At 42.3% G+C, this 65,000-nt stretch overlaps 1 long non-coding RNA gene across 1 annotated transcript; it reads right to left on the bottom strand.

Annotated features, from left to right (window-relative positions):
- Positions 1 to 23,308: 23,308 nt before the first annotated feature.
- LOC128615161 (uncharacterized) lies at positions 23,309 to 28,586 on the bottom strand. The gene is made up of 3 exons (XR_008387153.1): positions 28,330 to 28,586; positions 23,676 to 23,868; positions 23,309 to 23,550 (listed from the first exon to the last, which is right to left on the bottom strand). It is a non-coding gene; the product is annotated as an uncharacterized LOC128615161 (long non-coding RNA).
- Positions 28,587 to 65,000: the final 36,414 nt, after the last annotated feature.

Below are 65,000 nucleotides of genomic sequence, written 5' to 3' on the forward strand. Positions count from 1 at the left end.
CAGGGTGTTGTGGCGGTCAGGAGTCAGGGTGCTGTGGCGGTCAGGAGTCAGTGTGCTGTGGCGGTCAGGAGTCAGGGTGTTGTGGCGGTCAGGAGTCAGTGTACTGTGGCGGTCAGGAGTCAGGGTGCTGTAGCGGTCAGGAGTCAGGGTGTTGTGGCGGTCAGGAGTCAGGGTGCTGTAGTGGTCAGGAGTCAGTGTGCTGTAGTGGTCAGGAGTCAGTGTGCTGTGGCGGTCAGGAGTCAGGGTGCTGTGGCGGTCAGGAGTCAGTGTGCTGTGGCGGTCAGGAGTCAGGGTGCTGTGGCGGTCAGGAGTCAGGGTGCTGTAGCGGTCAGGAGTCAGGGTGTTGTGGCGGTCAGGAGTCAGGGTGCTGTGGCGGTCAGGAGTCAGGGTGTTGTAGCGGTCAGGAGTCAGGGTGTTGTAGCGGTCAGGAGTCAGTGTGCTGTGGCGGTCAGGAGTCAGGGTGCTGTGGCGGTCAGGAGTCAGGGTGCTGTAGCGGTCAGGAGTCAGGGTGCTGTGGCGGTCAGGAGTCAGGGTGTTGTGGCGGTCAGGAGTCAGGGTGCTGTGGCGGTCAGGAGTCAGGGTGTTGTGGCGGTCAGGAGTCAGGGTGTTGTGGCGGTCAGGAGTCAGGGTGCTGTGGCGGTCAGGAGTCAGGGTGTTGTAGCGGTCAGGAGTCAGGGTGTTGTGGCGGTCAGGAGTCAGTGTACTGTGGCGGTCAGGAGTCAGGGTGCTGTAGCGGTCAGGAGTCAGGGTGCTGTGGCGGTCAGGAGTCAGTGTGCTGTAGTGGTCAGGAGTCAGGGTGCTGTGGCGGTCAGGAGTCAGGGTGTTGTGGCGGTCAGGAGTCAGGGTGCTGTGGCGGTCAGGAGTCAGGGTGTTGTAGCGGTCAGGAGTCAGGGTGTTGTAGCGGTCAGGAGTCAGGGTGCTGTGGCGGTCAGGAGTCAGGGTGTTGTAGCGGTCAGGAGTCAGGGTGTTGTAGCGGTCAGGAGTCAGGGTGCTGTACCGGTCAGGAGTCAGGGTGCTGTGGCGGTCAGGAGTCAGGGTGCTGTGGCGGTCAGGAGTCAGGGTGCTGTGGCGGTCAGGAGTCAGGGTGTTGTAGCGGTCAGGAGTCAGGGTGTTGTAGCGGTCAGGAGTCAGGGTGCTGTAGCGGTCAGGAGTCAGGGTGCTGTGGCGGTCAGGAGTCAGGGTGCTGTACCGGTCAGGAGTCAGGGTGCTGTGGCGGTCAGGAGTCAGGGTGCTGTGGCGGTCAGGAGTCAGGGTGCTGTGGCGGTCAGGAGTCAGGGTGTTGTAGCGGTCAGGAGTCAGGGTGCTGTACCGGTCAGGAGTCAGGGTGCTGTGGCGGTCAGGAGTCAGGGTGCTGTGGCGGTCAGGAGTCAGGGTGTTGTAGCGGTCAGGAGTCAGGGTGTTGTAGCGGTCAGGAGTCAGGGTGCTGTAGCGGTCAGGAGTCAGGGTGCTGTACCGGTCAGGAGTCAGGGTGCTGTGGCGGTCAGGAGTCAGGGTGCTGTGGCGGTGTTGTGGCGGTCAGGAGTCAGGGTGTTGATGCAGCGCCAAGTGAGAGAACAAGTGCTGCTAATGCTGTTAGCCTCTTTTCTCTGAGGACTCGCAAACCCAGCTGTTGTGATTAAAACTGTCGGCCCTGAAACACACACACACACATGCGCGCGCGCACACACACACACACATTTACTGAATATAAACACTAAATCTAAATCGCATTTTCAATCCATGTTTTATTTCTGATAAAGTATAGAACCCATTAAAAAACAAAATAGCTTTTAAAAGTAAAGGACAAAATGAAACTTTCTTTCTCTCTCTCTGTGTCTCCTATTTCACCATTTCCTTCCTGCTGCAGAAAGAAAGACTACTGAAGAAAGGAAAGAGGAAGCACTCCAGAGAGAGAGAGAGAGAGAGAGAGAGAGAGAGAGAGAGATAGAGAGAGAGAGAGAGAGAGAGAGAGGGAGAGAGAGAGAGAGAGAGAGATAGATAGATAGATAGATAGATAGATAGATAGATGAAAACAAGAACTTGTTTTGTGGACATTCTACAATATGAAATGTAACTATAAACGGATAAAAGCTGTAATGAGCTAAAAACTATATCATGAGTTCTAAAAGTAAAAATGTTGCAGCTGCTGTGTACATCATAAATATTCTGCAAAATACTCGTAGATCTTCAAGGAACACCAGAGTAAACAGTCTGCAGGTGATAAGTCTCTCTGTGTGTGTGTGTGTGTGTGTGTGTGTGTGTGTGTGTGTGTGTGTGTAAGGCAGTGTGAATGTTTCAGTCACACTGATCAGGAGATATGAGTAAAGAGCTTTTTCAAGCCACAAACCTGAAAGTGGCAATTAAATCCAGCCGAACTGCGTGGTTCAGGAGGACGGGGCCTCAGCGGACCTGAGCGTGTGTTCGAGGGAGTGTTCGAGTGTGTGTTTAAGTGTGTGTTTAAGTGTGTGTTCGCTGCTGAACTGACCTACATGTGCGGTCTGATAAATGGCCTCATGGAGGGAAACTCAGGACCGGTCATTAATCTGAGAGATCAGCAGCTCAGTGTGTTATTGTGTTAATTATCCCAGTGTTTTAGCACAAAAACTCCGAGGAGCTGAAAGCCACATAGATCTCCAGACTTTATACTTCTGCATGCGCCCTCTCTAGGGACCCTACGCTTTCTAGTGGACTTCATACCCACAACTCCTGTAACAGTGCCTTACCAATAACATCTTTCTTCTTTTCTTCCTTAGTATTCTTTCTTTCTTTCTTTCTCCAATTCTTTCTTTCTTTCCTTCTTGCTTTCTTGCTTTCTTTTAAATTGTAGGAACATTTAAAAATTAAGAAGTCAGACAGTTCTTTTATTTAGGACATTCAAGCATTAAAATTAATCGAGCATAGATACAGAAAATAAATCTACTGTGTGGTACAAGGTGTGTGTAGGTGTGTGGACTTGTGTAGGTGTGTGTGTAGGTGTGTGGACTTGTGTTGATGTGTGTGTAGGTGTTTGCACTTGTGTAGGTGTGTGGACTTGTGTTGATGTGTGTGTAGGTGTGTGGACTTGTGTTGATGTGTGTGTTGATGTGTGTGTAGGTGTGTGGACTTGTGTAGGTGTGTGGACTCGTGTTGATGTGTGTGTAGGTGTGTGCACTTGTGTTGATGTGTGTGGACTTGTGTAGGTGTGTGGACTTGTGTTGATGTGTGTGTAGGTGTGTTGATGTGTGTGTAGGTGTGTGGACTTGTGTTGATGTGTGTGTAGGTGTGTTGATGTGTGTGTAGGTGTGTGGACTTGTGTTGATGTGTGGACTTGTGTTGATGTGTGTGTAGGTGTGTGGACTTGTGTTGATGTGTGTGTAGGTGTGTGGACTTGTGTAGGTGTGTGGACTTGTGTTGGTGTGTGGACTTGTGTTGATGTGTGTGTAGGTGTGTGGACTTGTGTAGGTGTGTGTAGGTGTGTGGACTTGTGTTGGTGTGTGGACTTGTGTTGATGTGTGTGTAGGTGTGTTGATGTGTGTGTAGGTGTGTGGACTTGTGTTGATGTGTGTGTAGGTGTGTGGACTTGTGTAGGTGTGTGGACTTGTGTTGATGTGTGTGTAGGTGTGTGTGTAGGTGTGTGGACTTGTGTTGATGTGTGTGTAGTTGTGTGAACTTGTGTTGATGTGTGTGTAGGTGTGTGGACTTGTGTTGATGTGTGTGTAGGTGTGTGTGTAGGTGTGTGGACTTGTGTTGATGTGTGTGTTGATGTGTGGACTTGTGTTGATGTGTGTGTAGGTGTGTGTGTAGGTGTGTGGACTTGTGTTGATGTGTGTGTTGATGTGTGGACTTGTGTTGATGTGTGTGTAGGTGTGTGGACTTGTGTTGATGTGTGTGTAGGTGTGTGGACTTGTGTAGGTGTGTGGACTTGTGTTGATGTGTGTGTAGGTGTGTGTGTAGGTGTGTGGACTTGTGTTGATGTGTGTGTAGTTGTGTGAACTTGTGTTGATGTGTGTGTAGGTGTGTGGACTTGTGTTGATGTGTGTGTAGGTGTGTGTGTAGGTGTGTGGACTTGTGTTGATGTGTGTGTTGATGTGTGGACTTGTGTTGATGTGTGTGTAGGTGTGTGTGTAGGTGTGTGGACTTGTGTTGATGTGTGTGTTGATGTGTGGACTTGTGTTGATGTGTGTGTAGGTGTGTGGACTTGTGTTGATGTGTGTGTAGGTGTGTGGACTTGTGTTGATGTGTGTGTAGGTGTGTGGACTTGTGTTGATGTGTGTGTAGGTGTGTGTGTAGGTGTGTGGACTTGTGTTGATGTGTGTGTAGGTGTGTGGACTTGTGTTGATGTGTGTGTAGGTGTGTGTGTAGGTGTGTGGACTTGTGTTGATGTGTGTGTAGGTGTGTGGACTTGTGTTGATGTGTGTGTAGGTGTGTGGACTTGTATTGATGTGTGTGTAGGTGTGTGGACTTGTGTTGATGTGTGTAGACTTGTGTTGATGTGTGTGTAGGTGTGTGAACTTGTGTTGATGTGTGTGTAGGTGTGTGGACTTGTGTTGATGTGTGTGTAGGTGTGTGTTCTTGTATGTAGGTGTATGTAGGTGTGTTTAGGTGTGTGAGAGAGAAAGGCAGGACAAAACAGTGGAGGAGAGAAATAAAAGAAAGGCATTCTTCCAGGCTGTTGAGCAGCTGATGGATGGATGAGTACGAGATGGCCGCTTGCCTTCTCGTGATAAGGCCTGTATCTCCAGCAGGGCTTCCTCAAACGTTTGAGAGCAGTCACACACGCTGTCAGAGAGGACGGATGAGAGAAGGATTGATGGCGAGGTTAAAGGCAATCGGCTGCCCTCTGTACTCTTATCACACAGCCCTTCTTCAGCAGGACACCAGACCTGATTATGGAGAAGGACAGGTTTCTCATGTCAGGAACCTTATCAGCCTCATGCCGAGGAGATGAGAGCGCTGGGCTCAGATAAACAGGAAGGAGGTCATTCATCTCAAAAAGACACGGGTTTGATTAATCATCAGAGAAAGGAGTGAAATGAGGGGAAAGGTACAGATGCCAGAAGCAACATCTAGAATAGTCAAAGTGACCTCCAGTGTTGTGGAACATCATGTAAGATCAACTTAGTTCCTGTTCTCATTTACGTTATAGCAGCTATAAACAGTCGTCCCCTCACCAGCCTCGCTTTTCTCTCTTTTGAAGTTAATAAACCAAAAAAAAATGCAGCTTGTCACCTTACAGAGAAACCGTGAAATCCACGGTACCTCTGACTGTTCCAAAGCTCTGACACTGGAGACTCCTTCCATAAATGTGAAATAAACGTCTCCTCACAGAAAACCATCCATCCGTCGTACGCGTCCCTGTGAATGAGCTGTTCCTATAGGAAGGATAACTTATCGGAGCGAGAGCTGTTATAGCAAATGACTCAACACTTTCTGACCAATCAGAATGGAGAATTCCACAGCGATATAAAGAGCAACAATCTCAATTTAAATACTAGCAAAATCAAAAAAAGTTCACCCGACTTGCCAAGTTGTTTCCGAAAGAGTTCATGAGCTTTAAAAATATCCTCGTGTCCTCATGCGTAAAATGTATCCCATGCGTCATCATGTTCGGCGTGATTAGTGGAATAAATCTGTGCAGCTCCAAAGTGTCTTTTTGTTGGATTATTTCGTAGCTCATGCTCTTTTCTGAGCTCTACGGCATTAATATGAAGATGGCACATCTGTAACCCAATGACCAGTCGTTCCCCTGGGTGGTCAGTGCACAAACGAGTGTGCGCTGATCTTTCCTTTCTGTCCTCTGAACAGAGCAGCGCTGACCTCCTGAGCCTCAGGCCAGGGTCACCGCTACATGTCAACAGCCCCGCTGAGAAGCTGCGGCACTTACTTACATCACCCTCGCTGCTCTCCTGAGGTTCCTGGGTACCTCGGTCGGTTCTTATTGTGCACGATCCTGACCAGTGACAAAAGGCCCCATGGGGCCGAACGGTCAAGACGAGAAGGCAGAGGTATGAAAGGCGAGAATGCGCACTCCCCACTGTTAGAACCTAATTTGGCAGGATGCCTGTGCTGGCCATTTTCCCTCTGAAACTCAGCAGCACAAAGATGTTTGTGGAGATCTTTTCTGCCGGCATTCAGACCTCTCCAGCCGCCATCTGCACCCAATAAGCATTTAGACATGCACACCACACACACCACGACTCCTCGATACATCCTTGAAAACCTCTTTTGTCTTTCCACTTTTTTAGGAACACATATACACCTGCTCATTCAGGCAATTATCCAGTCAGCCAATCGTGCAGCAGCGATGCAACGCTTAAAAGCATGCAGGTACAGGTCAAGAGTTTCAGTTAATGTTCACGTCAGACATCAGAATGGGGGGAAAAATGTGATCTCAGTGACTTTGAGCGTTGCGAGTAAGTGATGCGGCTTCTTTGAGCATTTCAGGAACTGCCGATTTTCACAAAACGTCCCAAAATAAACGTCTCTAGATAAAACTCATCCAGCGAGCATCAGTTCTGTAGACTGAAACACCTTGTTACTGTGAGCGCTCAGAGAAGAACGGCCAGAAGGGTTCGAGTTGATGCGACTGTAACTCAAATAACCACTCTTTACAACCGTATTGAGCAGAAAAGCATCTCAGAACTTACTAGGAACCAAGGACCAAACTGGAGATGAAGAAGAAAATTCTGCATTTTGGTGTAATTTGGTGCAATTTATCAATATATATTACTGGAACCTCCTGGAGGTAAGGTTTTGGTATTTTGCATGGGGATTCTCCTGCCTTGCACCCAGCGTTCCTGGCATGGGCTCCACATCCACCACCACGCTGACCCTGGAAGTGCTTACTGAAGATGAGTGAATGTGGTACAGTAGTATCCAGTTGCAATTTTGACACAACCCAAGTATTTTTTAGTCAAAAGCTACCCACTTTTGGGGAAATAAAAGAAGTTCCTCTTGGATTCTTTGGGAAGTTAAGATCTCTGAGGTTCTTAAAGAGGCTCTAAGTGGAACAGCTTAAAGCCGTTGAATATAAGATTCCGAGATTTTTCCGATTTGGATCCGTCTTTCAGTGAAAAGTGGTACTCGGAGCTACTTATAGGAGACAATATCTTACTACGGGTTGTGCTGTATTCTTTTCCATCTCCACCTCCATAGCATTAAAAGTGATGACACCATCGGTGTGCTGAAATATCATTTAGGCTGCCTAAAGAAGTTCTCCTTCACAGTTCATCGTTCACTGACTCTTGGGTTTCGTCCCATAATATTATACTAAACTAATATCCAGTTTGGGACACAACTCAAATATTCAAGACTCAAAAGCTTCATTCTTAGAATGAAGGATTCTTTAAAGACTTAAGGGTCCTTAATCATCCATTTTTGAGGAACCACTTTTGCTGCCTTCTGAGTAAGTACTGAGTAAAGTCTTAAGTACTTTTCCGTTTGTCCCCTTACACCAAATTATGTTTTTCTTTCAGGAAATCTTCAAAGAACCCTTAATGAACACATTTTTCCTCAAGAGTGGGATTTGACTTTTCACCCTCACCATACACAGTCTTGCTGTCCTCCTACTCCATCTGATAGAACAGATGGAAATCAGTGAACCTATATGTTCGCTGATGGAAGGCAGCCCTCTGTTCAGCATGAGGAGTGAAGACAGAGATCTGCTAATGTGATGCAGGTGGGAGAGAACACGAGCGGCAGAGCTGTGAAGGATCTCGCTGCCGAGTGTGATCAGAACAACCTGTTTGCTCTGTGGAATTCCATGCCATCTGACATTCACAGAGCTTCTGTCTTTCATAAGCTTTCTCCAGCTCCAGACTCCTGAAGGATGCAATCTGATTGGCTCATCACACGTCCAGGAACCGCCCTGTTCCATCCAGGATGTGTTCCCGCATCTCGGCTAGTGTTCCCGGGATGGTCTGCAGATATCCTGAGACCAGCTACTGAAGATAAGACTGGACTTGAAAAGGGTCACAGAATCACATCTTTAAAAGATTTTTGGGTTTGAGTTGAAGCAGTTCATATCGAGTGACTGGCAACATCACGACTATCAACAATTTTGTAGGTTCATCTCACACAGCCCCCACTAAAGTAAGAATTAACAAAGCTTGGATCCAAATGAATTGTGAGCAGTGAAAGAGTCGTGACATCATTCCTGCCCTGTGGAGGAGGCGTCATATCCCCTGCCGGGTTCCGTACTTTATGAGCGAGTGAGTCATCTGAAATGAAACCCTCCTGCGGCCTCCCGCGCAGTAGCAGTATCATACAGGAATGAAGGTGGACACTGGCTCCTGTCAGGCTCCTCTTAATCTCTGCTGTTAATGAACTTCTGGGAAAAGGACTTGAAAGCAAACAAACCACCAAACCTGAATACCTCAACTGCTGCCTCAGCAAGGAAAAATAAGGGGTTGTTGTTGAAAACCACATGTGGCTCTGGTCCAGGATGCTGTGTGAACGGAGGACAGGAAGTTGGAGGTGGTAGAGGGTGGAATCGTAAATTACTGGGTAATGATTTCATGTGAGACGGAACGTTGTCTAGATTTCACTGCTCTGTCAGTTGCAAGAACCTTCTTGTCACTCGCAGGTTCACGTTTAGAAAACAAAGGTTTCTCAAGGGTTTATTAAAGAGTCAACCGTTTCCTAAAGGGGTTCCGTTAAGAGCCATTTCTTAAAGGGAAACTCTGTTGTTGTGTTCTATAGAGAACTTTAATGGTTACCCATTAAAGAGGGCTCTAACCTTGTATTAACCTTTTCTTTTTCACTCAAAGTTTTTTTTATGGATTGGATTTTAAACAGCTCTACACTCTTAGGAATGGTTAAATCTAGAACCCTAAAGGATCTTAAAGGACCATTAATGTTTCTATGTAGGACCCTACAACCCCTATCAGAAAGCAGAGCCCCTAGAGAAGCTATGGACTCTTAACTCTTCCAAGAATCTTAGAAATTGCAGGTTTCTAAATGGGCCATCCTCGGTTGTAAAGTTCTACATAGAACCTTTCAAGGTTTTCCCCAAAGAGACAAACTGCTGACATTTTAGGGTTCTAGACGGAACCTTGTAGAGCAGTCTAAGAAGTTTCCTAGAAACGTCGAGAGTATTCAGGTATTCCCTTTGTTTCACAGCGCGAACCCTTGAAGGGGTTTTACGTGGAACCCCCGGAACAAAGGATTTCCTTCTTCAAGTTTAAGCAGAGAACTCTTAACTATTCCAAGAACTATTCAGGAACCATTTTTCTAAGAGGAGAACTTTCTACATGAGCTGTAATTTGAAGGTTTTCCCCCCCGGAAACATTAAATTAAACTCTGCGTTTGTCAGCTTCATAGTTGCACTTCAAGTAAATCTTATGTATGCATAGTTTTACACTTGCCTGCCAACCTAGCAACCTGGTTGCTAGGAAGCTAGCTGACTCACCTACTATAAACATTAAAAGTCAGTTACACTGTAATCCGGTTGTAAAAGTATAATATAGTGTAAAATCTCACGCCTACCTACTGGTGGATGATCCGAGTTCCCCATCATCGAACAATACACACGGAAAAAGGAAACTTCTTACAGTTTACAGTAAACTGGCTTTTTCCTATTAATCCCGATTTAAAGTTTCCCGAAACTTCGGAAACTTTTCGGACGTGTGCAGCTAGTTAATCGAATGCCTGCGTCAGAGCCGTGTGGTTTTGGCTGAGAGCGTTAGGGGACTTTATCGGCTCTTTATTTAGAGTGGAACCGTTAGACTTTTTGTCCAGACATTCTGAGTCTTGGAATAATTGACCGGCTTTCGGTTCTGCTCGCAAAATTTATTCACACCTGAACTCCGTGAAAGCAAATGAATGGAACTTCGTAGATTGGATGAAAGTCTAACATGCTTTGAAGGTTGTAGCGAGATCTTCAAACGACCCGATCGATTAAACCCCGCTGTTGTTTATAAATCAGATTGTTTGTGCGATGACATTTTTACAGAATGGAATCTGAATAAGATAGAGTTTGTGTGTCAGACATCTGAAAAATGTGGAAAATGACCTTTTTTTTTAACATAAACTTTTATTAAACAGGTTTCTTTTTTTTTATGTTAAACTTAGATAGATTTAGGTGTAAGCACAAATTAGCCTGATTAATAATCACGCGCTGGAGTGTTCTGACATGGATAGCAGTCTTACTATGTGTTACTAGTGTGTGTGTGTGTGTGTGTGTGTGTATGTGTGTGAGGGTGCACTTAACTCCACTTCCTTGGCAAACCTTCCTTCCTGCTTTATTTGGCTTGTTAAGAGCACTCTCATTGTCAGCTGTGGCTCCTCTGACAAGTCGCTGCTGGTCTGGTTGTCAGGCTGCAGACTAATAAGGGCTAATTCTGAGCACCGTAGTGCCGCTTGCAAGGTTCCCAGGATACATCCAGCCCACTTGAGACAGAGCGACGTTGGAAAGAGACAGAAAAGAGCAGAGAGGCGGGCCTATAGAAAACAAGAAGGAAAAAAAAACAAGGGGGGGGGGGGGGGGTTGGTACGGGCGTGAAGTCAGTCAGGGACTACATTCAGAATCCACACAGGTAGTCTGGCTAAAGGGCCCAATTTGTCAGAAGTGACACAACCCCACTGAGGGAGGACAGGACGCCGTCTGCTTGAGGCTCTGTCCCTTTTCTCAGTACACCAGGCCGGGCCCTGTCTGCCTTTTTGTTGACACAGTGACAAGTCGGTCCTTTTCAAATACGTCAAACACAACGTTTATGTGCGTTGGGAAAAGTGGAAAAATCTACAACCTAATCTAGTTACAGCTACAATGCAGGTGCCAGAAGCATAAAAGACGTCGCATGTTTATTACGCCTGATTATGTCTACATGTCTCGTCCCATTAATAATGTCGACACCAGGTTCGTGACAGTCGTTTGACTGACAAGTTAATCTGATTGTGGCTTGTATGAGAAGAATAGAACACTTTAGTCCTTTTCAATCCAGTGCAGCGTATATACAGATTAAGGACCTAAACAAATATGAATACATTATCCAGAACGAACCAATAATGTGTTCTAAACAGATAGAAATACAGATATGAATAGGAGGTGCATCAGTCGTGGTTTTATAGGGCGTCGGGTTGAGACTAAAGGTTTGTATCAGGACTGGATGCAGCAGAACGTTTCATGTGGAGTTTTTACTTTCATACGGCGAGAGGGCTGATACAATATATAAAGAGTCTTATATGATGTAATTGATCACATACGTTACAGCACGGTGAAATTCCTTTCTTCATAGACCCCAGCATGTTAGGAAGTTGGGGTCAGATCTCAGGGTCAGCCATGATACAGCGCCCCCTGGAGCAGAGTGAGTTAAGGGCCCAACAGTGCCGGGGCCCGAACCTCTGACCTTCCGATCAATAACCCAGACCCGTAACCGCTAAGCCACCACTGCCCCCATATGAAGATCCTAGATCAAAGGAAGATCCTAAGTTCATTAATATACATAATAAGATACATTTACAGTGTTCGTTCATTCATTCATCCTTAGTAACTGCCTGGTTATGATAGTTTAAATTTGGCTACTCGTAGTGAATATTATGAGCCGGGTTAAGCCACGCCCACACTGGGTTTAAATCTGAATACGGCTACAGAACGTGGCATTGCGTTACCCCAAATGCAGACATTTTAAGTTTAACTAGCATCCCAAATTCATGTTCGAAAAATGTTTTCGAACCTTCTGAGAATTTTATTTATTTATTTATTTTACAACATTGCAGGATTGCTAACACTAGAGCTAAGGTTAAACTAACGTCCACTAACTACATAAAACTGAGTTATTTTTATCAGTAAATAAAAGGAACAAACAACATAGTTTACAGACACGTTGCTACATCATTCATAGTTTTATTAATAATATTGTCATTTGTAGTGTTTAAGCTACAGCTAGAAACCACTAGAAGGGAAAATATACTTTATGTCAGTTACAGCAGGGACACAGCTAGTCTAATTTCTGTCCATCCATCCATCCATCCATCCATCTTCTATACCGCTTAATCCTTTTCAGGGTCACGGGGAAACCTGGAGCCTATACCAGGGAGCATCGGGCATGAGCCGGGGTACACCCTGGACAGGGTATCTAATTTCTGTCATTTGTCTCTATTTATCCTTGCACTTTTGCCCATTTATTCCTTTGGGACACTGGAGACTCCTTCCATAAATGTGAAATAAACATCACCTTATTGAAACCTTCACCATATCAATGATTACATGTACACACACACACACACACACACACACACTTGTCTTTGTTAATTTATTATTAGTCTTGATTTATGTACATGGATCGTCTGGAAGTCCCTGTGAACGAGCTGTTACTATAGAAATGATAACGTCCAATCAGAATCTGGAATTGAACAGCCCTGTGATGTAAAAGACTAATGATATACAGTATTAAGCTACACTTTTATTATTTTTTTGCTTTTGAAGCATGATCACACCTTATTAAACAAAATAACACAACAGAACATCTTTCTAAGTTTGCGATCGGAATTGATTTGGAATTTTCTGGAATTCAATGTATATATATATATATTGAACGCAAGGATGCACGTGATAGCCAGAAGACGAGGAAGTGGAGGATGAGGAGGACGAGGAGGAGGAGGAGGAGGAGAAGGAAACAAAATTGCCATGACAACCAGGCTGAAAACACACACTTCCACAGGCTAAAGCGCAGAATAGCGACCCATTCGAGTATGGCGCGGCTCACAAAACCTTTAATGTCATACACCAGCAAGTTGTCATTGTGCGTCCGACTTCAGACTGTGACTTCTACAAAGCCTCAAAGAGCAAATGGATTAGAATATCAGTGAAAAGATGACTGAATCAAAGCCAGTGGATTGTGGAGATTACCAGGACGAAAAAAAAAAGAGAAGGAAAACACAATCTCACAGTCGAATCTACAAAGTCATGACTTTCCATGGGATTGCTGATCATTAATTTCCCACATACCAAGATATTTTATTACAAGCTCCTCATATGACTTTCTGAAATCAGAAGAAATTTCATTTGATCGTGTAGTATCGCAGTATTTGAGCGGACCTTCATTACACGTTCAAAAGCGGGAGTTGACGTTAGGGCCGGGCGATATCAATACTGTGATAAATCATCACGATACGCGATACTGAGATATCGTTAGTATTGCGAAATCGCACTCGAAGTAAGAAGCTGATTTGAGGTCATTCTTTTCAAGTGTAAATTCTTTACAAACAAGACCTGCACAAGACGTAACACATTTCTTCCTTTAGCAAGGCTCATGTCCTTGTTTTGTCTGACTCTTATGAGCCCGGTGTTCTTTAGGCTTATAAACACTGACAGAACAAACGCTTTTGATCAGTTTGTTGACAAAACTGGTTTCAGAATGATTTGTTTACACTCCCTCTTAAAATGTGTAATTAGTGTAGAGCTTGCGTTAGGAGAGGACGTAAAAAAAAAAAAAAAAAAAAATAACAACAAGATGAGACAAAACAATTGGCTTGTTTTGGAGAAACGGCAGCTCTTGTGTCCTGAGAGTGACGTGAGAGTGGAATGGGATTTTTTTTTGTCATCTGAAACATTTCGGGTGGTCACTGTGGAGATGTGCGCTATTTCTCAGCGTTCGCCGGCCCCCCCACCCCACCCCTTCATTCACGCCTCCCCTTCTTCTCAGCGTAAAACAAAGGCAGGCGCCTGAAAGCGCTCTGAGGTAGGTAAATGTATTCAGTGACATCGGCCGGATGATTCTATTCTGCCGAGGCCCTGTAACATTTGTTTCCAGCCTTGTCTGAGGGCTGGGATGCCGTGTTGCGCCTTTTGTCCCACGTGCTCCTCACACAGGGCCGCAGTTAATGGTAGCCTTGTCCATGCCTACTGGAGCAGAAACTTTAGCTACTAGCCAGAACGGGGAGGTTGGCCTACCAGGGAGGCTAAAGAAGAAGAAGAAAAAAGTGCACGGCTGCCACACAGGTTGCTATGGGAGGACAGAAGACAGCATTCGGAAAAGCCCTCTTAAAAGGAAGTGGTGCGGGAAAAGAAAAGACCCCCCGCCTCCTCCTCGATCTTTCTGAATACACTGAAACTGCCCTCCCTACTCTTCTCCTTTTTTGTTTTTTTTGTCCCCATCCTCTATCTTACTCATCACCACATCTGGTCTGCCATCCGAGCCTCATAGTAAAGCTCTTTTCTAGCCGTCCTAATGGAGGCCGTCTTTTCCTGCTCCTCTACCCTGCTACGCTGACAATAGGGGGCCGGTGGAGCGATGGCGCGGTGGCTCGATGGCTCGCTAGCTCGATGGACCCCCACGCTGCCGCCTCTCTGAACTCTTCTCCTGACTCGAGAGGCACATTAACCAGAGTGGCTCATGTCTTTGTCTGGCCCTCAGGGTGGCTCAGCCGTACTCATCCACGGCTTCGCGCTAACACACGACGGGCCCGAGCTGAGCTTCTTCAACTTTCACTTGACTCGCTTAATCTGGCCCTTAACTTGAATATCATCATAAGCACTTCTTCAGGGAGTCGAGCTCCGTGGTTATATTCCCAAGAACTAACCATGGTTCCAAGAAAAACAACGTCCCGTCAGATAATATTCCGCAAAGAAAAATTCCATATCGCTCCGATGTGTGCAGAAAATGTGTTCGGAATTCAGTGACCTCGGGTTTTTCAAGAACTAGCACAACTTCCGATCCAAAAAAATCCCGTACATTTATGTAAATTAGCTCATCAGATCAGACCTACGGAGAGAGACTCGTTTTAAGGCTTGTTTAAAAAGGAAGAACGTTTTAATTGAATCCAAATGGTTAGATATGAAGCTTGCAGGACAAAGAAAGACCATGTTCAGTGACATGGGTATGTTCACGTTGCTTGTGCGGCACTGTGAATGAGACTGCATTCATTCATTCATTCATTCAGGATAGGGGTGTAAGCCTCACCGTATGATTATGATTCAACGATTCGATATTTAATATTTGATGAAGCCACTGAATCTGCTCCCATATGATACTATTTGATTTAGCTTTTGATCTTAGATGACAAACGTTTCAGAATCTGCCACAGGCCTACCTACCGTTACTTCACAGAGAAGGACTTAAATCACCTTGCTAGACTATTCAATTGTTTCAAAAAATATATACAAATATGTCATCATTTTATACTGACTTTATAATTGATTTGTGATTGTTGCCTCGATACATTTCAATCGTCGTCTTTTTCCAAATTGTGGAATTTTTTTTTTTTACACACCTGTTAAATGTTTCTGGTCTGAGTCATGGTGGTTTAAATGACTAATGTGTTTGAATTTTGGGAAATAGAACCAACTAACGGCTTGGCGTTTAGGACTTCGGGGTTGCGGGATCAAATCCCACCACCGCAGAGCTTGCATTTTCTCCACATGCTTTTGGGGGTTTCCCTTGCGTACTCCAGTTTCCTCCTCCAGTCCAAAGACATGCGCTGTAGGCTGATTGGCATTTCCAAATTGTCCGTAGTGCGTCCGGGGTGTCCCGCGCCTTGTGCCCTGAGTCCCCTGGGATAGGCTCCAGGCTCCCGACGACCCTGTGTAGGATAAGCGGTATAGAAAATGGATGGATGGAACCACCTAAGGCAAGTACAAGCAATAATAATACTGCTGTAGGAGAGGGTGGGAGTGGTTACATAGTGCCACTGCAAAGTAAAGCAAAAAACAACCACCTCAAAATATCTCATTTATAGCCTTAATCTAATCAGTAATTGTTAAGTAGCCAAAGGTAATTGTTGTCGTCGTTCAGCCATGTTAATCGCCATGTTGGATCGAATAGAGTAGTTGTGTCGTGTTGTGTAGTTCCCCTGGTTTCAGATCTACCCTAATTGTGGATTTGTGAACGATAACGTCTGCTTTATTAAAGCTCCAAAGGACAAGTACTAATTTGTGTATGTAGTTATTTACAAAGCATAGCTGTGTAATGACATCACATGCAAATCGAGGGCCGGGAACAACACGTGAATAAGCTTTTCGTATGCGCTTAGTCTTCGAAAGTTTGAAAGAGTGAAACCGAAATTTGATAGGCTCCGCCCCGTTTCACACTTCTGGGTAGAAATGCTTCATATCACATATTCGTTTCAGCAAGCACACAGAACGGACAGAAGTGCTGAAAGACCCGGTTCTCCATAGACCTATTTAGTATATCCGCTTGGACGATTTTCGCGGGTGTTTCAAATTCTCACGTGATTTTACACGTGTAACTCTCCAGTAAATCCGAGACTTGATGTAGGGCCGAATAAAAAGCTATGACCTTGTATTAAGATCCACTGATATGAGCCAAATAACGCTCTCAAACATAAGCGTGTGTGTTTTGGCCCTTTGTTGTTGGTCACACGTCATATGCTGTTTATCATGGAGCGATAGAAGTGCGAGAGAAGACGATCGCAATCGGTTTCATTGGAAAATAAAAGAAAATAATGAAAATCTACAAAATAAATTCTTGAATGGATTACGCAAGCATCAATGGGAGTGGAAATGAAGGTCCAGGGAGGCCCGGGTACCATCGCTAATGCGCTCTGTTTTTTGTTTGTGGGTTCTTTCTCACTCACACTCACACACACACACACACACACACACACACACACACACACACACTACATGAGGCAGCTTTATGGGATATGTATTAAGGGATTAAAGGCTCTCTGTGGTCTCCAGAAAAGCACACACAGCACGACTGCTCCGTTTATGACACTTAGATACGCTACGAATGAGGGAAGGGTGAAAAGAGGAGAGGACGGGAAATGAGACGCTGAGACACTGAGACCTCGACCGCCCGGTGTCCAAAAATGAAGTGAGTTCACTGCCTAATCCACGGAGATTAAAGATGGACTATCATCAAAAGGAATTTGAGAAAACTTGCTAAGAGGCTGAGAGCAGCATCCAGACATTATGTCATATTTATAGCACAGTGTTGATGAGTTCTGGATTTTGATTGGTCAGAAGGTGTTGATTCATTTTCTACAACAGCAGCTCTGACAGTAGTGTAGTATGTAGTATGGCGCGGCTGTGGATCAGGTGGTAGAGCGGGTTGTCCACTAATCGTAGGGTCGGCGGTTCGATTCCCGGCCCACGTGACTCCACATACCGAAGTGTCCTCGGGTGAGACGCTGGACCCCGATTTGCTTCCGATGGCAGCTCTGCTACCACTGGTGTGAGTGCAGACCATTTACCATGTGTAAGTCACAACAGGAACTAATTTGCTTCATGGACGTTCCATCCATCCATTTTCTATACCGCTTATCCTTCAGGGTCGCAGGGAACCTGGAGCCGATCCCAGGGAGCATCGGGCACAAAGCGGGGTACACACGGGACGGGGTGCCAATCCATCGCAAGGCACACTCACACACCCTGCCATGTTTTATTCCTTGCTTTTGACCTACAGACTAGTCTCCATTATATTCCTGTAGTATATTAGACTGAACAGGGGACCGGGTGCATCAGTACTATCGAGTCTGCGCTTCATTAAGAAGATGGTCTTTCTTCTGATAATCAACTGCGCTAATACACTTCACTACACACATCTTCAACACATAGCAGTGCATGCTCTCATGCTTCCTCACAGTTAGCTATGTTATGGGACAACTGGGAAGCTTATCATGGCAAGCAAGCTCGAATACTCTGTTGTTTTTGCGTTGGCTGTTACCGTACTGTACAAATGCTCCAGTACTGCAGGTGGCGCTGTTAAAAAAAAATCACGATCGTTTCCACGGATACAGGAAGGACGCTGCAGCTTCTCAAAATGATCCATCTCGGAATGAATCTTGGAAACTTGGGCATGCCTGGTTTGCTCAGCGGTTACGTCTTGTACATATCGTTCGTCCTGGGTTTTATTATGCTGGGTTTTAGCTACTCCAGTGCCCTACAGTCCACATCCTTTCTATCACACGCCTTGTTGTGTTACATGGAGGCTTGTTTCTACCCGGTAGCTTGTTTTCATGGTAGCATGGCTGAGTGTGTAAGGTGATCCTGAGTTGTCCTGCTTGGTTTCATGGTCAAAAGTCCTTGAGGGCAGCCAAGCTTTTTCTTCCTACCCTTCAGGATTTAGAGAGGTGCTTCTCAGAGACGGTTCAAAGACCTTCTGCTGACATGGCACTACATTTTACATTTGGTCTTAAACTATGTAATCTTTGTGTGTAAGCATCATCCGTTCGGTCTTTCATAATAGCAATATTTACATAGTCCAGCACTTTTAAGAAAGCGGTTCTTCAAGGGTTCCTTACTGGTTTATTGGATAAAATTCATGGTTTTTAACTTCCAAAACCCGTTCTACTTGGTTCTACTTGATCTCTTGTAAGGATCTACACAGAACCTTTAAGGGTTTCTCCAGATAGACAATTGAAGAACTTTTAAGGTGTACAGTGTACAGTCTTCTACTGACTGTACATTCTAATGACTCGAGTCGGGACAAAAACATTTTAGATTCCCAAACATTAGCTTTCCAGCACAAAATGAAAATGTTATAGTAAAATGTGTGTGTGTCAGTAATGGAAGCAGCGTATTAAGTGGTCAGAGAGACTTTTCAGACGAAAGACATAATGAAGGCTGCCGGATTTTGCTGAAAAAAATAAGAAGCGGGTGCGACAGTCAAAGTTCTCCAGAAGGACCGCGACTGGTTCGGCAAGATGCTCATTAAACCCTACAGCTCATCTCCTTATAAAACTGCACTAATTCTAACTGAGACTACTATATTTATTTATTTATTTATTTATTTATTTATTTATTTATTAAAGCAAAGCGTCGTCACACCAAACATCGCCTTTGTTTCATTTCTTACTCTTTACTTCATTTATTTTTTTCAAATGGAGAAACATTTTTTTTTTTCATTATCTTTGAAGGATTCTTTGCTCTACAGCATTTTTTTTTTTGCATGTGCCTAAGACTTTTTTTTTTTTGCACAGTACTTTAGCTCTATAGACTGTCATGAAGCAGGTATAACTTATAAGATTCTCAGCAACATATCCAGCCGTGTTTATTCTTTTCAGACGTCTATTAGACTATTAATAATGCACTCTCTTTACAATTAAAAGTGGCAGAAAAAAAGTTCTTTAGAAAAAAACTTTCAACCACAAACATCCTTTCACATAATAATAATAATAATAATAATAATAATAATAATAACATTTATGACAGTGTTTAGCTTTCTGTGACGCTCAGGTGAGCCGGAATGGAACGTTCTGCTACGCTGGAGTTTTCTGCACAATGAGGAAACAAAATGGTGGTCAACGCATCGCAGGAACAATGAGTTTGAAACGTACGAGCCAATCGTTTTTTTTTTTACATCCTCATTGTGTCTAAATGTGTTTATTATTATTATACGCCGTAGCTAACTTGCTGGCTTGGTGTTCAGGTTAGCTAGCTAGATAGTCCACTCTCAGAAATAAAGGTATCTATACTTGATGGTACCATCGAGGAAGCCTGTTTCATATGATTTAATACGTATCGTTTACTGGGTCTTTCAGTTTAAGTAGCTTTAGTTAGCTTTGAGACGAATCAGTCCTTAAAGTCCAGTTAGGTTCCTTAAAGTTTTCCAGGTACGTTATGTACGCTGAAGGTACAAAACATGTGGCGTATTTGGTACCTTCATTTTTGAGTGTGTACCAAACATCTTTTCAGCACCTGTACACTCTAATGATTTATTTATATAATCACACTATCCAGAAGAGATTCGCTTTGGAGTCTGGTTCCTCTCAAGGTTTCTTCTTCATGCCGTCCCAGAAAGGTTTTTTTTTTTCCCCCCTCAGAAACGTCACTTGTTTATCACGGTTCTAAATCTACACCCGGATTTTTTTTTTCTCTCCATGTGTTGTCTATTGTTAAAAGCACTGTACTGATAACATTGAAGAATCGCAAACTGCAGATTAGAATATATATCTAATAAGAAAAAAACCTGAGTTTGCTTGAATTGGGCATGGGTCTGTGATTTCAATGTTTTGCCCAAACTCACCACAAGAGGGAGCTGTCTCTTTAAGGCTCAATACAATGTAGAAAGTGCAACTACATATAGGAAACTCGAGTACTTTACTGAACTTAATTTACAACAGAGAAGTAGGAGGGAAACATGTTCCTGTGGTTTTTGGTGTTCTCAACTGGGTGTTTTTTTTGTTTTCTTCTGAGGATAAATCCAGTGGCTCCATCACCAGCCAGACACGTGACTCTCTGAACTAGTTTCATACAAACCAGATTAATGACTAAGAACTTGGGTAATGAGTCATAAAATGGTGGGAAATGTCTGAAAAGTATAGTTCAGTTCGATTAAAAACACATTTATTCTATAGCTGTCATTTTGAACGAGTCAAATCTTAAGGTATTTTGTGTTGAAACGCAAACTATAGACACACGTACACACTGTCTTCTTTTCATTCGAACAATGAAACAACAACAATTGAACGATGATACGAATAGTCACATGACCACAGTCGTTGACGTCCAGCTTGTACCCTAAGCCGTTTTTGTTGTTGTTGTTGTTGTTGTTGTTGTTTTTTAGATTTCTGAGCTATAAAGAAGGAAATCAAACATTGTAAGACATATACAGCAGCCATATTTGGTACATCCAGTCTTTAAATGGTCTATTGATGATATGTTAATGAGATTGTCCTTCAGCGTTTATATCACGTTCACAGGCGATGGAAACGTGTCAGAGGTCACAGCTGTGAGCACCGGGATAACAGTGTCCTATTGTAAGATGGAAACGAGGGTGAAGGAAAGTTTAAGTCTTCACACTTTTTTTTTTTTTTTTTTTTTTTTGGAAAACTTTAAATAATTGAAACGATTGAATTTTACGGCTCAAATTCTTCGGGAAACGGAACGACGGGTGCGCGTTTCGGCTCTCGAGCTCCCCGTGTGTGGATTAAATTCGATGTCGTCGAGTGGGATCTGTGTGCTTGATAGCTGACCTGTAAATTTTATGTTCCTTTTATTTATTTATTTATTTATGTTTGTTGATGAATGTACTGTGTAATGAACGTCGTGTTGTTTCTCTGTCTTAAATTCTGTGCGTGACGATCATCGATCTCGTCAGTGCGACAGTAATTACCACAGCATTTAGGCAAGGATTCACAAAACAAAAACAACCACAAAGGACATGAACGTATTACGGGCGAATTGTGAGGCTCTGTTATAGTTAATGTTAACTAACGTATAGTAAATGTTAAACGCAAATCGATCCCGGGCCTTAATGAGATGAGAGCTGCATGTGGCGCTACTCCTGTTGACTCAGATGTGCAGAGTAAACAGGACGGGCCTTTTCTCTGACGGAGCTCCACCGCCGTGGGCTACGCATGCAGAGGATTAGGCTAATACCGACCTGTGAGCTGGGCGGAGCAGCAAGACTCCCTCTGACTGATCAGAGCTCAGGTCAGGAGGGGGAGGGACGCGCCGTGGAAGAAGTTCCCTCCAAAAAGAAGAGAGAGAGAGAGAGAGAGAGAGCAGTCAGGCTTGGATCAGCTTCTTGTTGACAAGAGATAATCCCGTTTGTCACGTCACTCTAGGGCATAGGTCTGGGCAAGGCCAGAGAGATCAAGGCTAAAGTATTGTCCTCCGGGGTCACATGTCTTCACCTGAGCCCGGAGCTCGAGCTGTGAGCAATCCTCACGCACTAAACCAGGGTTTTTACTTTTACTTTACCTTAAAGCAGGGTTTTCCGGGAGGCAGGGATGACGGATTTTAGGTCTCTAACCGCAGCTGCGATGTGTTTTGAGATTAGCAGATCTTTCAAACAGGATCTTGTTCTCTGTCTGGCATTCTCTTATATATGTGGAAAAAGGTTTGAACAACAAAGGTTTGATAAGATCTGTTAAACAAACAAAAAACCTAGACACACCCCCTTCTGCCACTGGACATGCATATTTTAAAGAAAATATGCTGTTATGCGGTTGAGGCGGGGGGAGGTGGGGGTGCATTTATTTCTGTCTGCTGGTTTGGTTTGCATCCATGTGTTCCGTTTGGAATAGAACGTTCATGTGGATAATCACCTCCATTCTACGATGAAACATTTCTATCCTGATGGGTGGGTGTGGTCTTTTCCAGGATGACTCCGCCCCCATGCACAGAGCACACCGAAGTCTCAGTGAATGCGTTTATGAGGATGAAAATGATATGAATCGTGATCAGTGGTTCTGTGGCCTTGAAACTCAGCGGATCGGAACCTAATTGAACACCTGTAGGAGCAACATCGCTCAACAAAATAGCATCTGAGGGAACATGTTTTGGAAGTGAAATATGCCGCTCAATTTCGGCGTGCAGGATCGACGCTATTCAAGCTGTTCTGGAGGCTCGTGGTGGCCTAAAAACCTCCTGATAGATTCCAGCTAACAGATTCTCTTGGCATGGTGTGTGTGTGTGTGTGTGTGTGTCTGGTGAGGAAGCATGCTAGAGTTTAAGGACGGCGCCAAAGGTGGAGGCGAGGTGATAGGGTAAAACACTTAGCCTCCTCATCTCTCACCTCTTGACTTGTTCGCTCGAGGCTTGGTAACCACACTCGTTCTCCTTTTCCCATGACAGCATCGTGTGCCACGCGTGGGTGCACCCATCGCATCTCTCGAGCCGTCTGGCCTGGCAAAGGGCACCCAGCCTAGTTCCTGGGAAGCGCCCACATAACGCCACTGTCTGTCGCGCCAAAGCGAGTCAGCCTCCGCGCCCAGACGGAGCCTCTGGCACGGGCCCTCATCCCGTTTCCTCACTCCTCTCTCCTTCCCTGACACAGAGAAACGTTTGGACGCAGTTTCTAAATCATTCTCTTTTATGCACGGCTTTGGACTCTAACCAAGGGTGTGCCATTGCAAAATGGGAGCTGAGGAATAAAAAATGGAAGTGCAAATTGCCAAGTGCTTTGTGGCGAGCCCTGATCGTAAGCAGCAGTCGCACGCACTCCGTGCCGTTGCGCATAACCCCGCTAGCACCTCTGTAATTGCCTGCTTATGGGCCAGATATGTAATTTAGACCTGCATTCAAATGGTTCTGAGGTGATGACAGGCCATTTGCACCAAGATTAAAAGCCCCTCCATTTCTTTTGGACCTAATCATATGTGCTCATGAACGTCCTCTGGTTGAAAAAAAAAAAAAAAGGCATTAAAACACAGTCCAAGTTTCTGGTGTTTGTGGTCCGACGTCAGATGTGCTGCAAGGATTCTTTATGTGCAGGAAATTGCACTCTTGGAAACACGCTCGCTCGAGATGGCCAAAAAAACTCAGCGTTGTTTATGCGGCCCTGACTGCAGCAAGCTGTTTTATCCCACAGAGCCGTCGAATGCTCGAATCTGATTGGTCAGAAGGTGTTGGTTTATTTTCTAATACAGCAGCTCTGACCGTCGTCCAGCTGCAAATCACAGGTTTATATTAATGCGCTCGTTCTAATACGTTACCGTTTCTAAGAACTAACGGAAGGATCGGTAATGGTGGACGTTCCACGTAAATGGATTACAGACGCGTGCAATCGTCGATCTGGCGAAGTTTTCTGTAAGGAGATGTTTATTTAACATTTATGGAAGGAGTCTCCAGTGTCAGCGCTTTGCCACTGTCAAAGGTGGAGCTGTAACTCTTCAAGACGGCTGGCCAGTGAGGCAAGGACGTGAAGAACTTGTTTAGCGGATATTCCACAGCATTAAATGTAACTATAAGTGGATAAAAAAAAAAGTACGATGTATCATTCTATAATGAATAAAAATAGTTAGTGCACTGGTATAAGAGCAATAAAAACATTTCAGAAGTTGTTGTTAGAGGAAAATAATCAACTAACCCTAACCCTAACTGTGCTATAACTCCGCTTTGTGTGGTTGATTATTTTCCTATAACAGGATCGCCCCATCGTGTTGTATCCCTTCTTAGGTGATGTCATTTGTGATATCAGAATTGTAGCTTTTTTGCTGTAACGCCTCGACATCTGTCTGCAGATCTTTTGTTTTTCGGCTCAGAAGCTCAGAAGGGATTACCTTTGGGGATTCAAACACAAAAGCCGTGAGAAAGACACAGGAATGAGTCGTGTGTGTGTGTGTGTGTGTGTGTGAGAACATGCAGGTGTGTGTAGGCGTTATGACCCCCAGAATTCACCCACTCAGCATGCTGGACTGGGCCGAGGAGAGCCGAGGAGGAAGGGATGCAGGGAGACTGAGAACAATGACCCCATCCTGCTTCTCTCCGTGGGTGCGGGTGTGGGTGGGAGGCACTTATTCGCAATTCAGCCCACGCAAAGACCCCCCAAGCCACCCACACATTCTGGAGATGCTTACCTGCCCAGGGACTCTCTCACCCCATCTGTCCAGTTTAGGCAGAAATTGTTAGCTGTGGGTCAGGGAGAAAACTGAGAGCGTAGCAGGAAGTAACTAACTAAGGAAGGCAGGAAGGAAGGAAAGATAGTGAGTGGATGTAAAACCGTTTCAAATGATTTTTAATGAGATGGTCAGTTCAAGGCCGGGCCTTGGACTGTAAAACTGTAAAAGTCGATGTAATTCGCTGTAGTTTTGCTCCAGCATGCTTTTCTCTCCTTCTCCTTCTCATTCTCATTGCAGCATCTGGTTATGAGAGGCATAAATATTGGACCCAGTAGCACATCAGCTGCTAATCAGGTTCCAGGAACTGGAAAATTTGGCAAAAAAATTTGTGCTTTTCTGTCATGGAGCGAAGGAACGAAGGAAGGAGGGAGGGAGGGAGGGAACTATCGAGTGGCGGATCATTTCAACACTTGGAGCTGTGTAAACTGTGAGTCAGAGCTCAGCTGTGGGAAAGATGTCCATCTGACAATAAGCAGCTCTAACTCAGTCTCAGTGCTCACAATGCAGTGCTGGACCCTTCCCATGATTCCTCATGAGTGGAGGAGAGAGGGAGAGAGGGAGAGAGAGAGAGAGAGAGAGAGAGAGAGAGAGAGAGAGAGACTTTGGGCTTTTTTGGCAGGGAGTCACTGAGAGAAAGAATGACAGAGAGAGAGACAGGGTGAGACAGAGGGAAACTGAGAGAAAGACAGAGAGAGAGACAGAAAAAAGAAACAGAGAGAGAGTGATAGGGAGAGAGACAGAGAAAGAGACAGACTGACAGAAAGAGAGTGAACGACAGACAGACAGAGAGAATGACAGAGACAGAAAGAGAGAGACAGACTGAGGCAAAGTGAGAGAGATGGAGAGAGAGAAAGAGACTCATGCAGAGAGAAAGACAGAGACAGAAAGAGAGAGACAGACTGAGGTAAAGTGAGAAAGACGGAGAGAGAGAAAGAGACTTATGCAGAGAGAAAGACAGACAGAAAGAGAGAGACAGACTGAGGTAAAGTGAGAAAGACAGAGAGAGAGAGAAAGAGACTTATGCAGAGAGAAAGACAGACAGAAAGAGAGAGACAGACTGAGGTAAAGTGAGAAAGACGGAGAGAGAGAAACAGACTTCGACAGAGAGAAAGACAGAGACAGAGAGAGAGAGACAGACTGAGATAAAGTGAGAAAGACGGAGAGAGAGAAAGAGACTTATGCAGAGAGAAAGACAGAGACAGAAAGAGAGAGACAGACTGAGGTAAAGTGAGAAAGACGGAGAGAGAGAAACAGACTTCGACAGAGAGAAAGACAGAGACAGAAAGAGAGAGACAGACAGAAAAAGTGAGAGAGATGGAGAGAGAGAAAGAGACTTATGCAGAGAGAAAGACAGAGACAGAAAGAGAGAGACAGACTGAGGTAAAGTGAGAAAGACGGAGAGAGAGAAAGAGACTTCGATAGAGAGAAAGACAGACAGAAAGAGAGAGACAGACTGAGGTAAAGTGAGAAAGACGGAGAGAGAGAAAGAGACTTATGCAGAGAGAAAGACAGAGACAGAAAGAGAGAGACAGACTGAGGTAAAGTGAGAAAGACGGAGAGAGAGAAACAGACTTCGACAGAGAGAAAGACAGAGACAGAAAGAGAGAGACAGACTGAGGTAAAGTGAGAGAGAAACAGACTTTGACAGAGAGAGAGAAAGACAGAGACAGAGAGAGGAATGAGAGACACTCTAAGAGAGAGAAAGACAAGAAAGAGAGAGGCAGGGAGCAAAAGACAGAGAGACAGACAACAGAAAACTGAGAAAGAAAGACAGAAAGAGAGATATATTGTAGACGCCTGCAGCTGCACAGACTGCTGTTTATTTTGTTAATACAAACCCAAATAATTCCTGTCAGGATCTGTTCCCACTCCCAGCGCTTTTACATTACTAACGGAAGTGTGTTATACAGGAGCAGTGTGTTGTGTAGAAGCAGTGTGTTGTATAGAATCATTGTGTTGTGTAGAAGCAGTGTGTTATACAGAATCAGTGTGTTGTATAGAATCAGTGTGTTGTGTAGAATCAGTGTGTTGTATAGAATCAGTGTGTTGTATAGAATCAGTGTGTTGTGTAGAATCAGTGTGTTGTATAGAATCAGTGTGTTGTGTAGAAGCAGTGTGTTATACAGAATCATTGTGTTGTGTAGAAGCAGTGTGTTGTACAGAATCAGTGTGTTGTATAGAATCAGTGTGTTGTGTAGAATCAGTGTGTTGTATAGAATCAGTGTGTTGTGTAGAAGCAGTGTGTTGTATAGAATCATTGTGTTGTGTAGAATCAGTGTGTTGTGTAGAATCAGTGTGTTGTACAGAATCAGTGTGTTGTATAGAATCAGTGTGTTGTGTAGAATCAGTGTGTTGTACAGAATCAGTGTGTTGTATAGAATCAGTGTGTTGTGTAGAAGCAGTGTGTTGTACAGAAGCAGTGTGTTGTGTAGAAGCAGTGTGTTGTGTAGACGCAGTGTGTTGTATAGAATCAGTGTGTTGTGTAGAAGCAGTGTGTTGTACAGAAGCAGTGTGTTGTGTAGAAGCAGTGTGTTGTGTAGACGCAGTGTGTTGTACAGAATCAGTGTGTTGTGTAGACGCAGTGTGTTGTACAGAATCAGTGTGTTATACAGAAGCAGTGTGTTGTGTAGATGCAGTGTGTTGTACAGAATCAGTGTTATACAGAAGCAGTGTGTTGTGTAGATGCAGTGTGTTGTACAGAATCAGTGTGTTATACAGAAGCAGTGTGTTGTGTAGATACAGTGTGTTGTATAGAATCAGTGTGTTGTGTAGAAGCAGTGTGTTGTATAGAATCATTGTGTTGTGTAGAAGCAGTGTGTTGTACAGAATCAGTGTGTTGTATAGAATCAGTGTGTTGTGTAGAATCAGTGTGTTGTATAGAATCAGTGTGTTGTGTAGAAGCAGTGTGTTGTATAGAATCATTGTGTTGTGTAGAATCAGTGTGTTGTGTAGAATCAGTGTGTTGTACAGAATCAGTGTGTTGTATAGAATCAGTGTGTTGTGTAGAATCAGTGTGTTGTACAGAATCAGTGTGTTGTATAGAATCAGTGTGTTGTGTAGAAGCAGTGTGTTGTACAGAAGCAGTGTGTTGTGTAGACGCAGTGTGTTGTATAGAATCAGTGTGTTGTGTAGAAGCAGTGTGTTGTACAGAAGCAGTGTGTTGTGTAGAAGCAGTGTGTTGTGTAGACGCAGTGTGTTGTACAGAATCAGTGTGTTGTGTAGACGCAGTGTGTTGTACAGAATCAGTGTGTTATACAGAAGCAGTGTGTTGTGTAGATGCAGTGTGTTGTACAGAATCAGTGTTATACAGAAGCAGTGTGTTGTGTAGATGCAGTGTGTTGTACAGAATCAGTGTGTTATACAGAAGCAGTGTGTTGTGTAGATACAGTGTGTTGTATAGAATCATTGTGTTGTGTAGAAGCAGTGCGTTGTACAGAATCAGTGTGTTGTACAGAATCAGTGTGTTATACAGAAGCAGTGTGTTGTGTAGAAGCAGTGTGTTGTATAGAATCATTGTGTTGTGTAGAAGCAGTGCGTTGTACAGAAGCAGTGTGTTGTATAGAATCAGTGTGTTATACAGAAGCAGTGTGTTGTGTAGAAGCAGTGTGTTGTATAGAATCAGTGTGTTATACAGAAGCAGTGTGTTGTGTAGAATCAATGTGTTGTGTAGAATCAGTGTGTTATACAGAAGCAGTGTGTTGTGTAGAAGCAGTGTGTTGTATAGAATCAGTGTGTTATACAGATGCAGTGTGTTGTATAGAATCAGTGTGTTATACAGAAGCAGTGTGTTGTGTAGAAGCAGTGTGTTGTATAGAATCAGTGTGTTGTACAGAATCAGTGTGTTATACAGAAGCAGTGTGTTGTATAGAATCAGTGTGTTATACAGAAGCAGTGTGTTGTGTAGAATCAGTGTGTTGTGTAGAAGCAGTGTGTTGTATAGAATCAGTGTGTTGTACAGAATCAGTGTGTTATACAGAAGCAGTGTGTTGTGTAGAAGCAGTGTGTTGTACAGAGGCGGGAGCTCTGACTGAACCAGCTGCTCTTCTGGAAAGTGATGTATTAAAGCCAGAACTGCTGGACAACACTGTGTTGTGTGTTGTGTGTTGTGTGTTACTTACTCACATCTAAACACGTGGTTCTCACACACCCTGATGACCTCACACACTTCCCTGCTGTATCATTCCTCAACCACTGCCTCCATACACTAAATCTACTAATGTTTCATATTTCCCATGAATTGATCAATGGATACACACACACACACACACACACACACACACACACACACACACGTTTCACGTTCAGCTCATTATTCGATTCCTTGATTTCTTGATTCAATTCCGAATCAATTTGATTCCCGTCAATACATCAAACATTGAATCGATTCAATGAGTCAAGCTTCTTAAATCGCAGAAATATATAAAGCATTTCAAGCATTTTTAAAAGACTTCCACTAGCACTTATCAGGCGTATGATCAGTTATGGATTTTATTTTTAAACCTTAGCATCGGTATCGTTTACATTCTTTTCATCCCCGTGCATTATGAGGCGTTTTAACGGATGAATCAGGAAAACAAATGAATCACAACACTCCTGCTTTTTCTTCTTTCTTTCTTCTTGTCAAGGCTTATGTGACCTGGACTGTATTCCTGCCTTTGTTTATTCTAGATTGCATAAAAGACAGATCAGAACGTGTTATGACACATTAATAAGGCATCATACAGCTTATTAATTCATGCTCAATAATTTGTATGACAAGTTTTAAGTGTTCATTGCACAACTAATCATACAACAATGACTCATTTTCACCTAGCAGGTGACTAGATATGTAGCCTACAGCTTGTAAAGACTAATACACAGTGAGTAAATCTTTTTAGACGCTAATTTCTGCTTTATTGTGCAAATAACAGGGCCTTAATGAACCCCTTCTATGTGTTCCTTAACCCTTAAACGTCTGTGATGATGCCCACACCATCAAAGGTCATGTCTTAAGTACAAATGGAATTGAATTGTTTGTTGAGTTGACCGTAGAGTCTTCGAAGCGTTTGATACAGTTCGGAAAGCTTATCACGGCGTATCTCTTTTCATTCGCGTGACCGCAAGTGCAACCTGACGGCTGAAGGAGATGTGTTTGACGTCTGAGAACATGCAGGTGAGGGAGGAGGCCACAGTTTGGCCCTGCTGTAAATAAAGTGCAGTGAAGTCCTCAGCCCGGACCAGCCCTGGACCACCGCCGCATGCTGACCTCCTAATACAGAGGGTAATTGCGTGAAAATGCGCAAACACCCAGGTGAGCCCCGGAGGCTATCGGGAGGCACTGTAGTGAGTGACGGCTCTCCACCGCTCTGCTCCTGTCGGCCATCAATCACTCCCACACTCCGGTCGACTCCCCTGCTCGCAGCTACACTCATCTGTTGCAGGTTGTAAAGCGGACAGACAGACACGCCCACTCGCATGACTCCCCTTCCCCCCCCCAGCACAAAGCACTACACACAAGCTTGCCTGTTTCGCTTGATGTTTTCTCTTCACGCTTTTTTTCTGCAATTTTGAAAGAAAAAACAAACAAACAGTTTAAGATTTTTAAAATAATAATAATAAAAAATACTAATAGAAATAATGACCCGTCCTCATTCTTAAGAATATTACGGCTTATAACACAGGGGTGGCACCACTACTCTAAAAGTGGTGGGTGGGGCAAAATTTTTTGTCCGAGGAAAGAGATACACCTGTTATTTGTCGGGTCAAATGCCAGCTCGCCCCTGTTGCTCAAGTGGCCCTGTTATAACATGTTCATAAGCCATTATTAACATTAAAAAAAAACCGTATTCACCAGTAAGTTTTTAGACATTCTGTATATAATTTTTTTTGTATACACATATACAAAGTATATTTTTCATAAATGTGCATAATTTATCTGATTCGTTTGACACAGTATACATATTTAAACCCTTTATTTACAGCATTAATAAGGATCCATATACATACTGTACTAGCTGAGCTGTTTTTATTTATTTATTTATTTATTTATTTATTTATTTATTTATTTTTAAATAAAGGCTCATAGCTCTGTGAATAACACTTCACAATGACTTTATAACATGTTCCCACATGCAAACATTCATACTTAAAGGTTTCCTTCTTATTAACAAGTATCATTTATTTCATTGAATTACCATAACCGTTCATACACCCTTTATTACAGCATGAATAAAGATCCATATAAGTCATGTACTAGCCATTTATCTAAAGGCTTAGTAACGCTTCATAATAACCTTACAATATGTTACCATATACAAATTTCCATCCCTACCTAAAGATTTCATTCTTATAAACACGTATCGTTTATTTAATTAAGTTTACAAAACAATTCATAAAGCCTTTATTGCAATGTGAAGAAGAATACATATCGGTCACATGTATAATACATTTACAATGTAAAAGAATGTTAAGAAGTAGTAACGCATTTATAAACATAGAGATACAGGACATCGCCTTATGAAGTGTTCATAAACCATTAATAGATGACGTTTTAGGTTTACATAGCCAGCCGTACAAACTTACCATTTACACACTAACCATTTATAAATTCTTTCTAGAATTTACTTTGTAATAACCTAACCTTACTACATACTCATCAGCCAGTAATAGACCATGTAATAGTAATCTATTAATGACAAAGCATTCGTATGCTGTTGATGTATTAGTAAATAAAGATCTTATTCTTTACATAGCCATTTGCAAAATACGTTTAATGACAGGATCCATATCGTTCATGCACTAGCCGTTGGTCACCATTCTATCAGGTTCGATTTAAGGCTCAGTGATGCTGTCGAATTTTATGACAATGATGTATAATAACCGGGCCTTATAATGTGTTTATAAGCTATAAATAGACAAGGCGTTAACCATTTACTAATAATACAATCCTGATCCCAAACCATTCGTTCACTGTTAGTTAATAAATCAGCAATGTGTACACAAACGGAATGATACTTTTTTTAATAAACTACCACGTTTATTAATATCCCATTAATAGATACCTGGATATATATGTCAAATTGATCTCTTATGTGCATCATTTATCTGTTCCAGTGTACATAATGTACATAACCCTTCATAAACCTTGTTAATAAGCATTAATAAAGTGTTAATAAATCATTTTTATAGCGCATGTGAGAACTATTTATTGAGACTTATGGATCTTATTAGATGACTAGATGAACCATATGCGTCGATATTAAACTTCAAACCTCAAGCAGATTGGTGCATTTGAGTCGGAATTATTATTACGGTACATTTGGTGTGTTTTTTTATTATTTTTTATTTAATTCTGAACTCTGTATTAATGCGGAAGGTTTTAAATCGATAAACGGTACGCTTATGCCCAGAGTGTGGGATCATCTTAGCCTGTTGAGCCGCACGAAACGCTGCGTAGAGATAGAATTGTTTAGTGCATGGATTATTATTGATGAATTTGATTACTTATTGAACGCTGGATTTTATTTTACACTTTGCGTCATGGCTAAGAACAGCCTTGCTCGTGCTGTATGTACGATGTGCTGTATGAACCCTACCGGAACACTTCAGGGTTCATACGTACAGTAGCATGGTTAATAAAAGGTGTCCCATGTTACAAGGTGATGATTTAAAGAAAAAGAAAAAGAAAGAAAGAAAAAAAGACTGATTTCTAACTCGTTCAGACATGTTTAGTCGAGTTGGGCGGTTCCTCTGATGAGAAGCAACAGATGCCTTAAAGAGAGCGATAAAACAGATTTTGTGTCCTTGTAACCCCCGACCCCCCCCTCCCCCCCCAGCCTGTCACTCTCCCACCATGATGCTACTGTGCTTGTTCCTACACACAGACAGTCCTGGGTAGAGCCACAAAAGGTCACAAACTCAGTAAGTCTGACACAAGGGGCTGAGACACACATCTGTCAATGTCACATTTTGTTTTTGTTTGTTTTGTTGTTGTTTTTTTACACTTCCGTGTGTCTAATACGGTCTCGAAAAGGAATGAGTGGGCGGAGCTAGAAAGAGGTAAGGACTTAAACCATGACTGGAAATACTGAAGTTACCACCCTGAAGGTGTTGAAATGATTTTCCTCTAACAGCATGTCCTGAATGGTTTCATTCCTCGTAAAGCACAGTAACTGACCCGATTATAACAGTCGCTATATAGTAAAGAACGCACGCGATCGTTTTTATCCACTCATTGTTAGCTGTTTCCACTTACATTATAGCAGCTATCCACACATTCTCTCTCTCTCTCTCTCTCTCTCTCTCTCTTTTGAGGTTAATAAGACAAAAAGAAAATGCATCTTGCCTCATCATGTTACCCAGAAGTCCTGAAAACCTCTGACTGACACTGGAGACTCCTTCCATGAATGTGAAATAAACATCTCCCTACAAAAAAAAAAACAAACAAAACAAAACTACACTATATCAACAATCACACACATTTTAAAAATATGTTTACGTAGAACGATTGCCGTACTAGTCCGTGTGTAAGGTGTTACTATAGAAACGATGAGAAAGTTACTATAGAACGTACGAGAGAACTTTAATCGACACTATCTCCTCAGCTTTAGACGGTGACCTTCAGTCTGTCAAAGATTCCTTCTCTTTTCTAATCGCCTAGGTCTGGTAGCTCTAGGAATCACAAAAACGTACAGTTCCGTAATAAAATCGAATGTTGTCGATTCGTTTTGAGCTCTTCAATTTTTTTTTTAAAAATATTGTGAATAAAGTATTGGCACCCTTGGCTTTGTTTGCTGTATCTTGTGTTCGTTGCTTTCATTGTCAAGAGTACAAATGAATTAGGGTTAGCATCTCGCGCTGTTACGTGAAAAGAGAATGTACGTAACGGAAATATATCCTGTCTAACGTTTTTTTTTTTTAACTAATCGTGCCCATCACTAATCCTCCGCTAAAACTCCTCTTCTATTTTTACGTGTATTGTTACATGAAGGGAAACAGACCCAGGATCTCAAACAGGGTGCAGATAGTTCTGGATTCGGATTACCAAATCAAATCGTGCCGTGAAATGAAAAAACAATGACGGACAGAGAGTACTCGGTCTCATCTGTTATTCCTCTCAGTGAGACGTAAGGATTGTATGGATCTGGATTCCTCTGGCAGGAAGGATCGTGTGAGGGTCTGACAGTAAGCAGAAATGTTTACAGCTCTTGTCGAGTCCTCTAACCTCCATGCAGTGTTAATTTACAATGCAGCCCCTTGGAAAGTCCCCTTGCCAATCTGCCCTGACCCTCCTTTTGTTTGTCAGACCCATCATCGGGAGGGTGTGACAGCAAGCAGGGAAATGCTGACAGTTTGTATTCAACTCAGCTGCTAGGAAAGGATCATCATGGACAATAGAGGACATTGGCCAGGCTGTCCGTGCCCAGGCAAGCTCCAACTTGTCTCGTGTTTCTTTTAAATGAAATAAATCGTAAAAAGTGTAGCAGGACTTTTAGGCCCTGTTTACACGAGTGCGTTTTGGTTTTAAAATGAAAACGGTCCTCGTCCACGCCGGCGTTTCCGCCGTGTTTCAGAAACGATCTCCGTCCACGCCGCACGACCGAATACGCACGTCACATGACCATTCATGCACACTGGGCATGCGCTTACAGTACAAGTGTAAACAGGAAGTCGGTTGCTAGTCCAAACCGGCGTTCCGTGTAGGGCTTACGCCGCTCGAAATGAGGTTCGTTGGCGATCGCTCTAATCGTAGCTCACCTCTTGCGCATGTAGCAGCTGCAGTGTTATAAAATACAGAATTGAACCGCACAACGGCGGCTAAGAATGACGACAAAGCCAGAAAAGCTCGCGGTTCAGTCTCCGTGTAGTTGTGTATACGATCGAGGTAGCGTAACGGTCATACGGTAGGGGTTTGACGAATCAGGGAAGGATACGCGATGATTCAGAAGACCCAATCAAAGAGCGGATGTGGGCGGAGCCACGCCTTCGTTTTCAAAAGTCTTCGTTTTGGTCCGTTTACACTGAAACGCGCGCCCGGAGTTTTCAAACTAAAACGGGGACTCCGGCGTTTCCGAAAGTCTCCCGTTTTCGAGTGTGGGAAACGCCGGAGTAGTGTAGACGACAGGCGTAACCGTAGCAACAGTTATGCGTTTTAAAACGAGAACGCAAAAGTGTAAACAGGGCCTTAGTGTTTTCCACATGATACCATTTACACGGTTTTAAATCAATTTTAAATCAACCACCTACTACACACTAAAGGTCCTTAATAAAATGTAAATGAAATCCGTACCCTGTGGCTGTGTGAATTCTGTCACGCCCAGCGCCGTACGAAAGAACACTTTCTGAGCCGCGGGTTGCGCATCACTACCCGATCCCACTCGGCTAGTTAAGAGTCAGATCAGCGGCGTACAATGATCCGGGCTTGTTTTCGGACGCTACTGATGATGGAGAACATGGCGGAAAAACCTTCCAGACGCTGCTGTAGACATATCATCCATTTATCCATCATTGAGCTGTAAACATCTTCATCTTCAATAACATATTGTATCCACATGGAGCCCTGGGGTAATTTCTTATTTTACAGGTGCTCCTATCAGCCATGTCGGTGTTTTCCTCTGTCTTCTCGGAGGAAATTTCAGGCTGAATTCCCTATTACTTACAGATGCTCGTGGATTTCCATGCAGATGTTGCCTCATGTTGGTAAAAAAAAAAAGATGTTTGACCCTAGTCTTGAAGTGTGCATATCAACGCCCCTTTGCAAGTAATTAAACCCTTCCCGAGTCACAAACTGAAAAATCTTTATTATTATTATTATTATTATTATTGTGTTTTTTAAATTGTTACTGTAACCTGTAACCAAATTGAAACAAGAGCCGACGTCTCTCCTCTAATCCGGCGCCTTTTCGACCGCTTGGAAGCCATGAATGGTCGATGGTGCATGATCACATGACCATTTGACGCAAACATCCGGGTTTGTAGACAGTACAACTTGCTGAAAAAAGCAAAATATTGCACAAGCAAATCAGTACGCAGTATTTGGGATCTAAGGGAATGGCTGTAGTCCTGTAGTTCACAGATCTAGCTAATCTCTGATTTATCTTCCTTACAGCCTTTGTAAGAAATCTCCGAATTTCTTGCTCGTCCGGATTTACAGCAGTGTCTTCGAAGCACCTCAGCGTCTCTCTCTGTGTCCTGACCCGGTGGGACGACATGAGCCTTTTACTAGCTGAACGGCTTCCTCTATCCCTGTCCGCAGTGTGGAAAGAAACAACAGTGACTTGTACTGATCCCGTATGAAGGCATTCCCACCTGTGCTGGGCCTGGTACAGATGTGTGAAATATCAGCTCAGGGAGTCTGAGCCCTCAGAGCGGGGCAGCTGTTTATCCAATAGCACCTAGAGGTCCTGGGAAGAGACGTCCTTAATATGATGCACATGTGCTACATCCTGTCTAGGGCTTGTGTGTGTTTTCGGGGCAGCTGGGAGCCACAGGGTCAGGTTAACATGTGTTTGTGTGTGTGTGTGTGTGTGTGTGTGCATGGACAGCTAGGGTGTGGCCTGATCGTGATCCAGATCAGTGAATAGTACAGCTCATTATGGCAGTTTTTCCTGTGCATTAATTTCTTTCTTCTTCTTTTCTTTCTTTAAATTAAGAGGGGTATGACGGGGGCAGCTCCGTGACTGTTTGATCCCGGATTTTGATATAAATCTTCTCAGATTCCAATTTAATGAGCAGGATAAGAGGAAAAAAAAAAACAAAACAAAAAAAAAAAACCCCTCCTCCTGACACTAACACGACCAGATTACTCTGAGGGAAAAAAAAGTGCACGAAGAGATTTATCTGTCATTTAAAGCCGTAGCTCTTTTACAATCCGAGACCGAGGCAGATCTAAACCGAGCTCGACGCTAGCGAGCGACAGACGAGGTTCGTTTTCTACGCACGAGAGCGACACGGAACCGTGATTACGGCGACGGTGATAAGCAACATTCTATGACGCGGTAAAGTGACAAATCCAAACGACTGCCTCGAACGATTCCTCGGACCAATCTTACGGTGCGACGTTTCTTCACTTCCCCACTCGCAATTTTAGTTCCTACCTGAGGTTTAGTTCCCATTTGCTTTCTGATGCACAAATATGGAAGAAGAACTTTAACCATGGTCTCATCTTGTCCAGCTAGTAGACGTTAAGAAGAATTAGAGCTAGCCGCGAACGAAGCTAGTATATGGAGCCGAACATGAAAATCAGAGAACCGGTTTTTCACAATGATTAGAGTTTTTATTTAATTTATGTTTATATATATATATACAGGAGCTAATACCATTTCCCAACAGTAGCAGTCGTGACATGAATGCTTTGTGACAATGTCCACTGTGAAAAGCGCTACACAAATAAAACCCGAAACTGAACGAACGACTTGTCGCCTGGTAACGCACCAAAAACTGCTGTTATATAACAAAACAAACCATATGATTGTTAATATGGGCAAGTTTACTCTAAGGAGACTTTTAAAAAAAAAAAAAATTTAGAGAAGGAGTCTCCAGTGTCAGTTAGTGAGGACTTGTTATAGAACTAAAAACTTATACAGAATTTAAAAAAGTACCACATATACAAAGGGTGAAAACAACAACAACAGTGCAACAGGGTTGTAAATTCTTCTTTTGAAACACTGACAGTGACCCAAGGTATTAGTTCCATTTTCATCGACTCTGCATTTAAAGTCATTAAGAGGATTGAAAGACTTAAGCTCCGAAACGTCCTGAAGATTGCTCCAGGTTGTAGGTACGGCGATCGTGAAGGCGTCCCTCCCAAATTGGGTTCCATCGAAGCAGTTAAAAGATCCCTGTGAACGATATGTTAAAGTTACAACAGGCCAGGGGTACACAAATCTAATTCTTAGTGGTCCATTTACCGATGAAGGTCTAAACACAAGGACGAGTGAGCAAGAGTATGTCCCATCAAGTACAGTACGCTGTATATACAGAATAAAAACTCCAAAATGTTTGGTGCTCAACGTATCCGATATTAACACGCGCCAATGTCTCGTTGCAAATTAATGAATACTTGCATGCATACTCGCCTGTCCAGTCATCTTTAAACCCACGGTTTTCACCGTCCTTCTCTTCGGATCGGACTATTCGGAACGGGCCGTTTTCGTAGCTCTTAATGATCTGCAAACGCCGCTCGTGAAAACAAATTAGCTACCTGACAAAACATCAAAGGTTGAAATGTCGTTACGTCAAGTCTGGCGAGAGTGGAAATACTGCGTTGTCGTAGTGATGCCGTTACGCTGCTCTGATTGGATGTTGTCGTCACATGCCAACCGCTAAGAACGGAAGGGAAGCTATCTTTTGGCTTGTTCATATGATTGTGTGCAGTTTAAAAAGGACATTCAAACCAAACTTTTATACACGTATGCTTACACAACCACCTAGCCAGGTATCGGATAACTTGCACAAAGAGTAAGATCTCAATAGGGAGACTCCGGGCCGGATTTGGACCGGTCCAAATCCGGACCGGAGTCCGCCTACCGAGTACCCCTGCAATAGGTGGATAAATATATAGGAATGGAAATAGCTTGAAATAATATATTGTTCTATAATGAATAAAAATGGCTCATCTTGGTAAATTGCTGTGCTATTAAAGGAATAAAACCCTTCAGGGAGTGTTGGTCTTCTGAGTAGAGGTTAAGGGGCAGGACCCGTGCCTCTCTGTGTTCTGCTGGTTCTCTGTCACCCGGTTCTTCAGACTTGAGGCCTAATCAAGTTATCATATCAACAAATCTCTCATCAGGGGCCTGCGCCTGACAGCGGCAGAAAGAGAGGCCAGGCGACGGCTAATTTGCAGCAGCGGGATGCTCCCGAAGACCCCGATACCCCGCAGAGCGTCTCTGTCACCCGAGGAGCCATGCTGCTCCACAGGCAGGACGCGCTCTATACTCAGAGCATGGGGGATTATTTACTGTGACACACAATGGCCCAAAGAAACAATACTGCAGGCAGTATATCACACAACTGTCAATAATTTTTAAGGCCATCCCACGGCCAATTAGCTGAAAGGGTGCGGAGCGTTCTCGGCCTGTTTCTGAGGTCCACCGGAGACAAACAGTCCACCCACACACTGAAGCAGCTGCAGAGCTCAGAACGTTTGCGGTACGCAGAGATTCACGATAGCTGCGGTAATTTTCTTCATCGCAGGTTCGTCTCCAACAGGATTTCGTCATTCGAAGTTGCGCAAGACTGGAACCTGGCGAACTTGACGTTTTTAATGTGAGATAATTGAAAAAAAAAAAAAAGATGTGTCTTAACATGAAAAATGAGTGAAAACGAAACATCTGCTCTTAATATGCTACAGCCTTCAGGGAAATCACAGCTCGGTTTCAGCTCCTACTGATGTGCGCTAATACTACGCTAATACCGCTCTAATACTGCGCTAACACCACGGATTCACTTGGCATTAGAGAAATTACGCCTAATAACGTCGGATGAGATACACCCTTAGCCTTTGGGTAGGTTTCTACGCCGCGTGATGAAAACGTAGCTTTGCGACCTCAAAGTCAATTTGTCTCAGCGACATACAATTTTTACGTACGCCCACAGAAAGAACGAAACCAACAACAACAACAAAAAAAAGAACTCGTTTAACCCTGACATGGGGTTTAAGTGAAATGTACGAGTGCAGATTGACGTGCAGGAACATACTGCACTTCTCTAACAGGAAGTCGCATTTTGCGGTTTCTTGGTATCCAGTACAAGTAACATAGAACTGCCTTGTTTCATAACGCAAACGATAAACCGTTAATTCATAAAGACTTGTGATTATTGGTGAATTGCTGTGGTGTAAGACGAAGAAAACACTTCAGAGCATGCTGTTATGGGAAAACAATCCCCTTCAGAGCGGTTAGAACAGCTCCGCTTCGTCACATCATGCAGAGTGTGTGATTCCTGATGTATTAAAGCGTGAGAGTTGGAGTGGAGTGTATGACTACAGGTTGACAGGAACATATCGCACATCAGGAACAGAGCGAACGCCGGTGGACAAAGACCTCGCTGTTTTCCGGACTCATGCCCAGCGGGTGTGTCGTGCCACAGAGCTGCCTCTGCCTTGACCACTCATTAATCACTGTTTCAGCTACGCTGGAGCACTTCAGTCAGGAACGTGGCCTCTGTACGGCCAGGCCGATGACCCATGGCCTGGTCAGAGAGCTCCGACCAATCGTAACGCGGTGTCCGAGGCGAGTGGGCTACCTGCTGCTGAGGATGAATACGATTGGACACAGCTTTCAAGATGATGGAGGACAACAGATTTGCCACGCTGGCCATTCCACCAAGATGTCTAATGTGTAATGATCACTACACACGGCCACGCACGGAGCTCTTCGATAGTGGTGCGGGGAAAAAGCGGTGGTTCTTTTGTGTTTTTGGGGTTTTTTTTTTTTTCATGCTCAAAGTGGACTTTGCGGTTTCGTTTCCGATAGTGGGATTCCTTTCTACAAAAGATCAAGGCTTTTGTCAATTTGAACACAGCTGCCGTTTTGTTTGTTGATAGAGTCGATTAACGCATTTGCTTTGACTAATATCACGTTTCTCATCCCGTATTGGAAAATAAAAAAAACGTGTTTTTATAACTAGCTTGGACCTTTCATTTACGCGTTAGCCTTATTGAATCGAAAGCTACAAAGACTTCTTAATATGTAAATGAAGAATTTGTCAAATAAAAGTGTTTATATAGCTTAAGTGTTCATAAGACCTTTATGACAGCTGACATAAACCTACATAAACGTTCGAAGATCTCTTTTTTTTTAAACACTTTATATCAAAGCCACATGTACGATAACTTACGAGTACGAGTTCAGAATGTGTTACAATGCGTTCGTTAGGCGTTATACACATATTATTATCACCAAGTCTTATGGCATCTTTCAGATATGGCACGTTGACATAAGTCAGTCATAACCAGCTTAATCTGTGACTTGACTCTGAGCTTGGTTTTATATGTCTGTTGGAACAAATCTTTGTAAATGTTCATATAGAGTCATGGCAGTAGTCATAAGAGGCTTATGCAGATGTTATGTAGCTTTATGAGCGTCATATCACCCTTAAGTAAAGTTTGGATCAAAGATTTTTTAAGCTCTAGTCCTTAAATTTCATTACAGTCTATGTAGGTTCTTATGTAGGTGTTGCGTATGCCTATGAACAAACCCATCAGTACATCACAGCATGTTATTACACCTACACAAGCCCCGCATAACAACTGACATAAACCTACATAAGTCCTATTCACAAGAATTCTCAAGTTTGATGTCAAGTCACAAAAATCTTTGCTGACATAAAGCTGTTATGACTGACTTCCATTAGAACGTCATGTTAAATGACTTTCTAGCGTAGTGTCATTCCGCAATGTTAAGAGGATTATGACGGTTATAATGTGACATAGCTTGCCGAGTGAGTTTGATTTAAGACGTCCAAAAGATGAGGATGAACGGGTATTGGTGTGAAACTAATACACAGTGTAATAACACTGTAATAACAATTATATCAACGTGACTTAGTGGCGATTTCATTTTCAAGGCTACATAAGACCTACATAAGCGCTTAACTGGAGTTTATTGAACTTTAAGGACGAGAGCTACACGTTTCACAATTTTTCATTTACGTGTTTCAAAAGTATATAAAATTCAATTCAGTACAATCCAATATGACTAGGACATAAATAAAAGGTCCAGTAGGAAAGACTATAGTCCTTAATGTCTGCTGCTGAAGAAGACAAATGGTCATGTGATGCTTTTTGCTAATTGAGGTTTAACATTACGAATTTCTCTAATGAGATCTCGAGAATGTTGGGCAGTATGTTCATGCAGTAAATAATAAATGAATGCACTGGAGAGAACTGGCTACACGAGGGAAACCCGACAAAATAAATAAATATAAATACAAACACATACACAATTAAGCGTTTTGAATCTTTCAAAATCACAATGTCCGTTCTAAAATATCGATTCCAACGATTTTTTCCTCACCGCTTGTAAAGCCGTCCATCTGTCGGCTGTTTAAAACCTCTGCTTATCTGTCAGTCGTGTTGTTTCTAGCCGTAGCCGCATGCTGTCAGCGTAATTATAACAATTAAATCTAATTGTGAATAGCCCTGCAGGACCCCGCCAGCATGGCGCTCAACCCCCTGCGTCCTGTCCTTAAGGTAAGTATGTGTGTGTGTGTGTGTGTGTGTGTGTGTGTGTAGGTATGGATGCAGGTGCTTTTCCTCCCCCATCCCATGGACCCCTGCCTTGATATCATAATCGCCTTCCACCTGGTTTACACAGAAAATAAACCCTGAACATAAAAGAAGCTGATCTGCAGTCTTATATCTGCTATAAAATGCTCACAAGGCTGCGTTGGACGTTTATGACAACCGACATAAACCTACATAAACATTCAAAGAGCTCTTTGATCAAATTTTCCATGAAGGCCATGTGGACACTAGCTTTTTTCCTTTACAAGTACATTCATAACATGCCATGACAGGCATTAGGTGTTATATGCATCGTTATAACTGTTTAGGAAAAGGCTTTACAGTTCGTAGCATTGGTTTTCAATGCATTTATGAATGGTTAAAAGTAGTGCTTATAACACGTTATAACACCTCATACAGTATATCGTCTCCGAACGCAATACGCCATGGGGGGATTCATAATTCATCATAAAGATAGCTTTAAAAGATAATTTGTTTAAAAAGAGAAATAATTATAACAATGTACTTAACGCCTTATACATGCATTATAACGTGATATGATTATGTTCATAGTTTGTTATCCTGTAGAGTTGATCTCTTTATAGGAATTGCTGCCATTTTTTTCCGTATTAAAACCCTAAAAGTTGTCAAATAAACTCTAATCTAGACACAGATAAATTGTGCATAATTACCTGACATGGCACATTGACATAAGTCAGTCATAACAACCTTATGTCAACTTCACATCAAACTATAGAAAAGCAATGATTATGTCTACTGACATCTGTCGGAATAAGTCTGTGTACATGTTTATGTAGGTTTATGTCCGTAGTCTTGAGAGGCTTATGTAGGTCTTATGTAGCATTATGAACATCAGTCATAACAGTCCTAATTTTTGACTCGACTCTGACAGTGGAAATACATAGGACATAGGAAGGCAGCTTTTATGTCTGTGGAGTCTGTTGGAACAGATCGTTGTAAACGTTCATCTAGGTTTATGTCAGTAGTCATGAGTGGCTTATGCAGATGTTATGTAGCTTTATGAACATTCACCCTTAAGTAAATTAAGACATCATTTTCATCATTACCATCATGCGACATTGTAATGTAAGTGTAATAACTCAAGTCAACAGAAATCTGTGATTTGACTTGGGTGTTAAGAAATTTTATGAAGTTTTATGTCATCTGACATCTGCTGTAATAAAGCCTTACGTGGGTTTATGTCAGGTGCCATAAGGGGCTTATGTACATGTCATGTAGCACTAGGAATGAGACATGAGATCAAGTTATAGAAGTTATAGTTATAGATGTCTACTGACATCTGTTGGAATAAGTCTGTGTAAATGTTCATGTATGTTTATGTCAGTAATCTTGAGAGGCTTTCTGTATGTCGGTGTTATGTAGCTTTATGAACATCCCACTTGCACGATGTAACATTTTACAGGATAATTCGATATTATTGGTATTATCAGTTAAAACGTGAACACCGAGCGAACACTGATCACACAGCAGTGGTACGTAGGCATGATGACACGCTTATAAGGCCATATAAACCTTTGACATCTTCAGGCCAGTGGTCCTCTGAAGTCGGTCCATATTTTTGTCAGATGTTTTCAGTGTTAAGTGAAGATTAAAAAGCCTCGGCGCTTGCTCGAGTGGCCTCTTTCATAAAGAGTGCCGATGGCAGCATCTGTCGTCTTTGTTGTGTGAGGAGAGTCGGACGGAGGAATCCGGCAGCATGTGTGTCATGAAGGAATGAGAGGACAGAGATTGATGGAGAGCAGGTCATTTCTGCTGGCTGCAGAAACTACCACTAACTTATCTGTGACCGGCGGCCAATCGATTGGCTTTAGATGATCACTCATACGCCGGGGCTGAAGCTTTTCGTCACGTGTCGGGAGGATCAGAGGCCAGAGCAGGCTATATCCATGTATTCATACGTTTTATATAAACTCGCTTTTTTAAAAAAAAAAACAAACAGGAGAGAGGACTCCTTCTTCTTCTTCTTCTTCTTCTTCTTCTTCTTCTTCTTCTTCTTCTAGTGATTTGTTAAACCATGTAAGATTAATTCACTGAAAACAGACTAAAAGCTTTAGGTTGAAATGAACAAACCGCTTTAAGTTGATTAGAATAAAATATAACTACAATTATAATGTACTTTTTTTATCAAAAAGATTTATGACTTAACATGAAATCCAACGAACACTGTTTTTTTTTTTTTTTTTTTAAAAAAAGGACATAAGAATAGATCTACGGCGAATGAGAAGTGCTGGTTAGTTCAGTAGACGTCGGTGTGATCTGGGCTCCAGAATCCAGAATGAGGTAATTGAAGGGTTGGAGAGACAGATCCTCTTTGGCTTTGAGCGTAGCTGCAGGGCTGTGGACTCAGGACCTGATGCCCTGTAGGGCAGCCATTATGGAAAAGCACTAGGGGAGCATGGGGCAGAGGGGATGGCTGCCCTCCAGGAGCCTAATCTAGTCCTCCTGAGCTGTGTACCGGAAAAGAGGAGATCCTGGGCCACTGAGCTCTCTGGCAGGTGCTCTAATAGAACCCAAACCACTGTCTGGCTCTCCCGGAGATTGGATACTTTTGTTACTAGCTAAGCCTATTTGGGCGTTAGCTTCTTGCTACATTGGCTGTAATGTAAAAGTCAGCAGGGGCATCGTTTTCAGCTTGGATAGCTATATTGTTCCATTTTTTTGTTGTTGTTATTGTTATTGTGGGAAAGAATTTCCTCTTTTCCTGAAAGTCTGGATTAAGACCCATGCATGTCAACAAACCGTTTTTTTTGTGTGTGTTTTTTTTTTTTTAAAACAAAAGTATCACGCTACGTGCTTGAATTGCATAGACTTAAAAACGCAGTGAATGAAGCCCCTCACAAAGCAAAGCTAACCTGCTAATCATACCTGGAGAGGAAATGGTAAGTAAGAGAATGGACTTTAACTGGATGGAGAATTCCTTTGGACAGCCATGGTTTCTGTACGTTTGCTGGATTACGCTGAAAATGACGAGCAGCATGACCAGTGAGACCTCCAAATAAATGTTTACTGATTTTTATAATCCAGGTTTCTAAAGGAACGACGCATATGACAATGGCATACGGCGCGATATGACGATATCGATGTCATGATAAAGGCATGATCACAACACACTTATATTTGTCAGTACTTTTATAACACGTACTGCTTGTGAGCGTGCGCACAAAAAAATTTAAATAAATACCAAGTAATAAATTAGAAAATTATGATCATATTAAGTCCATTTCTCGAAATTGTACAAATTTGAAATTGGCGTTTTAAAATACAATTTAATTGAAGACTATTTTGAACTTGAATAAATGAATAAACATGTCTAGAGATAGGCTTAATTATTATTATTTTTTAAAAATTATTTCTTAATCTTTGATGAACTATTACATCATTTCACCTGCATTTAAGACATTTTCACTTTGTTTTGATATGAATGAATTGCGATCGAACTACATTTTTAGCTGCTAATCGAGTGTTATAACGTTTCATATTCCATGTGTTTTCGTCGCCGCAAACAAAAATAAAATGAAGCCTGTTAAGAATTCTGCATTCTGATTGGTCAGAAGGTGTCGATTCATTTCCTCTACCAGCAGCTCTGACAACGGTGCATTTTGCAAATCGGAGATTTTATTCATTAAAGCATTCGTTCGAATACGTTATCATTTTTTGAACATTTATGGAAGGAGTCGCCAGTGTCGGCGCTTTGTAACAGCTGTAACTAAGTTTTCTGACATTTTCAGGACGGAGGAGTTTACGCTTTGTCCGTTTTCTGTAAACATTTTTTTTGTTGTTGTTGCTGTCTTTACTTCAGGAGAAAAGAAATTTGATGCCGGTGAGGGAAGGGTCGTTTACAGCTGCTATAACGTAAGCGAGAACAGGAACGAACTTGTTCGGCTGATGTTCCGCAGTGTGAAATGGATAAAAAAAAAAGTATGATGTGTAATTCTTTTTTTAAATAAATAAAATAGTGCAATTGTTGGCAAATCGCTGTGGTAGGATCAGGATAAAATACTTTCACGATGATTGTGTCGCTATAACAACACACGCGGTCATGTTTTACTCCTTACATATTCCTCAGCCGTGATTCCTCAAAGTTCTCATAGCTGTGATGGTGTGTTTGGTGTCTTCGTTCTCATACAGTATGATGACATCTGTTCAGTCTTGCTTTCCACCTCTTCGTCGCTTAAGCCGCTGCTGATCTTCTGCAGCCTCGTATGTTCCCACACTGCACTGACCGACAGGGAAATGAATTGCGCGCTAAGCAGAGTGGAATTAGCAGCTCATGCTCAAATCTCCAAGCGAGACCTCGGGCTTATCTCCCTCCGATCCCCCGACTGATCCCTCCTTGTCCTGAGTTTGCTTGTCATTGTGGACGGGAGATGATTTGGGTGATCTTTGAGGTCTTGTGCCTGGCTCTTTTGTCTATGGTGGCGAGGGGAATCTGTCTTTTGTTCTCGTCTCGTCCCCTTTCATGCATCACCACAGATGCCCTTTTCATTCGGCTGATGACCCCTCGCCCTGGGGTCTACTGTAAAGAGGAGGAGAAGGAGAAGACCATTTAATCAGGAACCATTGGTGTGTCTTGTTTATGGCTTTCTTTCTTTCTTTTTTTTTGTAATTCCTGGGAATCTGTTGGAAATACTGTGTAGGGATCGTCTTATTTTGATCGTGCTGATATAGCAGTGCTAGTAAACCCCAAGTGCAGTCTACGTATATCGGTCATGTGAAAACACCACAATCGCACGCGGATCTGTTCCGAATCTTCAGGAAATTTTATGTGTATGTGTATATGAATATTTGTGATAAGAGCTGCTTAACTGATATACAAGACGTAGCCTGAGCCAAAGCACAGAGCTGACTGATATGATACACTAATCGGTATGAAAACGTCCTTAAGCACTATTTACGTCAAGGACAGCATCATAACGACAACAGAATAGACGATCCATTTTACACTTACCGAACGGTTTTTCTTCATTTTTAATTCGTCACCTATTAGCTATATGCTATATGCTATAGCTAATATATATATTTGGTATATAATATATATAGCTAATATATGCTATATGCTAATATGCTAATAGGTATATAGGTATATAGTGTAGTATATATATATATATATACACACACAGAAATATGGATAAAGAATGATAAATGTCAATTGGAACAGGTCACAGATAAAATCAAAACACCTATTACGTAGGTTTGAGTGATATAAGAACTTAAGACGTCTATTCTACCAGAGGCAAAGAAGAAGGAGAACCGAGAGAGAGAGAGAGAGAGAAAGGCGGGGTGATTAGGAAATGCTCAAAACAACACATACCAAGAACAGAAAACAATTCTGTTCCGGTACATCGTGACACAAACGAGAGACCTACAGAACTCAGACACAGAGACCATGCTATGCAACGTTATCAGCTAGCTTCTCTGATCTGCATAGCCATGCTAATGTTTAAGCGTTCGAACTTGTTTGGGATGTTATTTTTGCCATAAAAAACGCTTTATCCCTTAGAAAATAAATGCTTTTTTTTATATATATATATATTAGCTTATTAAGCTAATATAAGCTAATATATTAGCTTATAAAGCTAATATAATACAAGCTAGTTAGAGCTAGCATACATGATGACACGTCGTTTCAATTTCAAAGTCACTGAAATGAATGTCCTTTTATCAAACGGATGCGGGGTAAGTTCGAGACGGAGTCATAGCCAGACGCTAGCGTGTTTTAGCTACTGGACGGCTTTCATTAGCTGACACACATCACAGACGGAGAAAGGGGAAAGGGTTTGGGAAGTCAGTGAAAAGGACTGTGCATTCGTAAAGAGAAACAATGAAAACATGCTAGATTAATAAATCGTTTTCCTGAACACAAGACTTTTTCACAATGATGACGTAAGAATAAGTGAGCTGGTACTACTGTAGCTAGTAATGTGCAGCTAGCAGTTTTCGAGTTCACTTTATACACGCATGTTTCCTACGTTCAGGAGCTCCATAGTTCCTGTATAGTTCCGGTTTTGTTTATTTGATCGTTTACTTCCTGTGTTGATTTATTTTTGCGCTTTTTCAGTTCAGTTTTCTGTGAAATTTGCGAACTAGCCAACCCCGGTGTGTCGATATGGACTAACAGTGGAGATTCCTGTGTTATCACGTCGCTTAATGAGAATGTTCATAGGGATACATAGCACCTGCATAAGCCCTTTATGAGAACTGACAAAAACTGAGATGAGTGTATGAAGACATTAAAGACAAAACTCCTTCCAGAAGTTTCCTCAAAGACTCCGTCTAGACCTGGGTCGCAAACGGTGATTTTGACGAATGACGATTTTGGCATTATGATGCACTCGGGCTCACTCCGACCACCCAGACGTTCCCTCTGAAGGAAGAAATATATCCAGCTCGCATCGCTCGCACTTCTCAGATCTATTCCGAGCTAAAAATTCGATCTGAATTAAATAATAAAAAAACAAACAAACAAACAAAAAAACCCATTTGCGCTCAGGATCAGACGGAAATTCTGGGTGTGGCTTCATCCTGACGCACCTAATTCAGGAATTCACGCCGATGGTGTTGTCTGACCATCTGTCTTCTCCGAGAGTTACTGACTCGTTCAACTCTTCAAAAGCTACATTTCGAATAGATCCTCAATTGCTCCCTAACAGCTTGTTAATGATTTTATGGCCAGAGGAATGACGGCGTGCAAAATAACACTATGGGATCCTCACAAAAACCTTACATGGCTGTAAATATGTATTAACCAGAAAATGGGCCTTGTTTGGGATCATTTAAAAGAGACAAAGGCAGAGAGTAGCACAAAAGGCTGGGTGTAGGGAGAAAAGAGGGGATTCTACTTAGCTAATGAGTTGTCCCATAGAGATGTAAAGAGGAGGGTGTTTAGGGAAAGCGATTGCCCCTCTGCTCGGGGCTGATAGACTGTAAAGTGCGTTGTACGTTGCACCCCTATTGTCCGTATGCTAATTCGTCCCGAGGACAGTCGGGTTTCAGGGACAGATTATTGCAGAGGCAGATCGGGCCAACTTTTTGATCAGGCTATTGAGCGAAAAGAGGCTTTTGTTCGATTCCCTCGCTTTTCTGGTTTCTGTTTTTAAAGAGGAGCCGCTTTACTCGAGGAACTTCCAGCAACAGGTCCTGGAAAGATCCAGAGTACTCACAGACCCTCAGGCCACAAGAGCCCCTCTCAAACTCTTTATCTAGTTCACATAGCAACTCATTTTCTCGAAAAGTGGCCAATGGGTTTGAGAATACGTCCTTCAGGTACATTAAAAGAGCAAATGTACTCGTGCATGTGAAAGGACTGCTATGTATATATAGCGCACAATTTGATGTTATAACGTCACATCAGAAATTCATCACGATTATTATACGCGAACTGGTTTAACGCTTTTGTTTCTGGGGTGTAAAAATGAAATTTTGCGTAATGTTAAATGGAAGAGGACCTGTAGCTCGGTAAAATGTGTCCATTCTTACACGCGGTCCATTATTCCTTACTTGTCTCTGTATGCAAATCGGTTTACCTTTGTTTGGATTCGCGTTTGGTATGTACTGTACATCTAGCACAAGTATGCAGAAATAACACACATGAGAACCTGTAGCTAGGTAAAAACAAATAAAATGAAAAAAAGTTTCCGCGCCCGACCATATTTACGTATTTAAAAGTAAACAAATCAACTTTTTTTTCTTTTTACACAGTTTGAAATTTGTAAGACATGCTGCAAACGTTAAGCTTAAGATTAAGATTGGGGGCGGAGTCATGAGGCAGGGTTATATCTTTTATACCTTTTGTATAAAATTTAAGCACAACACCCTCACGTGTCTGAATCCATACTTTTATTTAAACGCTATCAGGTTCTTTTTTTTATTATTATTATCAATGAATACTATTATATATAGACAGTCCGTAAAGGAGTTTTTTTTGTTTTTGTTTTTTTTGTGATTGTTGCAGCCAAAAATGCTTGATTTTGCTGCGGCGTTTTTCAAAATTTGAGATGTTTTTTGTTGGGAGAAACTACTCGGATTTGCGAAATCGCAATGGCACGAAATTGGTCGGTAAACAAGACCTTTTAGCTGTACTCCTGATCGACGCACGTGAATCGAAGAGGGCTTTGGCCGGACGCGCGTCGTGACGACGTCACGTGGCGCGTCTCGGCCCGAATCTTCGGAAAATCTCCGTTAATCGCGAGCTCCACTGAATATTCCAGGGTCCGCTTGATTCTGCGTTCGTTTCTGCGATCGCGGAATTCACTCTATAGAGAGTACGCTCCAGTTAAAGATAAATGTACGGATGTAGTTGTACTGGTAAATGAAAACGCGTCACACTTTCTAGCGGACTTTACTACGCGTTATAAATTGACATCATGATACGGTACATTTTAAGTAGTGCTTATAACACGTTACAACACCGTTATCATGAAACCACAGAACACAAGTTTACCTCTCGACATACCTAATCGAAACCTTATAATGCATTAGAAACACTGCTGTGAACTGTAATGCTGAATAATGTACAGTATATAACGCCTCATGACTGACTGCGTTCAGAGACCTCACTCTATATAAAAATGCGTGTGTAGAAGTCGTCCACAATGTCACAATGAACTCCTTTTACTTCATACTGTTACAATAAACTTCATAAGAGTTCATGAGAGTTCAGGATTCAGTAATCAGAGACCGTTTAAGCCACTCGTGAGCCGATCAGAAGGGTGTATTTCATCTCAGGAAGCTAAGATTAACATTTTAATTCTTCACTGTAGTAAAGGCTCTGACTTTAAGCCAGACAGGTGCTACATTATTGCACCTCTTTCTCCCGTTCACACACCCTGTAATCCTGTGGGGTTTTTTTTTTTCTTCTTCTTCTTCTTCTTTTTTTTCTTTTTTTTTCTTTTTCTTGGTGTTTCGGATTAGTAGCACAGTCTGAGCTAGAGTTGATAGGACACACACACACACACACACACACACACAGACACAGATACGCAAATATGCACCCATCTAATCTGTCCTTGTGATTCCCCAAATAGCCCCGGTTTCACTATGTTCAGCTCTGGTTTTGATGCCGGCCGCATTGCTAATGACAACCTTTTATCACATTGTGTCGGAGCAGGCTAAAGGCCGGCTTCAGCCCACTTGAGAGAGGCCAATCCTTCAAATCTGCTGGCCCAATAGCCAGAGCACGGGGGGACAGATGTGGGCTCAGGGCCAAGCTGCTCTCTGTTTGCTGTCCCGATCCTCTCGGTCAACACACGGCTCTATTTCTCTGCGTCAGGCTTCTTTTTAAACAGCGTCCAGGCTTTGTCTTTGATGAACACCACACACTCGTCCTCCTCGGGACCGATTGAACGCGGTGTTTGCCGAACATCGGTCGCATGCGTGCTCCGCGTTAATCCCGGGTTTGTATTTGTGTCCGGTCGAAGAACTGTTGCCGTGTGTTGTTTGCGGCTTGAACACGTGGTTCGGTATTAAACGCGCGATCCAACAACGTCGTTGCTTTTCTGTCAGAATGCATACATCGGGAAAGCCCAGTCTGTTAACGTGGACTAACACTGATATTAAACATTAATACTTTGCTTAAGTGCCGTGTTCATCGGGCTCTATGACACCTGCATGAGCCCTTTACGACGACACAGTATCTCTATGTATAATGTACGTAGGAATATACAGTACATATTGATCTTTACTTATGAGTGTTACAGACATGCGTTACATTTTCTAAGCACAAATAAGAAACTCAAAGTATGCAAGGATCTAAGAATGATCATATCGTAAAGTTTTCAGAAACATTTCCAGTAACATCGTCATCCTGAAGTGTTTTATTCCTCTTATACTACAGTAATTTGCCAACACTTTCTATTTTTATTCATTAAAATACGACATCGTACTTATCACTTACATTAAAATATATTTTCTCTTCAATAATAATAATAAACAGACCAATGAGAAACCACAACACAATGTCCTTCATCCTTAAGACTTAGAACGTAAGTTACAGCTTGAACTCTTGACACTGGAGACGCCTTCCATAAACGTTAAATAAAGTTTTATCTTTCAAGATGGAATCAACAATTACACGATGTTTCTTTGTTAAATCACAACACATTAAAAAAATAAATAAATAAAAAAATTCCAATTATTATTAGACTTGACATTGTGTGAAGCATCTGCTATACAAGTCCCTGTGAATGAGTCGTTACTATGGAAACCATACGATTAATTACTTTCACGACGTAACGGTTTTATATAGCGTGTTTTCATCTTGATGTTATTACGACCGAGTGTTGAATTCTTGACTTTTTTAAAAAAATTTTTTAATTGAACCAGTCTTACTTGGCAGGCTAAGAAGTGCACTGAGCTACAAAGTCCGCCGTCATAGCATGATCACATGACTTGAGCAAGGCCCTTAACCCTCTCTGCTCCAGGGGGCGCTGTATCATGGCTGACCCTGCGCTCTGACCCCAACTTCCTGACATGCTGGGTTATACGAAGAAAAGAATTTCACTGTGCTGTAACGTGTACGTGATCAATAAAGACTCATTATCATTATGTCAATTCACATACAGTACAAAGTAAAACTTATAACTGGTCATGCAGGATTCATATCATATCATATCATATCAGATGCTATGAAGGGCTTATGTAGGTGTCATGTCGCACTACTACAAATAAAATGTTCCAGACTGTGGTTGTGGTTGTGACTCTTTCCCTCACGCCAGTGCTCCAGTACAACCAGGAGAACTCGTGCTTAATTAATAACACTACATTAAGACTCCATTGTCAATTCGAGAGTCTGCGTATATAATCTAGTAATCGTTTCAATAATCTTTAACACCACGCCTTCTTTCACTCAAGACGTAATGTAAAGGTCCTCCTTTGTAGGACGCCGGACGGTTTGATGGACCGATGGACTGCTTGTATATTGCGTGTATACACGCAACGCAAGTTTTTGTCCATCGTCGTTCTTGGCAAAGCACATTGAGATGATCTGGATGTTGATGAAGCTTCTGGCTCCGTTCGTTTGTCCCAGGGTGAAGTCTTGTACAAAAATGCCGAAAGCCACAAGTGCATCTCCTCCAGATGTGTCAGAATGAATCAGAGTGTTGAGTCGCGTCTGAATGACATTACTAACTCAGTCTGTAATGATAAGTCTGCTTGCAGTTATTTCCAGCTGGGAATGTCGGGTTAAAGATGAAGATCATCTCGTTAAAGATCGGGTTTATTACTCAGTGAATCATAAAGCAGTTGATTCAGTAACGACAACACATTATTTAGTAACTACACTGGAAATAATAGTAAAGTTAGAAGTAAGGAGTGAATCCAGCTGTTAGTTGGAAGAGTTATATCATGATGCAGGACAGAAACGTATTTAAACTAGCATTTTAAATAAGGAATAAAACACTCGGGGTTGTGATGTCATTGGAAAGTAATCAACAATGTTTTTATATTATTTTATTGTGTGTGTGTGTGTGTGTGTGTGTGTGTGTGTGTGCGTTTAATTCCTCTTATAACGCTTCAATTTGCCAACCTTGTTAAAAATAATTACAGAATGACACATCATACATTTTTTTTTTATCCATTTATAGCTACATTTAAAGTCTATGAAACGAGTCATTTCCTGCTCTCACTTACGCTGTAGCAGCCGCACCTCTCCTGCCAGGCTCTCGTTCTTCTCTCTCTGTGTCCTGAAGTTCTTCAAATTACGGCTTCACTTCTGACTGTGACGAAGCACTGACACTGGAGACTCCTTCCGTGAACGTTAAATAAACATCTCCTTACCGAAAACGTCACCATGTCACCGAGAAGACGTTTTGAATTCGTGTACGTGGAGCGTCCAGTGTACGGGCCGTCACTATAGAAACGATAACGTTAGAACGAGCGCGTTCATAGAAACCCGCGACGTGTATATAAAAGCTGCTCTACTGTCAGAGCTGCTTCTGACCAATCTCCAGGATGTGTACATGCAGTATTGTGTGGCAGTGCATTTACTCTTTATTGATCATTATTGTTGTTATTATTAATAATGCGTGTTTATGTCATGCCATGAATGAAATAATAGTCGTAACTCAACATGTGTTGGTGTAAACGAAAGGTAGTGGAGCATCACTTAAAACGCTGTGAATGTTCCTCCACGGACGTTCTTACCCACATCAGCACTTCCTCAATACATCTTTCACAGCCTGAAGTTTGTTTAGAGCAAACAGACTTAACTTCCAACTGCTATCTTCTGCCACTGATTTGAGACGCAGATAACGTCCTCTGATCTGGGTTCAGGCCTGAGATGACACATGTTACGACTCGGTATGAATAACAAAAGACCACAAGCTGAGCTGAAGGCAGTGCTCCAGTTCGAGTTCCAGAGGTCTTTTACAATTCAACGACAATAAATCCTGATCTTGTTTTTCAGATGTCTCCAGATCCCTAATTATGACTGATTACAGTTTCAGGACACATCAGTTAGAAGGGCATCTGTTGCCCTGACTGTGTATAAAAGCTACACTGAAAGATATATTAGATAGCAGAGTAGTGTAGTTCCTCATCTTGTAAGAATTTACGAGAACTTACTTCCTATGTGATGTATTTCCAGGTGTACTAACATTAAATGCAGCTAAATAATAATAATAATAATAATAATAATAATAATAATAATAATAATAATCAAGCAACACTTAAATTAATAAGTAATGGTATATATATATATATATATATATATATATATATATATATATATATCACAGAATAAATAAATAAACACTACAGAATATACTAACATAAAATTTTTCATATAAATTTAAATAAAGTAAGTAAGTAAATATATGTGTGTATATATATATATATATATATATATATATATATATATATATATATATATATATAAAGAAAGCAGGGAATTGTAAGTAAAAACATTCAAATAAATATTTAATATACATTTAGAGAAAGAAAGAAAGAAAGAAAGAAAGAAGGAAGGAAAGAAAGAAAGTATGTTTGAAGTAAAAACATTGCAATAAAATGTTTCATATATATTTAAAGAAAGCAGGGGTATTTTTGCTAAGGAAAAATCATTAGAATTAAGTATTTAATACAAATTTAAAAGAAAGAAAAAGAAAGATAAAGCAGGGCATTGTAAGTCAAAACATTAAAATAAAATATTTCATATACATTTAAAGAAAGAAAAAGAAAGAAAGAAAGAAATCAGGGAACTACAGCTCAGAATTTTTTAAAAGTTTCAATATAAATTACAAGCATACAAACAAACAAATAATAAATAAATACAGTGGGGAATTGGAACTATAAAATGTTACAATTAAATATTTAATATACATTTAGAGAAAGAAAGAAAGAAAGAAAGAAAGAAAGAAAGCAGGGAATTGTAAGTAAAAACATTCAATTTAAATATTTTATATATATTTAAAGAAAGAAAAAAGACAGAAAGCAAGGAATTATAGCTCAGAAAAAAATGAGTATTTAATACAAATTATACATATATATAAATATATATATATATATATATTATGATATAATAATATCATAATATATATCATTTCTCGGGTATGTGTTTGATGCAGGCCCATCTCGTCCTCACTAAGCCGTTTCTAAATCGCGCTGCCTGAGGACACGGGTGTGACGGCTCTGAATATTTGTGAATGGAAGTTGTTTCCCTACAGCCCCTCAGCCGCGTGGTGTGAAACATGTAACACCCTGTAAAGTGGAGATTTATGATACACTCCCAGAGATAACACGTCCTATCAGATAGCGCATCAGTAACATCTTCACCTATACTGCGCCTCGCTCCTGAAACCGGCTGGACTGGTGGGAAACCTGCAGCCGGACCCCAAGCACACACACTCATTTGTATTTGCATGGTGTTTTTGCTTGCTACAAAAATGACAAGTTCAGTAAAAAACACATCCTGCTCATGACCATGCACTAGAAGAAATGGTGTGATTTGCAGGGTTGCCAGGTCAATCCCAAATGGTTAATAACACTAATCCAAATCCAAAATCGAACCCTGATCGAAGCCAAATATATTGTGATGTTTACAAAGTGACATAGTGTAATAAAGACGCATTAAAAGCGCACATTTTCCCTATAAAAACATCAAGATTCTTTCATATTTTTAGCTTTAAATAAAGAAAACAATGTCTATCAGAATCACGTCAAGCAGTTTAGTTTTTAAAAGTTCATATCCATTTACTATGAATACAGCAGCGCTGTTGAATTCTGGATTCTGATTGGTCAGAGGGTGTTGATGAATTTTCTGACACTAGTGCAGCTGCAAATCACAGGTTTATTATTATTAATGCGCTCTTTCTAATACGTTATCGTTTCTATAGCGACAGCTCGTTCGCCGTACATGACTTGTACGTTCATAAGGAGGTTCTGTGAGGAAATGTATATTTACTTTGTAACAGTCAGTGGTAAAGCCGTAACATTTTTCAACGTTTTTTTTTTTGTCTTACTGACTTCAGAGTGAGAGAGAGAGAGAGAGAGAGAGATAGGCTAGTGAGGAAACGACTGTTTATAGCTGCTATAACGTAAGTGAGAACAGGAACTAACTTGTTTTGTGGAAGTTTCACAACATTAAATATAACTACAAATAGATATAAAGTACAATGTGTCATCCGTTAATCAATAAAGAGCTGTAATTGTTGGTACATTGCTGTTGTATAAGAGGAATAAAGTACTTTGAGGCATGGTGTTATATATAGAGTGGTGTTTCCTATCGGAAAATAACCTGCTATTCATCCAGTTCCAAACTCCAGGACCTGAAGTGGAAAGTAACCCAACCTGGCAACCCTGTATAAAATGTGTTTATAAATCCAGCATTAAAAAGGTGACTGATCCCCATTTTTTTTTTTTTCAACACAGAAGTCCTACTATATTTCTACTGTACACTTCTGTACATATCTAAGGGTGTAATAAAACACCACCTCTCCCACTATTTATTAATGTCCTCACAAAACAGGTCTTATAAAATGTACTCAGTTGTGTCATCGCTCATATGTCTGATTTACGCCGTGACTAAAGCTCAGATCGGTTCATTTCAGGTCGCTGAAATCTACTGAGACGTCTGAGACGCGCGATGGTAAATTTACTATGTCCTGCATCCCGCGGAGCATCACTTAAAAGTTTTAACTACAGCAAAGCAATGGAGGGATCAGAGCACCCCGTCCTTCCACAGGTCAAAGAAGAACCCTGTCTTCACCATCAGCTCCTCGGCTGTCTGATGACCGTATTGTGTTTTCTAATGGCTGTGATATCACTGGTGCCAGACCCTTGCTCAGTCTGCTCTGTTAATTCACTGAGTGCCTAACCTACCTGACTCACGAGGTCTCTAATTGAGTGTTTTAGGCATCGCAGGGCTCGAGTAGATGGTGATTTACAGGGACCCACTTGCAGTGTCTCCATGAACTCATCCGTGACTCAGCTAACAGCCCAAGCTGCCATAGATTAACTCATGACCTCAGAGCAATGTAGACTTTATATTTGGTTTTATAGGCTGAGGAAAGTGCGTCTAGTCTGGCCGGCTTCCTCACGTCTTTTTACTCCAACATGAGACGCTCTAAAGCAAAATTCCCTTATCTACATGACATATAGAGACGTATATATGCTTGTTAAAACCCAAACAGATAGCACTCAAGTGCTACATCACAACTTGTCTACCAGTAGTCAAGACATTCCCAATATATTTCCTTTGAGAAACTCGTGTGCTTAATCCTTCCTGGTGTTTTTTCAGACAATCCAAACATCTAAAGTTTAGCCGTAGCATTTATGAATTTTGACCCCTTGCTACAGCGATACGGGAGACACCTGACACCCATGCTGTTCTGCTTTCAGAGCTAAAAAAGCAGTCAGAACAAAGGTTTAACAGTGTGGCAAAACAGAAAGGAATTCTTGTTAGGAGATCATGAGTTCAAATCCTGATGATGCCACAGCCGTCTTTGGCCTGGAGCCAAGGAAGCTCCAGGCCATTTTGCCCTCATGTGTATACAAAGGTTTTCCACACCATCAAAGCTCTAGCAGTAGTAAGTGTCAAGGTGTGTGGAAGAGTCTTGAGGGGCTTTAGGGATTTATAGTGCACATTAATTAAGCACAGAAAGAATGATATTAATGCTCCATAAAATAATTTCAGAAAGCTTGTTTGGGTTTCATTGTGTCAAGACTTTACTGGTCCAAATAGTTCCCAGTAGCACAAACTCAGAAAGAAATGGAGTACGGAACCAACCCTGCCCTCATGACCCTCTCTTTTTGGTCTCATTAGTTATTAAACCCGTTTGTAATGGCATGCCAGTGCAGGTGAAGTGCCGCAGGAGTTGCAGTCCTTCTTTCATTTGCTTTTATCATGGCATGATGGTACGGTTTAGATGATTAGATAAACATGGAGGCTCTCACGTACTCTCGTGTCTTGCGATGTGCTCTTCGCTTCATGCTCGTATGCGCTTCGTGTCCGTGCAAACACTTGACAACTCGTCTCTGTTTCTGTTTGGTGCTTGTTTGGGTTTGTGGTGAACCCGAGAGATCAAGGTTCACCATTATCTCTGGACCACCTCCCTGCTCTTGTTTATGGTCTTTATCAGGAGAGGCAGTGAGACTCCTGTGATAGGACTAGCTATGTTAGAGTCAGTAATCTGACTGAGCACATTCTCATATACACACACACACACACACACACACACACACACACATACCCTCGCTGGAACTTAGCTCAGACTTTCCCACACTGATAAGCATCTGGAGCGTGCCATAAAGGCCGGCTGCAGATCTGAGCGCACAACAAAGGCACTCCTCTCTCCCCTGGTGCGTGGTCATGATCCAGGCCTGGGTGCTGATAAGGGCAGTCTGGCATCCAGCCACATCCTCAGCCTTGCTTCTTTACCATTCCCTGTACACTTCCTGTTCCACCTGATACACAGTGTTCTGTTAGTCCTCTTATTCTCAGGGTCATGCTGTTTATTCTGCAGCGTTCACTATGTTCAGACCTTTTCAGGGTGCGTTTATTTTTCTATATTATTAAAAGCATTGTCTCGTGTCTTGCTGAGAACACAGAGTTCACTGGTGGCACGGAAAAATCCAAATCCACACACTTGCGTGCATTCACTCGAGGCTGACAAGCGTTTCGTTCCTCTCTGTTTCTCAGCCATTGTATGACGGGCGCTTGCGTTCCGTCTGTGGAGAGTTCAATGCCCCGCTGTTGGCTCCGTGTCTTCGGCCAGCCTGGCCCTTTTTGTGAAGCAGTCACTGAGGCTGAATTGCACCCAGCCAAGGGGACTGAAAAGGATTACACCAGGAGGTGTGTGGGAATAGGGAAGGGGGTGGGTTGGCTGGTGGCAGACCAGGCGGGCGACCTATGGGAATGCCCACTGGCCCCTCTCCTGGGAGAGAGTGTGGGAAAAGTGGTTGAAAGCTGGCACGCCATGACAAGGCCTGAGTTACTGACAGAATGCCAAACCAACGTCAAGCATATGGTGGTTATTCAACTTCTCGGGCGCAAGTTGAAGGTTCACACTGAGCTCCGGACTGCCCCGGAGTTACCCCTCCTCTCACTGGCTGCTGCCCAGTGGAGCAGATGGCCTCTTAGATGAGGCATTAGCTACAGGTAAGCTAAACAATGTCTATATAAAAAGTCTACATAAAAGAATACCTCACTCCCTGTAACAGTGTTTCCCTATCAGGAAGAGTAGAAGTAGAACCCTCTGAAGACGCTAAGGACCCTTATCTATACAAAGAACCCTATTTATGAATGCAGATATTATTATTATTATTATTTCCAAAGTATGCTGCTGTTTGGTGGTTTTCCGAAAGGGTTTCCAACACCCTAAAGTGTTCTTTAGGAAGAACCTCTGCATGGTCGTGGTCAATGCTGAAGGTTTCCTTGTGCTTGGTATCTGGTTCTTGTGTCTCATGAGAAATGCCACCACCCTGGAGATTCAACCTCAACATTAAACATCAGACCTCCTCCAAGAGAACCTTCTTGTTTATTTATCTGTTTATTTATCGATTTACTCATAGAACCATTGACATTTTTCAAGTCTTCTTATTGTATGCTCTCCAAATCAAAATGCCAATCAGACCTTACCTGTAAAATTTCTCACAATAAAGTCCCAGGTGTAAGAGAGAGACATTAAAATGGTTCTCCACTCGGCAGATGGTAGATGTTAGTGCACTATACAATATGCAGGGGTTTAAGTCGAGTCTTTCCCATGCAGAAGGAGTGGTGATGAAGTTACCGGTGTGAACTCTGGGGTCAGTGGAGAACGCTAGACTGGTGGGCTTCTGTTCAAACGCTCACAGAGAGCTGATTCTTGCTGTGCCAGCTTTTATAGCCTTTGAAATGCCACACTCCCAGGCAGGACGGCAGACACCAAAACATCCAAGACGTACTACAATCAGATGTCATCTCCCATCATGCGGACTGTGCTCTTAGGTTTCTAACCACAAACCTAACCAAAGGATTCTCAATGGGTCCTTTGGATGGTTCTAGGCAAAACCTATTATATTTGAAACATTTCTTTGCTGCTCGAAAGCTTCCTTTGAACCTCATAATAGTTCTTGTTAACAATTTATAGAACCTATGACCCCCTTGGATTCATAATATAAAGAATATATATTTAGCTGTACAGCCTTACATATTAATTTACCAACACATCGGAGGGAAAATGTTGATATTCTCAGCTGTTCTGAGAATTTGCCTTTACTTTGTTTGCATGAAAGATTAGTACAAGCTTTAATAGCTACAAGCTAGCTAGCTAGGTCGATAGACTAATTCTGCATACATGTCATAGTGGGAAAAACCATTAAAACCCCAACATCTGATTGGGAAAAACATCTCATATTGAATTCCCAGTGGGAATTTCCAATGGGGATTTTAAGTGGAATTGGCAATGTGGAAAGTCGGAATATTGGGAAGTTCCACCTCAATTCTCCCACACTGTGTGAAGATGGAATCAGTTTATGCTTATTTCCCAGTTGCCTAGCAACAGTATTCCCACTGTGCTGGCACAACTTCGCACCAAAAGTCTTAGAAGCCCATATAATTCTTCTGAAGCCTTTCACTAAGGTTCTAGTCAAAGATGCTAGAACCTACAGCAAACTGTTATTCAGAACTGATAACAAAACAAAAAAACTTTTGTTTATGAGTTTTAGCTATTAGTTTTACAGTCCCTCTAATCCATTTTTGAAAATTGCATACACTCAAGAAGAAGAACAACAACAACCCTTCAAAGGTTCTCCGAGGGTTCTTTGGATAGTTAAAGGTTTTAAACGTCTAAAAGAGTTCAGCACGGAACCTTTTCTGACACAGGAACTTAAAAAGAACGAGTAAAGAACTCTTAACAATTCAAGATTGGACCTTTCTTTCTGAGCATGTACAGTAGACGCTTAGACAACAAAAGAACCTTTTCTGCTAGGAAAATTCTACACAGAACATTTAATTCTACACAGAACATTCTAGATTGAACCTTTTTTTTTTTTTAAAGAACATACCACACACCACGTGTGTGTTAGCTCCTGAGTCAGGAAAAAAGGTTAAATCTATAACCCGTAAAAGGTCTTCAGTCGTCACTTTTAAGGTTCTACTGTATGTTGAATCTCAGATGAACCTCAGAAAACCTTGAGTGGAACTTTTTTTAGGAAGCTAAGAACCCTTAATTATACAGGAAAAAAACAGAACAAACTCTAGAACCTTCTAGATTTTTAGTCGAAGTGTTGTTGGAGAAACAATTTTGTTGCAGGAATAGTATTGTACGATTATGAATTTCTCCATTCTACAAACGTGAGAGTCTACCGCACGTCCATGAGATACCACGAGTCGTTAAAGTGGAACCTTTTGGCTTCATGGAGCGCGATTTGGAGAATGCATGACTCGCGGCTTGTGTCTGGAGCTCTGGACTTTCTCTGTATTTGAGGGACTGGAGCTTATGGAGGCTGTTTGCCCGACCCGTAGCAGGTGTGTGTGTGTGTGTAGGGGGGGAGGGGTTTATTTTTAGAATGGTCCGGATAAGGCTAAAGCATAAACACTGTCTTTTGCAATTCATCTGTTGCATCTGTTGCCTGGTCAGCATTACCGAGGTCAAATGAGCAGAAGAGAGAAAGTCCAGAGGTCCAAACCCTTACACAAGCTCTGAGTCATGCATTCTTCAGAACGCTCTACATGAAACCAAAAGGTTCCATCTTCCTGACAGGAGACTCCTTTCAAAGACATTAGGAAATACTACAGACTTTACAACTTTACGTTTTAAACACCAATCATACCTTCAGATCGTAAAAAAAAAAAAAAAAAACAACACTGTTGCTTATTGTTGCTCCAACATGGTCTCACATTTGCAAAGTTCTAACAATTCGACAACTTAAACTCAAACTAAAAACAGTATGAAGATTAAGGTTAGGGTTAGGGGTGGCGTTTGGGGCGGGGTTAGCGAAGTGTTGGTAAATTTCCTTAGAATTTTTATTCATAAGAAATGAATCAGTTTTAGTTTTAATGACCACGTGACTCAAGGCCCAAGGCATGGGGACTTTTTCGTAGCCATACCTTAACTAAGGAATTAATGCAAGGTGAAATGTTGTGATAGGAAAATCGTCAACAACAAAGCGGTGTGATGAAGCGGAGTTATCGTAATCACACTGAAGATTAGTTAATAAAACAAAACAAATCAAAAAATTGGAAAAAAAATACAACTTTATTACAAAACACTGACACCGGAGACTCCTTCCTTAAATGTTAATAAGCATCCCCTTACACCAAACAAGTCTCTGTGTAAATTGTTACTATAGGAACAATGATGTAATAGAACGAGCGCATTGATATAAACCTGTGATTTGGAGCTGCGCTACTGCTGTCAGAGCTGCTGTTCTAGAACATTAATCAACACCATCTGACCAATCACAATCCAGATATAAACAAGATTAAAAATCGTCCCAGGCTCAGACGTACACATTTTAAAGAACAGACAAGGCTCTTTTCTTTTCCTGATAAACAGTCCATGTCTTCTGTAAAAAAAAAAACCCTGATTGGTTGGGAGGGGGAGAAAAAAGCGATGGATGTGGGAGGGAGAGGGGTAGGGGGTGGTGGTGGAAGGAGGGAGTTATTGGCGTGAAAATGTCCTTCGGAAGTCGTAGTTCCAGGCGACGCGCTTCTGGCAGCCCCTTCAGTTTCCTGTGCTCGGCCGGCGCGGGGCAGGGCAGTCGCCAGGAGAGTGCCAGAGCGGAGGAGGAGGGAGGGAGCGAGGGAGCGAGGGAGAGTGGAAGCAAGCAGTGCTGTAAGGGAGGAGGAAAGGGGGGAGAGTTCAGCAGAGAGCAACACTTTCCCACAGTCTGGGGATTTGACACATGGCTCTCACACATTCCACAGCTTGTGGCCGACGGGGCCTGAGCCAGGACCGCAGCACAACCCGGGCCAGGCCGAGGAGACGAGAGGAAAGAGAGAGAGAGAGAGAGAGAGAGAGAGAGAGAGAGAGAGAGAGAGAGAGAGAGAGAGAGAGAGAGAGGGAGGGAAGAAAAGAAGGAGGGGGTCCATCCTTGGCACTTGCAGCAGTGTGGAGTCAAGCAGGAGAAGCTCGCGTGTATCTCATGCAATGCTCTTAACCCACATATGACCACATGATAGATTTGTGTGTGTGTGTGTGTGTGTGTGTGCTCTTTAAAGATGTGAAACACATTTTTTCCAGCATGTGGGAGTGGACACAGCAGATGAGTTATTTATGCACACATGAGGTGTGTTCAGGAATGAAAGGCAACCAATCAAATGAACCTTAGGCATAGTCCAGATAAAACAAACTTTCCGTCCACAGGATGTTTAAAAAAAAAAAAATCACTATCACGAGCGTGCCACCGTAATGTTACTCCAGGAAAATAATCAACGACGGGGTGGAGTGATGACGCGGAGTCACCGTTACCACCTCGGTGCTGATTACTTTCCTGTAACCGCACGTTATAACGTTTAATTAAGAATTTCTTTCCCCACAGAAAAGCCGTTCAATGTTGCGGAACGTCCATGAAACGAGTTACTTCCTGTTTCCTGCTGAAAGTGTGAACTCCTCTGTCCTGAAGACGTTCCCAAGTCCTCCGTACACGTCCCTGCGAACGAGCTGTTACTATAGAAACGCTCACGCGTTTGAATTTCGTTTCTATTATTTGTTATTCAGCACCTCTTTCTTTCGCCACTTGATCACTTTTCCAGAGTCGGCCGAGGTTCCTGTTCGACAGCTGATCTCTGAGCTCAACATCCTGTCTCTCTCTCTCTCTATTCTTTTTTTTTCTTCTTCTCAGCTCATCTGGTATTCACGTCAGGGAAGTGTTCGCTGCTTTCGGATGTAAAGACGTGTCCGACGAGTGTCCCGAAAACATGTATCGTATGCATCGTGTATGCTGGTGCACCCGCTCTGTTTCAACATTCTTCATTCGACCTCAAACGTCATGTTTAAGCATCCCCATGTCACTGTTCTTTCAATCCCAACCCACCTTAGAAAGTTCTTTCAAGCTCTCTTCTGTCTTTTTTTTTTCTTCTCTTTTTCTCCCCGCTTTCTCGTCGTCCGTGACCGGGCTTTGAAGCGGCAGCCAAGGCTGCACGGATCAGCCTCTTCCTCTCCCTTGCACTTCCCTAAATAAACGTTCTGCATGGTGTGAGTTTAAAGGAACTGGGAGGTCAGCCTCCTGGCAATTAGAATCTGGGCTTGGACAGACGAGGGCTTGGGAAAACTCGACCTGCCTCGACAGACAGACAGACCACCCATACGGCCGTGATTTAAAACACAGGGTTGGGAGAAGATTCGGGACGAGAGCAGAGCGAGAATCTGGAGGACAGCAGGTGCTGATGATGACAGGACGCAAAATCGTTCCTGCGCTTGCCTTTGAATGAATCACAAATTGCAATGAGCCCCCGTGGACCCCTCTCTCACCTCTCCTCCACTCGGGGGTCAAGATTAAAACATCTCCAGATGAACATGATGGGGGAAAAAGCTTTAAAGCTTAAAATATTTTCAGTGCTAATCTGAGGCAGCCTCGAAACATCAACAAAGGCAGAAAAGTGATAAAGGGGTTGGAACTGGATCCCTGGTTCAACCCTCTGACACGGGAACTTCCTGAATAATTAGTATCCCCCCGCCCCCTCGTCCCCCCCCCACACACACACGCTTGTCCTTTTATCGTGTCCCTCACTTGTCTCACTACACAACAGAGCTAGAACATGACCACATGGAACATGGATCATACCACAGCGCTGTTCAGTTCTGCGTTCTGATTGGTCAGAAGGCGTTGGTTAGTTTTCTGGAACAGCAGCTCTGACAGTAGTTCTGATACGTTAGCGTTAGACGTCTTCCGTTGTGATATCGGGAAATAACTTCGTTTCGTGGATGTTCAACAACATTAAATGTAACTATAAGTGGATATACAGTAGAGCTGGTTTTTATTGTGGTTTAAGAGGAATAAAATACTTCAGGGCATGCTGTTATAGGAAAATAATCAGCGTCGGGATGGTAGCAGGAACTCCTCTTCATGACGCCACCCTGATGTTTGATGATTTTCCCATAACAGCATCCAGTTGTCTGGGATGAATTTGTGG

The sequence above is a fragment of the Ictalurus furcatus genome, chromosome 11, assembly GCF_023375685.1.
Source record: "Ictalurus furcatus strain D&B chromosome 11, Billie_1.0, whole genome shotgun sequence".
In the NCBI taxonomy this organism is placed as follows: Eukaryota; Metazoa; Chordata; class Actinopteri; order Siluriformes; family Ictaluridae; genus Ictalurus; species Ictalurus furcatus.